The 72089-nt window shown below is 38.1% G+C and overlaps 2 protein-coding genes, 1 non-coding gene and 2 pseudogenes across 3 annotated transcripts; all 5 read left to right on the top strand.

The window, feature by feature from the left end:
• Window positions 1-2818: 2818 nt before the first annotated feature.
• On the top strand, window positions 2819-4272 carry LOC101975402 (olfactory receptor 8S1-like; annotated as a pseudogene).
• Window positions 4273-19722: 15450 nt separating this feature from the next.
• LOC101975686 (olfactory receptor 8S1) lies at window positions 19723-20691 on the top strand. Its single transcript, XM_005325105.2, has one exon. The coding sequence runs from the start codon at window positions 19747-19749 to the stop codon at window positions 20689-20691; it is 945 nt and encodes a 314-aa protein (XP_005325162.1). The 5' UTR covers window positions 19723-19746.
• Window positions 20692-37307: 16616 nt separating this feature from the next.
• Trnav-aac (transfer RNA valine (anticodon AAC)) lies at window positions 37308-37379 on the top strand. The gene has a single exon. It is a non-coding gene; the product is annotated as a tRNA-Val (tRNA).
• A 16021-nt stretch (window positions 37380-53400) lies between these two features.
• Window positions 53401-54339, top strand: LOC101975972 (olfactory receptor 8S1). The gene has a single exon (XM_005325106.1). The coding sequence runs from the start codon at window positions 53401-53403 to the stop codon at window positions 54337-54339; it is 939 nt and encodes a 312-aa protein (XP_005325163.1).
• A 2534-nt stretch (window positions 54340-56873) lies between these two features.
• LOC101976258 (spermatid perinuclear RNA-binding protein-like) lies at window positions 56874-60946 on the top strand (annotated as a pseudogene).
• Window positions 60947-72089: the final 11143 nt, after the last annotated feature.

The following is a 72089-nucleotide window of genomic DNA, read 5'->3' as shown; positions in this document are numbered from 1 at the left end:
GAGGCTCTGTGCTAGAGTCCTATCAGCTTCAACCTTGATCTCAGACACTCAGCTTCTAGGAATAAAGAACTCTCTTAGACAACACCAACGTGCCACTGTGCCTAAACCTGCCCACATAACAGTAATTTTACACAATGAGCAACATGTTCTAATGATGCCAATTTTGACCTAATGTAACCTGTGGATATAAATAAAACTGGCAGCTCAGACGAGCAGCCCCTTTTTTACTTTGCCCCCGCACCTTGCTTGCTTCTGTCTCATTTTGTTTTTCTTTGCAGAGGGATGGTGTGTGTGTGTGTGTGTGTGTGTGTGTGTGTGTGTGTAAAATGCTATGGATCTAAAATATCACCCAAAGAGCATGTGCCAAAGGCTTAGTAGCCCACCTGTGGCACTATTAGAAGGTTGTGCAACTATCAGGAAGTGGGGCCTAGTTGGAGGAAGTAGTTCACTGGGGGGGAGGTGCTTTGAAGGGTATATTTTGTCCCCAGCCCCTTTCTCTCTCTTTCCCTCCTGGCCACCATGAGGTGATTAGTCTTGCTCTGCCACACCCTCCTGCCCATGATGTTCTGCTTTACCACAGGCCCAGAAACAAAATGGCCTAGTGACCATGAGCATCGTCATGGTCCTGAAACCAGGAACCAAAACAAATATGTCCTCGTTTTAAGTTGTCTTTCTCAGGTATTTTGTCACAGTGATAAAAAGGTGACTAGCACACATATTTGGATATTTGTATAAGTATAAATATGTCATATACCTGATGTTAATTTTATGAAAAAGCTAATATAAATAAAATAATTTTAATATCCATATAGATCTCCTAAAGAAAGACAATGTTCTAAAATGGACTTGAATGTTCTAATTTCCTTACAGTTCTATTTCTTTTGCTTATTTAAGTACTTGACAAAGGATGGAAAAAATCACTATTAAGCAGTCTAGCTTGAATGATAACATCTTAGATAAATAAGTGCAACTACTGGTTTATTATAATAGTCAATTATGACTCGATATATGGTAGATTGAATAAGTAAGCTCTTCTCTAAATTAAATTTTAATCACTAAGCATGCAAATTGTTATAGAGTCACTGTGTACTTTAAGTATGTATGAATTCATCAATCATAAAAAATTGACTGAGTGATTTAGGCAAATGAATGGTTGGATTCCTTACCTTAAGTGTAGCATTTTTAAAATTCACTTAGCACCAACTACCACGTACACAGCAAATTTACCTGGGTAAATTTGCCTTGTAATATGGTTTTGGACTTAATGAGAACAATCCAGCACAGGAATGGCCAGGACCAGGAAACAGGCTTAGCTAGCATAATAAATGAGCCAAACAAAGATCCAATTCCAGTAGGTCAGAATGAAGCCAGAGCTTATGGATAACAGTGGGTGTCCAAACAGGCAGGCATTTCAATGAACCAGACCTGAAGGTTTGAGTAAAGTCAAGAATCATGAAAGGAAATGACACTTAAATACCAAGAAAAATGTCTCAGAATAAGGGTCAAAGGGTAAACCCAAATATCCTCACACCTGATTTATACAGGACTGAATGCTCTATTTCTCCATTTTAAGATGGCTCTTTTTAATAATGGAGAGATAAATTCTATTTAGAAGGTCTTCTTCCTGTGGGACAGGAACAGTAATTGTTGGCAGTTCCAGAATGATTTAGGTATCATAGCAAATTCTCATAGTTCTAAGAGCACAGGTTCCTGAAATTCAACCCCTACTTTCCTTATTTCCCATTCAGACTGAGTGAGTGGCCCATGGCATGGACACCGGTATGGTACTCTTTCAAATCACCTCTTCTTTGCTTACCCCAAATCCTTGCCCTTCACAGGGTGCATATCCATCACGGAAAGTGACTCAGTATCAGGAGCACAGGATTTTTAGTTCTTGTTCCCTTGTCCTTTCTGGAATCTGGAATGCCCTTCCTTTCTCAGTAATATTGCTTTTAAGTCTTTTTATCCTTTTAAAGCTGGGGAGGCCTCAGTTGATTCCAAATGCTAAAATGCCTTTCAACTGGGGAGGGAAGGGCAACAGTCTTTAGTAATTTTAATTCAGTAAAGAACAGCAGTCATAGTGGCAAGAAAGCTTTAACTCTGATGGAATTATACATCATAAGGACTTATTATTTATCTTAGGCTACACCTGTAGATGATGATGATGATAATGATGATGATGATGATGATGATGATTTACACTGAACAATATTGTACAGATTTTTAAAATCTTTATATGTTATCATATCTAATTCCCATGACAACTCTAGTAGAATGAAATAGTATTTCAGTTTCAGCAAGGAAACAGAAGTTAAGCACAGATATATAATATGCACAAGGTGAAGCTGGGATTTAATCCTAGTCTGATGCAAGAGCCTATATTCTTAGTCATTGCACATATTGCTTATCTATATTCTAGGCTATTACTCTTTTTTAAGTGTATGTGTTTTGCCAAATATACCTTGCTATTTTTCAGTCCTAATTCTTTAAATATTTGGCTATGACTTCATAGAAAAACATCTTTGCTTAAACATTTTGCTCAAATAACTTCAATGTGATGGAATTACTGATTATTTCTAAGTCACTCTGAAAGAGATCATTTCAGTCAACCACATGTGATTTGATTTCTTGTCTTCATCTCAATGATATTCTTTGAAGTATGACTTTTTAAATATAGACATCTTATTCATATTTATGTTCCATTATTTTCTAGATGATTGTGATATTAAAAGAGAACCAATGAAATATGAAAACCAGTTAGAGAAGAATAGAAAATTCACTGCCATGCATTTCCAGTTTTAGGGATCAATTTTTTCAAATGGCCTTCAGGAACCACAGAGCCATCATGGAGTTCATCTTCCTGAGACTGTCTGTGGACCCCTACCTGGAGGCTCTGCTCTTTGTGCCATTCCTAGGGATTTGCTTCTGAACTGCAATGAGAAACCTGTTGCTGCTAGTGGTGATCCGTGCTGAATTTCACCTCCACAACCCCGTGAACTTTTTTTCTGAGTCACTCCTCTTTCTTGTCACCTTTGTTTCTCTTCAGTTATGGTACCCAAGATGCTGGAGAACCTTCTATATCGGAAGAAAACAATCTCAGTAGAGGGCTATCTTGCTTGGGTCTTCTTTGTGTTAATTACTGCAGGGACTGAAGCCTCTCTGCTCTCAGCAATGGACTATGATGGCTATGCCTCCATCTGCCACCTACTGCTCTATGGCCAGAGGATAAGTAAGTAGTGGTGTGTGCAGCTTGTGTGGGGCTCTTGGGGACTAGACCTTCTGGAGTCTCTCATCAATATCCCTCTAGCAATGGAAATAGACTACTCTGATACTCATGATATCCCACACTACAGCTGTGTGCTGCCTGTGGTTGAGAGCCACAGCCAAAGGGGCCCCAGCAAACTTCCAGCTGCCAGCAAACTTCCAGCTGCTGGCTGATGATTGGCTCACAGCAGCCCCAGCAACATCTAGCTGATTGGCTCCTCTGCGGTGATGCTCATTGGGCTGTTTTCCCGCCCTTCAGACTGCCGGCTGATGATTGGCTCACAGTGGCCCCAGCAACATCTAGCTGATTGGCTCCTCTGTGGTGAAGCTCATTGGGCTGTTTCCCTGCCCTTTCAGACCATCGAGCTGCTCATTGGGGGACTTCTTTGGCTCCACCCACGCGACCCAGCCAATCGGCCTCAAGAGCAGGAGGATGGGGGGAGGTGGAATGGCTGGGGTTGGAGTAAGAGGCTTGTGGGAAGCCGGTGGTGGCAGTTGGGCTCTGAGGGTTTTTTCCTGAGGAGCTGTTTTGTTTGGCGTTTGTAGTTCTAAAAATAAAGTTAGTTTCTTTTGACAAGTGGCTCCTGAATTGTGCCCAGCCAGACTGCGGCAGCCTGTCTTTTACCTCTCACCTGCTCTGACGTCTCCATCAACTTCACGGTCAAGCTGGGCTCCATCATTCCTCATGGTGTTGTAACTTCCCTTTCAATCTCTTCTTACACCTGCACTGTCTCCACCATCCTGAACATCACCTCTACCTTTGACAGAAGCAAAGTCTTTTCCACCTACTCCTCCCATCTCACCACAACAATCTTATTCTATGGCTCTGGTTTTCTCTACTACCTCATGCCAACCTCAGTCTCCTCCCTGGAGTTGATCTTCTCTGTGCAATACAGAGTGGTCACTCCTATGAATCCCCTCATCTACAAGGAGATAAAGGCAGCGGTGAAAAGAATACTGGGAGAATACTTACAATGTTTTCATTGGCTGGAAAAAGAAAGAGGATAACAGACAATTGATATAGAAACACAAGTAACAAGACACTGGGTGAGTGAACATTAATCAGAACTTCCTGACTACTTAACTACTTATGATGTCAAATTTGGCAAAATAAATTTAAAATGCCTATTTAAAAAAAAAAAAAAAAAGCATGGAGCTACTTGAGAGTGAGTCATTCAGTTCAATCAGAAAGAGGCAAAGGAATGGATTAAATATCCATTTTATACTGTAAGATTTGATTGTAAATATATGCATTAATTATTTTCATTTTTTATCACATATCTTTGTTAAGGTTTATTTGGGATAAATTATCTACCAGTATTTGTAGTTAAGTTGCGGGACAATAATGAAAGCCATAGCATTTCTAAGTGGGTAAAAGCCTGAAATCTTCAGAGAAAAGACACAATAAGTTCATAAGTTATTGGAAATTGATTCAGGTTAAAGTTGCAGGAGGAGAAATATGTGAACCACCCTTATTGAGTCTGAAGACTTCCCAAGTGTTTGTGCCTCCTGCCTCAGACTCCCAAGTCCCTGGGATTACAGGCATCACCACCACAACTAGCAAGATTAAGATTTTGATTGGGACTGACTCCACAGAACTCCACCTTCTAAGAGGTGGCACTCTATAATATTGAGTCTTACAATTCATGAACAAGTTATATCCCTTCATTAGGTTTTTAACATTTCTCTCAAAATAATTCTAGCTCTTATTGAAAATTTCTTGTGAACATTTTGTGAGGTATACTAGTAAGCATTTAATGTTTTTAATTCCACATGTTACCATGTTTCTTCTTCATATGTCAAATATTCTTTGTATACAACCAGACATGAAAAAATGTGCTTTATATTAATATGAATTGTAATGCATTCTGCTGTCATCTATAACAAATTAGAATAAAAAATAAAATTTAAAAAAATACAAAATGGGGCAGGGGAATGTGGCTCAATAATTGAGTTCCCCTGAGTTCAATCCCTAGTACCACGCCCACCAAAAAAAAAAAAAGATTGATTAAGAACTGGAAAATGTTTTAGTTTTAATGTTTATTGTTTAGACAGGTATGTCTAAATCACTTGAGTAGTAAAGTGATTTCATGTATATTATATTTTTTAGAACTTCAGTTGAAATTCTATGTTCATTAAACTAAACATTTTAAAGTGAAAAGAAATAGTTGATTTTTGTATACCCAGTGAACTTAATAAATTAATTATTTATTTTTAAGGTTTTATTAATATTCTTTGGGAATTTTTTAGTGTGTGTATGTGAATAATATCAGTTTTGTACTCATCTTTCAAATGATTGGCATTTCCTTTCTCTTTTTTTCAGTGACCATCTCTTCAATGTACAGTAAAAGTGACAATATTAGGAATCCTTGTCCCATCTCTCTTTTAACTATTCACTTTTTTTATGAAATCAACTTTATTTTTATTATTTTAATTGAACAAATTTATGGGATACAGTATAATATTTTAATGTGTACAGTGTGTAGTGATCAAATCAGGGTAGCTAACATTTCCAATAATATTCTTTTTTCAGATTAAGAAAATTTTCTCCTTTTCCTAATTTAAGTGCTTTCACCACAACTTATGTCAAATTTTATCAAATGGTATTTCTATTGAGCTATCTCCTTTTACTAGTGAATGAGGTAAATTATATTGGTTGATTAAAAAAAAAAGCTACACATGCATTCCTGGAATCAATTCTACTTAGGTGCAGTGTGTTTTTATTAGGAGACACTCATGTGATTCTTGTCTTTACTGATGTGATGAATTAATGTTTATTGATTTCCATATGTTGCAACAACTTGCATCCCTGGGATGAACCCCAGTTGATCATGGTGCACTATTTTTTTAATGTGTGTGTGTGTGATTGTTTCTTTTTTACTGTCAATTAACATTTTAAATTTTAACTTTAAGCGTCACACACACACATCAATAGACGAGTGTAATATTACATACAATGGAATATCATTTTTCAGTCTTTTTTTTCTGGGGAGGGAGTTTTCTAATGTATGACACACAGCTTTGAACCTCAGAAAGTGTAAAAGAACTCTTAAAAGCAGAGGAATTTTTTATTGGTCTGGAATATATTTTATAGGAGCATTATGTAGTACTATAAAATATTGATAATGCATTAGCAGCCCTTGGCAAAACCCTCCATCTCATTCTATGTGGGATAATTAATAGATTTCATTATGTTTATATTTTGGGAAGTTAAACATTAGCAGTTTCACCATAGAGGACATGGATCTGCATAAATGCCAAAAAATTACCTCAGAAAAAACAATTTCTAACTATTATTCCTTTTTTCTTTGTTATTGTTAAACCTCTTTGGATTACATGTTAAAAAGTGACTTTCAAAGTTAACTTTGTGTAAAAACTTTCATAGGATGCATCATCCAGTATGAATTGAATTACATACTCATACTGACATTTCTTGAGGGCTGTTGAGCAAGAGATCCCAAAGGAGATCAGAAGTGAGTAGGATTTCCCCACACTTGTTCAGAATAGGAGAAGAGGCCTCACTATATCCTGATTAAATTTACTATATGTAGAAAAGTAGGTAGACTGGTTGGGTGGATGCCCAGAAATGGTAACTCAGACTACAGAGAGCCACACAGGTCAATGGTATTAGTGCAAGTTCTGACCATAAAGATAAGGCCTTATTTTTTTTCTTTAATTTTTATTGTTGGTTGTTCAAAACATTACATAGCTCTTGACATATCATATTTTCACACTTTGATTCAAGTGGGTTATGAACTCCCATTTTTACCCTATATACAGATTGCAGAATCACATCGGTTACACATCCACTGTTTTACATATTGCTATACTAGTGTCTGTTATATTCTGCTGCCTTTCCTATCCTCTACTATCCCCCATCCCCTCCCCTCCCATCTTCTCTCTCTACCCCATCTACTGTGATTCATTTCTCCCCCTCGTTTTTTTCCCCTTTCCCCTCACTTCCTCCTGTATGTAATTTTGTATACCCCTGAGGGTCTCCTTCCATTTCCATGCAATTCCCCGTCTCTTTCCTTTTCCCTCCCGCCTCTCACCCCTGTTTAATGTTAATCTTCTTCTCATGCTCTTCCTCCCCACTCTGTTCTTAGTTACTCTCCTTATATCAAAGAAAACATTTGGCATTTGTTTTTTAGGGATTGGCTGGCTTCACTTACCATAATCTGTTCTAATGCCATCCATTTCCCTGCAAATTCCATGATTTTGTCATTTTTTAATGCAGAGTAATACTCCATTGTGTATAAATGCCACATTTTTTTAATCCATTCATCTATTGAAGGGCATCTAGGTTGGTTCCACAGTCTTGCTATTGTGAATTGTGCTGCTATGAACATCGATGTAGCAGTGTCCCTGTAGCATGCTCTTTTTAGGTCTTTAGGGAATAGACCAAGAAGGGGAATAGCTGGGTCAAATGGTGGTTCCATTCCCAGCTTTCCAAGAAATCTCCATACTGCTTTCCAGATTGACTACACCAATTTGCAGTCCCACCAGCAATGTACAAGTGTACCCTTTTCCCCACATCCTCGCCAGCACTTGTTGTTGATTGACTTCATAATGGCTGCCAATCTTACTGGAGTGAGATGGTATCTTAGGTTGGTTTTGATTTGCATTTCTCTGATTGCTAGAGATGGTGAGCATTTTTTCATGTACTTATTGATTGATTGTATGTCCTCCTCTGAGAAGTGTCTGTTCAGGTCCTTGGTCCATTTGTTGATTGGGTTATTTGTTTTCTTATTGTTTAATTTTTTTGAGTTCTTTGTATACTCTGGATATTAGGGCTCTATCTGAAGTGTGAGGAGTAAAGATTTGTTCCCAGGATGTAGGCTCCCTATTTACCTCTCTTATTGTTTCTTTTGCTGAGAAAAAACTTTTTAGTTTGAGTAAGTCCCATTTGTTGATTCTAGCTATTAACTCTTGTGCTATGGGTGTCCTATTGAGGAATTTGGAGCCCGACCCCACAGTATGTAGATCGTAGCCAACTTTTTCTTCTATCAGATGCCGTGTCTCTGATTTGATATCAAGTTCCTTGATCCATTTTGAGTTAACTTTTGTGCATGGTGAGAGAAAGGGATTCAGTTTCATTTTGTTGCATATGGATTTCCAGTTTCCCAGCACCATTTGTTGAAGATGCTATCCTTCCTCCATTTCATGCTTTTAGCCCCTTTATCAAATATAAGATAGTTGTAGTTTTGTGGATTGGTTACTGTATCCTCTATTCTGTACCATTGGTCCACCCGCCTGTTTTGGTACCAGTACCATGCTGTTTTTGTTACTATTGCTCTGTAGTATAGTTTGAGGTCTGGTATCGCTATACCACCTGATTCACACTTCCTGCTTAGCATTGTTTTTGCTATTCTGGGTCTTTTATTTTTCCATATGAATTTCATAATTGCTTTATCTATTTCTACAAGAAATGCCATTGGGATTTTGATTGGCATTGCATTAAACCTATAGAGAACTTTTGGTAATATCGCCATTTTGATGATGTTAGTTCTGCCTATCCATGAACAGGGTATATTTTTCCATCTTCTAAGATCTTCTTCTATTTCTCTCTTTAGGGTTCTATAGTTTTCATTGTATAAGTCTTTCACCTCTTTTGTTAGGTTGATTCCCAAGTATTTTATTCTTTTTGAGGATATTGTGAATGGAGTGGTTGTCCTCATTTCCATTTCAGAGAATTTGTCTCTGATATACAGGAATGCCTTTGATTTATGCGTGTTGATTTTATATCCTGCCACTTTGCTGAATTCATTTATTAGCTCTAATAGTTTCTTTGTAGATCCTTTTGGGTCTGCTAGGTATAGAATCATATCATCCACAAATAGTGAAAATTTAAGTTCTTCTTTTCCTATTTTTGTGCATTTAATTTCTTTTGTCTGTCTAATTGCTCTGGCCAGTGTTTCGAGAACAATGTTGAACAGAAGTGGTGAGAGAGGGCATCCCTGTCTTGTTCCAGATTTTAGAGGGAATGCCTTCAATTTTTCTCCATTCAGAATGATGCTAGCCTCAGGCTTAGCATAGATTGCTTTTACAATATTGAGGTATGTTCCTGTTATCCCTAGTTTTTCTAGAGTTTTGAACATAAAAGGATGCTGTACTTTGTCGAATGCTTTTCCTGCATCTATCGAGATGATCATATGGTTCTTATTTTTAAGTCTATTGATGTGGTGAATAACATTTATTGATTTCCATATATTGAACCAGCCTTGCATCCGAGGAATGAATCCTACTTGATCATGGTGCACGATTTTTTTGATGTTTTTGTATCCGATTCGCCAGAATTTTATTGAGGATTTTTGCATCTAGGTTCATTAGAGATATTGGTCTGTAGTTTTCTTTCTTTGAAGTGTCTTTGTCTGGTTTAGGAATCAGGGTGATGTTGGCCTCGTAGAATGAATTTGGAAGTTCTCCCTCTTTTTCTATTTCCTGAAATAGCTTGAAAAGTATTGGTATTAGTTTCTCTTTAAAGGTTTTGTAAAACTCTGCTGTATACCCATCTGGTCCTGGGATTTTCTTAGTTGGTAGTCTTTTGATGGTTTCTTCTATTTTCTCAATTGACATTGGTCTGTTTAGGTTGTCTATATCCTCCTGACTCAATCTGGGCAGATCATATGACTTAAGAAATTTATCGATGCCTTCACTATCTTCTATTTTATTGCAGTATAAGGATTCAAAATAATTTCTGATTATCTTCTGTATTTCTGAAGTGTCTGTTGTGATATTGCCTTTTTCATCCCGTATGCTAGTAATTTGAGTTCTCTCTCTTCTTCTCTTCGTTAGCATGGCTAAGGGTCTGTCGATTTTATTTATTTTTTCAAAGAACCAACTTTTAGTTTTGTCAACTTTTTCAATTGTTTCTTTTGTTTCAATTTCATTAATTTCAGCTCTAATTTTAATTATTTCTTGCCTTCTACTTCTTTTGCTGTTGTTTTGCTCTTCTTTTTCTAGGATTTTGAGATGAAGTGTGAGATCATTTATTTGTTGGTTTTTTCTTTTTTTAAGGAATGAACTCCAAGCAATGAATTTTCCTCTTAGAACTGCTTTCAATGTGTCCCGTAGATTCCAATATGCTGTGTCTGTGTTTTCATTTATCTCTAAGAATTTTTTAATTTACTCCTTGATGTCTTCTATAACCCATTGATCATTCAGTAACCTATTGTTCAATCTCCAAGTGATGTATGATTTTTCCTTCCTTCTTTTATCATTGATTTTCAGTTTCATTCCATTATGATCAGTTAAGATGCATGGTATTATCTCTACTCTTTTATATTGTCTAAGAGTTGCCCTGTGACATAATATATGATCTATTTTTGGGAAGGATCCATGTGCTGCTGAGAAAAAAAGTGTAGCTGCTTGATGTTGGGTGGTATATTCTATATATGTCAATTAAGTCTAGGTTATTAATTGTGTTATTGAGTTGTATAGTTGTCCTTATTCAAATTTTGTTTGGAAGATCTGTCCAGTGGTGAGAGAGGTGTGTTGAAGTCTCCCATGATTATTGAATGGTGGTCTATTAGACTCTTGAACTTGAGAAGAGTTTGTTTGATGAACATAGCTGCACCATTGTTTGGGGCATATAAATTTTTGATTATTAAGTCTTGTTGGTGTATGGTTCCCTTGAGCAGTATGTAGTGTCCCTCTTTATCCCTTTTGATTAACTTTGGCTTGAAATCTATTTTATTTGATATGAGTATGGACACTCCTGCTTGTTTCTGAAGCCCATATGAGTGATATGATTTTTCCCAACCTTTCACCTTCAGTCTATGTATGTCTTTTCCTATCAAATGCATCTCCTGTAGGCAGCATATTGTTGGGTCTTGTTTGGTGATCCATTCTACTAACCTGTGTCTCTTAATTGGTGAGTTTAAGCCATTAACATTTAGGGTTATTATTGAGATATGGGTTGTTCTTCCAGCCATATTTGTTTATTTATGTTACTAAACATGGTTTGTTTTCCTCTTTGATTATTTTCCCCCCTTTACTGTACTACCTCCCACTATTGGTTTTCATTGTTATTTTCCATTTCCTCTTCCTGTAATGTTTTGCTGAGGATTTTTTGGAGAGATGGTTTTCTAGCTGCAAATTCTTTTAACTTTTGTTTATCATGGAAGATTTTAATTTCATCTTCCATCCTGAAGCTTAATTTCGCTGGATACACAATTCTTGGTTGGAACCCATTTTCTTTCAGTGTTTGAAATATGTTATTCCAGGATCTTTAGCTTTCAGAGTCTGTTTTGAAAGATCAGCTGTTATCCTGATTGGTTTACCCCTAAATGTAATCTGCTTCCTTTCTCTTATAGCTTTTAAAATTCTCTCCTTATTCTGTATGTTGGGCATCTTTGTTATAATGTGTCTAGGTGTGGATCTCTTATGATTTTGCATATTCAGTGTCCTGTAGGCTTCTAGGATTTGGGATTCTGTCTCATTCTTCAAGTCTGGGAAGTTTTCTTGTATTATTTCATTGAATAGATTGCTCATTCCTTTGATTTGGACCTCTATACCTTCCTGTATCCCAATAACTCTTAAGTTTGGTCTCTTTATGTTATCCCATATTTCTTGGATGTTCTGCTCATGGTTTCTTAACAGTCTTGCTGGGCTGTCTATGTTCTTTTCAAGTTGAAATACTTTGTCTTCATTGTCTGATGTTCTATCTTCTAAGTGTTCTACTCTGCTGGTAGTATTCTCAATTGAGTTTTTAAGTTGGTTTATTGCTTCCTGCATTTCTAGGATTTCTGTTTGTTTGTTTTTTATAACCTCTATCTCCCTGTATAGTTGATCTTTTGCTTCTTGGATTTGTTTATGTAATTCATTGTCAAAGTGATCTTTCATTGTCTGATTTTGCTGTCTAATGTCTTCCTAGAGACTCAAGATCATCTGAAGCATGTATATCCTGAATTCTTTATCTGACATTCCATCTGCTGCAAATATTACCTCTTCTAACCTTGAGTTGACCTGCATTGCTTGTGGTCCTTTCTTTCCTTGTCTTTTCATACTGTTCGCATTTCTTTCTGCTTGGTGAAACTGTTGTGTTATTGAATTTTCCCCCTATATATTTATATTGCTCTTATATAGTTGCATAGTCTCCCTCACAGGCGCAGGCAGCGGCTCTGCCCCTCTGCGGGCCACTGGGCCTGTTCTGCCGGTGGGTCACAGGTCTGCCTACCTTGCAGGCGCATGGGGCAGCTCTGCCCCTCCGCAGGCCGCTGGGCCTGTTCTGTCAGTGGTCGCAGTTCCACCTACCTTGCAGGTGCGGGGGGGGGGGAGGCTCTGCCCCTTGTATCCTGCTATAGTGGATTCCGCTGGGAAGGAATCATTGGCCAAACTCTGGTGATGTCTCCTCTCTGTTATGGTGGGCCCCAGTCTCCTAGCCGGAGTGTCCAAAGGGAGGGGTGGGACTGTCTTGTCTCTGGTCTGACTCAATCTCTGGTTTTAGTTCCCAGTTCTCTATTTCATAAAGGCTTGGTTAGGGTCCCTTCACGTCGTCTGCTGAGCCGGGCGGGCGGCAGCTCCTCTGGGCCAGTGGGGGGCTGTTCGCAGAGCCGGGCGGGCGGGGGCCATTCGCCTTATTTTTCAGTCTTACTACTAAAAGAGTAAATTACAACAAATGCTCCAATATGGATAAACCTTGCAGACATAATTCTAAGTGAAATAATCCTGTTATAAAAGGAGAAATATTGTATGATTGCACTTATATGTGGTACTTAGAGTGGTCAAGTTTATAGAAACAGAAACTAGAATGGTAGTTGCCAAGGGATATGGAGAGGAGGGAATGGAGGATTAGTATGAACAGAGTTTCAGTTTGCAAGGTGGAAAGATTCTGAAAATGGATGGTGATAATGGTTATGGAACAATGCTAGTGGACTTATGCCATAAAACTGTATACTTAAAAATGATTATGAGGAGCTGGAAGTGTAGTGCAGTGTTAGCGTGCTTGCTGAGCATGCACAAGGTCTTGGATTCTAACCCTAGCACCACAAAAAAATGATTATGATGGTAAATTTTATGTTATGTGTATTTTACCACATTTTTTGTGTGTAGTTCTGGGGATTAAACCCAGGGCCTGGTGCATGCAAGGCAAGCACTCTACCAACTGAGCTATATCCCCAGCCCTGACACACTTTTTTTAGGTGTAAATGGACACAATACAATGCCTTTATTTTTATGTGGTGCTGAGGATCGAACCTAGGTCTCGCCTGTGCTAAGCGAGTGCTCTGCTGCTGAGCCACAATCCCAGCCCCATCACACTTTTTAAGAAGTAAAATGTGTTATTACTTCTCACCCACTATTTGTCCAAAGTCAACCAGAGTTAAAATACTAAGTGATGGTGAGGATATCCAGCAAACCAGAAGCTCAGACTTTGTTTTGGGGAATTTGAAATAGTACAACTTTGGAAAACTATTGGGCAATTTCTAATCAAGTTAAATTTACAAGTACTTTATAGCCAGAAATCCCATACCTAGATTATATTCAAGAGAAATGAGAGAATATTTCCATAGGATATACTTTTATAAGAATCCAAAGCAGCTTTATTCAAAGAACAAAATGGAAATAACCTAAATGTCCAACATAGCATGGATAAACCAATGTAACATACTCATCTAAGTGTAATAAAAAGCAATGAACTATTGATATATGCATAAATATGGACAATTCTCAAAACTTTTGGCAAGCAACAGAAAATAGGATTCATAGTTAATCATTTTATCCACATAAAAATCAAGAAATCAAAATAGTTGCCTTTTGGAGTAAGAGGTGCAATGTAGAATTGACTGGAAAGAGCCACAGGAAATTCTAAGGGGGTGTGAATCTTGATTTGGTGTACATATTTGTTAGAACACATCAGACTTCACTTATGGTCTTTGCATTTGCTATATGTAAAATACATACCTCAATAAAATAAATAAATATTTAGAGCTCATCTCACTGTTTTGCTGAGCACTTCTACACACAAGGCACTATTACAGCCACTGGAGAAACATGCAGAATCCTTGCCCTCATGAGCTTTCTTTGATATAGTCACATATATCCACTTTTTATGCTTTTTGTTGGCACATCATAGTGGGGTTCATTTTGACATAATCATGCATGCATGGAATCGAATTTTGTATGTATACTCTTGAGGGGTGACATTATATTAAGGTACCTCGGTTTTTTTTCTTGACTGTGAATTTATCCAAATAGTATCTTGTTTATCTTGTATCTCAAATAAATACCTAGAAAATTATCATCAGTAAATAAATATATTTAGTCTTTGAATGAGTTTTTCTCTCTTAAATGATTGGATCCCACTCTTTTTGGTATACTAATAAACATGTGCCATCATATAAAATATGACAACAATTTTCTTACAAGTGAGGTAAACAGAGCTGACACTGTTTTTGAAATGATCTTTCAAAGATAAGTTTTATATTGCCTGAGTAGATGCTTATTTTATTGAATAATGCATTTCAAATGACAAGGCTACCTCTTCAAAGAAGATTCATTAACCTAAAGCAAAAGCCTGTGATTGCCCTCATCTTTACACTATTCTTTGCAACACTGTTGTATGGGATGAAAGTCTATGGATATACCAGATGCTACTTAAATATTTCAAACATAACTGTTTCTGATTTTTTAAATTTATTTGATCATCAGAGTATCCAGACTAAATGTATTTAAAGACAGAGTTAATATGAATATTAGCTGTCTGATGAACTTTATCTTTTTGTATACATTCATAGATAATTTCCAAAAAATATCACTCCTGATGGCCACTAAAATAATACTTCCCCAGTGCACCAAACCCTAAGGTTTAAAATTAGAGTTGCAACCCTGAAGTTGCAAAGCCTGCATCTGTGAAAATGCCCTAGGATTGACACAAACCTCAATTCATTTAATGGGTTTTAATTTTGGCTTCAGACTTTGACCTTGGGGAATACAGCTTTCCTGAGTTTCTGTACTCCACCAGTCAAATTATTTGATTCCCTTCAGCTACATTATAAATGAAAACTGTGAGCATCACTTATATTCTTTGTCCCATCTACACCATCACAATCACAATGGCAGATAGATGAAGAGAAGCCTCTGTGATTGGGTAGGGAGTGCCATGAGAGAAGTCTCTTCTGTGCTCTTTTCAGAATCTGAATGTTTTCTGCTGCATTTGTGGGTTAAAGTGACAGGACAAGGATGAATTTCAGATCATAAGTATCTTGAGCTTCTCTGCCTGAAATATTCTATTTTCCTTCACTCATGGTGACCTACAAATAGAAAAAAAAATGTCTGTGATTTTTTTTTTTAGTTTGGGCTCTAGAAAGATTAATTTCCCTATGCATGGAAATTCCTGGATCAAAGATGACTTCTTATGCTATGGTAAGACAAAAACTAGAAGAAGACTTTTCTTCCAGGAAAAGTCAGACCTCCCTGACTCCTCTGCTCGTTCTCCTTATTCCTACATGGAGACCTCTAGGTCCGATTCCTTCACCTTATCTAATCTTCCATGCCTGGCCCTCGCAGGCAAGCCTTTTTACCTTGAAGCCTCTCCTTTCCTTTTTCCTTGTGCTAGAGGCTGGACCCTTAGGGTTTTGTCTGAGACTCTCCAGCCGCTCTTATAATCCACTTACTGATCCACTCCATGTCCTCTGAAGAACTGAGAATACACTGGCTATAAAACCTGCATTGATCTGGGAAACTGAGACCAAGAGCTTAGAGGTTCCCAATCCAAGGAGGAGTAAAGTCACATTAGAGTAAATGATGAGATTTTAATGACAGCATCTTTTTCCTCTTCTAGACTTTAAATGTAGTTGCTAAAAAGAGATTTTGGGGGCTCCTATTTTTTTAATAGTGTAAGGTTCATTTGACATAATCATGCATGCATAGAATGTAATGGGCTCCATTTCAGTCTCCAACACTTCCTCTTTCCCTCCCCTCTCCTCCCTTCCCGTTTCCCTTCCTCTGTTCTACTGGTCTTCCTTCTATTTATTTATTGGTGCTTTATAGACATGCATGAGGGTGAAATTCACTGTGGTATATTCATATATGCACATAGTATAAAATTGCAATTTCATCGTAGAGTTCCCTCCTACGGGAGGACCACTTTTCTGTCTCTCCTCTCTCCCTCAGCCCCCTTCCTCCATTCCACTGCTCTCCCATCTATTTTCATGAGACTTCTCCACCCTTTTCTGCCTTATTTTCCCCAAGCTTCCACTCATAAAAAATAACATTTAGTCCTTGACCTTCTGAGTCTGACAAATGCCATATTTTCATTCTTCTTTGTGGCTGGGTAAAACCCGATCGTGTATATAGACCACGTTTTCTTTGTACATTCATCTGTTGATGGGCACCTGGGATGGTTTCATAATTTGGCTATTGTGAATTGCACTGTATAAACATTGATGTGCCTATATCAAATTTTCTCTATTTCAGTTCTTATTAACCACACTATCAACTCTGGTCAACAAAGCTATTGGTGGTTTTAAAAAAAAAAAAAAAAGGAGGATAGGGCATTAGTCAGAGAAGAATTCCAGGAAAATATTGGGATTTATGAGGCTTGTTCTATGCATACAGACCCTAAGCATTGTGGCCTATTTTAGATACCTAAGGATACCCAAAGTCTTTCTATTCTTCTGAGTATTTTATATTCTCCAAATTAATTACCTAGACCATTTCTGCCTTCTAGCACTCGACTTGTCTTGCATTAACCCATATATCTGTTCTGTAATTTATGCAGTTAACTAGCATTTTCTGCATAATTACAGGAGATCAAATGGTCAAATTGTGAGACATTTCTCCTTGGAATGTCCTCCATTACCTGTATCCATGGAAATTTTATAAGATCACAGGACCTAAAGGAATTAATAATATTAAATGATATAAATACATTTTATCCTCAGAACTGATTGGATTTTACATTTGAGTAGATATGAAGTAGAATTAATTCAAGGTGATATAAATGTAGACATAAATCATAGGATGGAAGGTGGAAATTGTCAAGGTTTTTTTAAAAGTGATTCAGAAAATGCAGGCTCTTGTTCACTTCTTTTTAAGATGATAAATACAAGATACCAAAAAGAGACCTGTCTGACATGTTCAAACACAGTTATCCAAGTAAATTGATAAATAACACCTCAATAACAGGATTTCACTGGACCCCACTCTTGTTTTTCCCTGTGTAAGCACCCAGGTTTTCCTTCTCTTCTTCTTTTACTAACTTTAAAAAATAGATATTTAGCTTCAATTTAAATCAAGGTAGCAGTGTGTCCTTTTGGAAGGCGAGTGAGCAGAGTTTGTAATGAGTGTCAACCTCTCCCTGCAAGGTTAAAATGATACTGTCTTCACTTGGTCACAATTAGATGAGCTATGTTGTGAACCAGGGAACCCTGCCCTTGAGCTTCTACCTGGCTTACTGAGAGGTTGTGTGGAAGCTTATCATGGGAAAGAGGTGTTTAAACATGTATCTCTTACTCAAAATTTCCCCAACATCCCTTATATATGTTAGATCTGACTTAGACTAAGTGCTCAGGATCATAAATGGAACTCTATTCAGCTCTACATTGAGAGTAAATATGGAAACATTAAAGTTAATATCTGATCAAAAAAAGTAATTCCAAATGCTGAGGAGAGTCTTTGCTACTAAATAACACAGAGGAATTTGTTATTTCAACAGAATTATAAAGAAGAAAATTTGACTTTTTCATCTTATCATTTACCTTCACTGAAGACTGAATTTAATTTGAGCCTCCATCCTGGGCTGCAAATTAGTCATCAGATGAGACCAAGAGGTAACTTGAATGTAGGTTTCTGGTAAAGATCTGAAGTAAGGAAACTTGTCTAAATCCTGAAAGGGGAAAGCCAGGAAGAACAAATACAAAGACATTCCAATGGTCCAGCAAGAATAGAATCTTGTTGGACCATTGGACCATAGAATCAATGTCAGACTGCAGTATCAGGTAAAATCTGAGGGATTCAGAGTAGATTTAGAGTTGCATTGCACTGGTCAAGATTATTGTAAGGAACTACTACACAAGGCAAGAGAGCTCATGAAGGAGTAGTCTGTGTATACAATGATATTCCAGGTTTTAAGTTGGATGTGAAAAAAATTAACTAACAAGGGAGATCATCCCCAATGTTGGAAAGTACAATAGGGAAACCAGGACAAATAAGTGCATTCACACAATAGTTCTAGACAGATCAAGCAAGGTCACTTACCTAATATTCTAAGTAGGCAGACTTATGCAAAGTAAATCCACAAATATTTGAATAGTTAAAAAGATAGATGACTGAATTGACTCAGTGAATGAAAGCATGAATAAATAAAAGATTAGATGGATAAAGTGTTACATAAGTTATGAAATTTAGATAAGTTGTTAGTTGAATAAGATCATGGTTTCAAACAATCCCAGTTAAGGACAACAGTCAGCTAATAGGTGTGAGCTGCACTCTGAGGAAAGAAATATTTGGATGGTATTTGAAGATGAGTCTTCTGTTAGTCCTTCAAAACCACTATTAAGTGAAACCTTAAAAATCCACATCTTTCCTTTCCCCACCATTTCCAAGTCTCCCTCAAAATTTGATTTTGCTTTTGTTTTATTTTGTTTTGTTTTTTGTTTGCAGTGGTGTAATCAAACCCAAGACTTTGTGCATGCTAGGCAAGCACCCTACCACTAAGCCATATCCCAAGCATGGTTTATTTCTGAAACTAGAATTCAAGCTGGAGATATCCCTTGAGAAGAAATGCACATGGTATGTCCTATTTGCTTTATCCTATCATTCTTTCTACATTCAACAAATATTGCTGAAGACCCACTATGTGCCTCTCAGTCTGAGATGTGTGTGGGATTTAAGATAAATAGATGATTGGATAATAACCCTTATAGTCCAGAGACAGGGAAGTGGATTGGTGAAAAAAGAATTGCTACTCACCTCCTACTCTATCCAGGGCAAGATAGACATCCAAGTCAAAGTACAAAAATAGTGAAGAAAGAAAGAGGTAAAATTGTCCTTTGAGTCAACATAATGAAATATAACAGAGACATATGACAAGTACAAATACAGTAGCTAGAGAGTTTCAGTCAGTAGTACTGAGCAACTGCAAGAAGTAATGAAGGTTTGGGCAACTGAGGAAAACAAAGAAAGAACAACTTCTTTGGAAATATACTAGATTTAAAAATTCACTTCAATTTTTACAGGATAAAAGCAAAGACCAGTCAAAGAAGATAAAGTCAATTAACCATGGAAAAATCTGGAAAACAGTGAATTTATTTATTGGGGTTATTTAGGCTAGAAGAGTCACGTAGGGAAAGAGCACCAGTGTACTGATGTCACGTTCAGAAGTTGCTGAGGAGGCAGGTGGGTGAGAAAAGAGTTCTGGGATGAAAGGAGAATAGATAGGAAATCTGTGAAGAAGACAAGTTGGGGGAGTGATGAGGTAGAAACTCAGAGGTGGCATGAGGAGGACCACTGCTTCACCTGTTTTTCTTTGTTCCAGAGGAAATGCCCTCTATACTGGCCACAGGAAACCACAGCATCGTCACTGAGTTCATCCTCCTGGGACTGCCTGCTCAGCCACACATCCAGGCGTTGCTCTTTGTGCTGTTCTTGGGGGTTTACCTTCTGACCTTCACGGGGAACCTGTTGATGATACTGGTGATCAGGACGGATTCTCAGCTCCACGCCCCTATGTACTTCTTCCTCAGTCACCTCTCTTTCCTGGATCTTTGCTTAACATCAGTCATTGTGCCCGAAATGTTGGACAATCTTCTGTCCCAGAGGAAATCAATCTCAGTAGAAGGCTGCCTGACTCAGGTTTTTTTTATATTTTCCACTGCTGGGATTGAGGCTTTTCTGCTCTCAGTGATGGCCTATGACCGCTATGCTGCCATCTGCCACCCCCTGCTCTATGGCCAGATGATGACCAGACAGTTGTGTGGGGGTCTGGTATGGGCCTCATGGGGACTGGGCTTTCTGGATGCTCTCATTAACACCCTCATGGCTTGGAATTTGGACTTCTGTGAGGCTCGTGTCATGCCTCACTTCAGCTGTGAGCTGCCCTCTCTGTTTTCTCTGTCCTGCTCTGATGTCTCTGCCAACTTTGCAGTCCTGCTGGGCTCCACCCTCCTGCATGCCCTTGGGACCTTCCTTCTGGTCTTTTTCTCTTACACCGGCATTGTCTCCACTATCCTGAGCATCAGCTCCACTACAGGCAGAAGCAAGGCCTTCTCCACCTGCTCCTCTCATCTCACTACTGTGATTTTGTTCTATGGATCAGGTTCTCTTCGCTATCTCATACCAACCTTAAGTTCTCCGATGGAATTGTTTTTTTCCATCCAGTACAGTGTGGTCACTCCTCTAGTGAATCCCTTTGTCTATAGCCTGAAGAACAAGGAAGTAAAAACAGCTCTGAATAGAATGTTGAAAAAGGTTTGCAATTTTAAATAGCAGAAGTCAGGCAGGGAATGATTGGAAAACAGAGTAAAAACGCATCAAGATGGGTAGATAGCAATCATTAGAGAAACTTTTTTTAAAACTAATATTGGATACAACAAAATATCTTGGAAGGGGACTCTCTGGAATCCTCAAAGAAAGGCCAAGAGACACTTCCTTGCTTTGGCTCATATTTAATGCTCAGAGACAATGGGTCAGATAATTAGTTCAATCTAGAAGACTGGTGACAAACTTCTGGAAGAAGAAACTTTTGTGAAACATTCCCAGAAGGTTTACCTTTGAAAAAGTTATCTACAGCCCAAATTCTCATTTGGATCCATGGTGATTTGAGATTCAGGGGGCAAGCTTTGTTGGTATAGAGTGATTATCTCTGATAATAACATAAACCTGAGAATCAGGGGTTGATAATAGGCTTGGGATGATCTTGAACTGGAGAGGGACTTGTAGAAAAGACATAAGGATATTGGCTGGGGGAGGGAGCACTATTTTAGGGCAAATCCAGACTTACTGACACTTTCCATATTCTGTGCATTTCTCTCCTGGCACCTTCACTTGGAAAGTGACAAAGAGGAGAAAAACTACTTCCTGTGGTGGCCAGCAGATTTCTCAGTCCCTAGAGGCAAAATTATTGAATGAAAGCATAGAAAGGATACTGTCTTGCCTATTCTAGAAACAGATTGGCTGCTTCTCATTTCTCTGCTGTGCTTCCCATTATCTAAGCCCAACCAGAAGCCCTACCTGGGGAATCTGCAAAATGACTTCACTGACATTTAGTCCAAGTAGCACACAGCCAAGTACATGGGACAAGTTGGGGCTGAAAAGCAACAGAAAATTAATTCTTGCACTAGATAATCATGTAAATGTAAACCTCTCTAGGCAAGAAAATGAGACAAAGCTGGATGTGGTAGCACATGCCTGTAATCCTAGATACTTAGGAGGCTGAGGCAGGAGGATTGCAGGTTCTAGGTTACCCTGTTCAGCTTAATGAGACCCTGTCTCAAATTAAAAAAAAAAAATGTAAAAGGGAGACAGGCTCAGTCGTCCACACCTGTAATTCCAACAGCTCAAGAGGCTGAGGCAGGGAGATTTTGCGTTCAAAGCCAGCCTCAGCAAAAGCAAGGCACTAAACAATTCAGTGAGACCCTGTATCTAAATAAAATACAAATAGGGCTGGGGATGTGGCTCAGTGGTTGAGTGTCCCTGAGTTCAATCCCTGGTACAAAAAAAAAGTGTAAAAGGGGACTGGAGTAATATTAGCTCAGTGATAGAGAGCTTGCCCAGTGTGAAAAAGGCCCTAGGTTCAATCCAAGTACCAAGAAAGAAAGAGAAAGAAAGAAGAAAGAAAGAAAGAAAGAAAGAAAGAAAGAAAGAAAGAAAGAAAGAAAGAAAGAAAGAAAGAAAGAAAATAAATGAGATTTAAACAAGTGAAAGATAACAGAATAGAAGGAAAAAATGGGAGGAATAAGAGTGGTATGGTTTGGACTTGGAATGTCCCCCAAATACTCATGCATTGGATGCTTGATCCTAATGCAGCAAAGCCAAGAGGTGGGGCTTTTGGGAAATGATCACATCATGAGGACTCTTACTGAGTCAGTGGATTAATTCATTTGATGGATTAACCATTTGAATGGACTACTTGGAGGGGATGGAAAACTGTAAGCAAGTGGTGCAAGGTTGAAGGAAATAGGTCACTGGGGGCATGCCCTTGGGGACTTTATCTTATCCCTGGCCCTTTTTCTCCTCTCTCTCTCTCTCTCTCTCTCTCTCTCTCTCTCTCTCTCTCTCTCTCTCTCTCTCTCTCTCCCACGAGCTGAGTAGCTTTGCTCCACCACACCCTCGTCCATGATGTTCTGCCCTACCTCAGGCCCAGAACAATGGAGCTGGCCAACCAAAGAATAAAACCTCTAAAACCCTGAGCCAAAATAACCTTCCCTCCTTGAAGGTGTCTGTATCAGGTATTTGGTCACAGAAATGAAAATCTGGCTAACACAGTGGGGAAATTAAAGAAGGAAAATAATTCAATCATGGTCAGAAAAACAAAGAAAAAAGAAACTCTTGGAGACACAGGAATTAGAAACCTAAGTCCGTACATGCAGTAGCACCCTCAATGGCCTGAGGGACTCACTGCACCAACAAACACCCAGAGAAGGATTTTAATGAAGCAAAGAATTCCTCTGAAACTATGTTGAGGCAAAATATCAGGTGGAAGACCCAGAGGTTCTTTCTGCAACTTTGGGATCCCTGGGAATTTCTAAACAGCCTTGAGAAAGAGGCTCACCTTCATGGCCTCCTCAGGTCCATTTTGTACCCTTCCACCATATGGTGTCTCTGCTCCCACCAGGGCATTGCCATCTGTGCATCTCTTCAAGATTTAGGGGATGCTCCAAATTCAACCAAACATATTTTCCTAAAAGAGCTTTAAGTTAAAGTAATTATATCTAATAGTCTAATGAGGCACTCATGGAAAATATGCATTTACCTAATTTCAGAATTTCATTTAAGTGACTAGTTTTAGGTCCTTCCACAGTTTTGCCTAATTGGATGTGTTTTCCAATCTTGTTTACTTTGAGAATCTCAAATTTTTTCAGCTTTCTCTTTTCATTGTGTGTGTGTGTGTGCGCGCGCACGCGCGTGCGTGCGTGCGTGCGTGTGTGTGTGGCGCGCGCTTTGCTGGGAATTAAACCCAGGGCTTCAAAATGTTAGGTACAGGGCTGGGGATGTAGCTCAAGCGGTAGCCTGCTCACCTGGCATGCACAGGGTGCTGGGTTCGATCCTCAGCACCACATAAAAATAAAATAAAGATGTTGTGTCCACCAAAAACTAAACAAAATAAATAAATATTTAAAAATTCTCTCTCTCTCTTTAAAAAAAATGTTAGGTAAATGCTCTGCCACTAAGCTATATCTTGAACTCCCTTTTTCTTTTAATGGCATTATTTTAATTAGCATTTGTCACATGATCAATCTATAATATGTGATTCACCAAAGTTATCCATTTTAAGCATTCTTATTTTTGTTATTTTCTTACATTTTTATACTATGAGGAAATAGGTACAGCCCTAGGTTTCTAATTCCTGTAGCTCCTTGAGTTTCTTTTTTCTTTGTTTTTCTGACCCTGATTGGATTATTTTCCTTATTTAATTTCCCCTATAAATCAAGTTAGCACTCTTGTGACTTTTTCTTCCAATTTCTTACCTTATAAATGAAAACATGTGATAGATACCTAAAAGCAATTTAGGTTACATTGTACTTTGTTTCTCACTTTTTTTTTTCTTTTTGTGTACCGTAAATTGAACTCAGGGGCACTTGACCACTGAGTTACATCCCCAGCCCTATTTTCTATGTTATTTAGAGACAAAGTCCCACTGAGTTGCTTAGCACCTCACTTTTGCTGAGACTGGATTGAACTCATGATCCTCCTGCTTCTGCCTCCCAAGCCCTTTAGCCCCTTTAGATGTTTCTGTACATTACAAAATAGCACATATTTTGCTTGATTACTGAAAGTTTTCAATTGATAGATTCTGAAAATCATTCTCAAAAAAAAAGACTCTACCTCTCAGTGAAAACTACTGCTCATATTTAACTCTATTTTCCTCCAAATTTTGTACTGGGAAGATCTTTGGTAAGCATTCCTATGCATAATTATTATTCTCCAAGTAATATTGTATCCAGCATTTTAGCTTACAATAAATACATACTTTTCCACATTTCAAAACATAATTTTCAAGTTATATTATATTTCATTAAGCACACAGGCCATTGTATATATTAAAACTCATCCATTATTAAATATTTCTAACATTGGCCTATTTTATTAATCATTAATTGTCCCCATGAGCTTTTTCTCCGATGCCTACGTTGTCTCCATAGTCTGAGCATCAGCTCCACCACAGGCAGAAGCAAGACCTTCTCCAACTGATGCTTTCCTCAGTTATCTCTTGCCAACCTCAGGTTCACCTCTGAGGGGCCCCTCTCCACATGTACAATGGAATCACTCTTCTACTGAATGTTTTCATCTTCAGCTTGAAGAACAGGAGATAAGAGCAACTTTGAGAAGAATACACTATCTCAGATAACTCAGAGGATAGCATGAAGGGAAAGTGGGAAAGAACTGCAGCAAGAAATCTAATGATTGACATTAAGAAGTTCCCAATGTCCTATTTTTTCACATGTTGCAATGTCGAGTGCAGGTTCTCGCTTCTTAAAATCTATCAAGAAATGAATTGGGAGCTGTTTGGTTTGCCATAGTTCAAAAATCCTACTCAGAGACAGAGCAATAAGTCAGAAAACCCTCTAAGTTTCATGGATCTGGTTAATGATGGGTCAATTCATACTTTTTAAGATCTTTTAAATACAGATGGATCCTAAAATACTTTGTGTCTTGAATTTTCAATGTAAACTGACTTGTCTGAAAAAAATACATTTTCCATGAATAAAACTGGCTTGGTTTCTAAAAAACAAAAATAAAAACTTGGCCTTCATGGGGTAAAAGAAAAGGATAATGGTAGGGGATAGGGTCTCTGGACATAAGCAGAAATAGAAGATTGTGATAATTTTATGTGTCAATTTGACTGGGTCACAGAGTACTCAGACATGGTTAGATAATTCTGTGTCTATGAAGGTATTTTCAGAGGTAGTTAGCATTTGAGTAAGTGGAATAACTAAAATTATGGTTCTCTGCAATGTGGGGGGGGCCTCATCCAATCAGTCGTGGTCCTGAATAGAAAAATTAAAATTCAGAGGAAGGGAGAGTTCCCTTAGCCTGGTGGCTTGAGTGGGGACACTGATCTTCTCTTACTATCAGACTCCTTATTTCTCGGGCCTGCAAAAGCAGACTGGAACTTACACCTTCAGTTTTCTAGTTTTTAAGCTTTCCAACCTAGATTATAATTTATACCCTGAGTTCTTAGTACATCAGACCCAGACTACAACTGTACCCCTGGCTTTCCTGGGTCTCCAGCTTGCAGACAGCAGATGGCAAAGTTTTTCAGTCTCCATCATCATGTAAGCTCAATTCTCACAATAAGTCTTTTGCATATGTAATCTCCATTTCATTCTGTTTTTCTGGTCAAGAAAAGAAGTTACAATTGGCCAGGCATCCTAGTTCTCTATTACTACCATAATAAATTACCACTCAAGTGATGGTAAACTCCAGGGGACTCAAGTTAGTTCTCTGTCTTGAATCTCACAAGACTGAAATCAAGCTGTTAGCTGGGCTGGGTTCTTATCTCTATGCTCTGGTGATAAACCTGCTTCCAAGCTTATTCAGGATGTTAGAGGAATTCAGTTCCTAGGTCTGAGGACCTTGTTTCTTTGTTGGCTTTCAGATGATGGTCACTCTTCTCTGGAACAGGTTCCCTGAACACCTTCCCTCTCCGAAGAAGCTTATGTTCAAATCTGTCTGAGACATCTTTTGTTACCATCTGGAGAAAACCCTCTACTTTTAAAGGACTCATGTGTGATTAGATTAGGCCCACCTAGAAAATCTTGCATTATAAGCACAATAGTTCCTTAAATAACCTGCTCTACAATTAATTCTTGCTGACTCCCCACTCCATAAGCCCCCATGTCCTGACCCCCCATCCCTCTTCCTCATTTCTGCCCCTGAAATAGCAGTGCACCAGGCCAGCTTTTGCATGCACATTGGTGCCATCCACAGTGAGGTGTGTGGGTTGGGGAGAACACCAATCTGCATCTACTCCTGACGGTAGCTGCACAGGCCAGTCCCACTTCCCCACTTCCTCTTCCCCCTCCCCAGAGGCCCCTGTCCACTGCCAATGGCCCAAGCTGCTCAGACAGTTGCCACTACCAGCACCCACCTGGCAGGATGAGGCTCACCCTGTGGGAGGAAGCACAGGCACAAAGCCATGCCCTGGGGATGCATGCCTGCATGACGACCTGCAAGACACCACATTGTCACTGGCCATCATGTGTCAAAAGAGGTGGATATTCCCCTTCAGCCAGGTCAGGAATGTTTGTCCTGACTTGCTTTAGTTTCTTTTCTGTGGGAGAAATTTGTTGCATGGGACAGAGGAAGAATTGAGACAAATGAAGGCAGCTGGCCAGGGACATTGCCCTAATGCTGCATGAAGATCTCAAATCTGATCCACATTCCTGATAACTCTGACAATGTATTTTGTATTAATTTCATTCCAGTACTCACGTCTTTTTGTTTCTCTCATAGAAGCACCCACCCACCCCCCAGATGATTTTACAATTTGTTCTTTCTGAACTACACTTTTGCCACAGACCCCTTGACTGACCCAAAACATTAATAATAAGGAAACCCAAAGCACTTTCCCTGCATCACCCACTCTCAGCTTGAAGCAGCCAGAGTGGTCATCATCCAGTCAGTGTAGGCAATAAATGATTGGGTCAGAAATATGGAGGCGAATTCAGGAGGAGATAAAATGTTAATCCTCAGGACACTTCCCCCTCCTCCACCAGTTACCAAGGTAACCTACCTCAAGGGTATTGTTCTTCCCTCCAGGAAGTTGTAGGACTTGTTAATGAAGTGCTCCTGGGTGGCTTTGTTCCCACTCTTAGATCACTTTACCTTTAGTCCACATTTTTGTCACTAGACATGTAAGAATGGGTGGGGAGAGGGCATGCTAAATATTGTGTATAATAATTATATCAAATGGGCCTTTGTGCTGACCCCCACATGTTTTCTATTCCAAGAAGCAATTTACCTGAAGCCCTGCCTGGCCTCTGAGGACTACTTATGTCACATTACTTAGCAAACTACCAGTTAACTGCAGGTCAAATGCAGGTCCAAAATAATTTTGATAAGAGGAACCAAGTTTCCCTGAAGGAGAAGTCTTATGATCAGATCCTGGAACTCTGGGAGATTCTCAAAGTAGAGCTCCCCTAGTTTTAAAATTAGACTACCTTCTCTAGGCTCTAATAATACATATTTTCTCCTGTACTCCCCTCATCTGGCAGGAAAAATGCCAAAAAAAATTGTCTCGGTTAATTAGAGTAAAACTACCCTTCATCTGTCCTAGTTCAGGAATCCAAATTTATTTATTTTCTCTAATGGAGATATCACCCAGAGCACTAACAGACTTGCCTCCCACTTCAAATTGAGAAGCATAATGTGGTACTAAAAGAGCTAAAAGTTTACTCTCAAGTTCCCCAAGAGTTGCCCTCTGAGGGAGTTCAGCTGACTCTTAACAATAAATAGGAACAAGGTTAAATTGACCAGCTTGGTCTTAAACATCTCGCAAAAACAGTTATAATCAAAGTACAGCCATATCTGGGCATTTAAGAGAAAAGACAATAGTTCTTTTAATAGAATTAAAGACATACACTTATGTCAGCCCCACAGCCCTGGTGCCTGCCAAATCCTGAGACATCTTTTCCTTTGTGAGGCTCATATTTACCCCTGCCTACCAAAAATTGGACTGATCTCTGCAACTTTGTCTTCCCTACTTCTGAAATTGATGTTTTAACTAACAACCAAAGTTTGTCCTTTCTGATAATGATGCACACCAGACACTAGAGAGCCCTTCAGTTTATTCTCTTACTCATAAGTCTAGAGATATCTGGACTAGAGATATCAAGAGTTACAGGATCAAGAACCTTTCCTTACTCCTTATTAAAAAATCATCAGTACAAGTCATTGAAGATATCCAACAGGTCACCAATTCAGTACTGACTTTACAAAATCAATTGGAATCCCTGGTATCTGTCATCCTGCAGAATCATTGGGGCCCATTTATCTTTACTGCCAAACAATATGGCCTGTGCCTCTCCCTCAAGGAAGAACGTTGCTTCCATATCAATCAATCAGGACTGGTAAGGGATAAAGTTAAACAACTACAGGGCCAATTGGAATAGCAGAGATGAGAACCATAATTCATAAAATGGTGGATTTCCTGGTTTCTCCCTCTTTTAAACCCTCCAATACTCAGTTTTCTTGTAATAACGTTTCCCCCTGCTTTGTTAACTTTATACAGAAGCAATTTCTTGACAAGGTGACCTGTCCGGCCCAGATCACCTCCCAATTACATGCAAAAGCCATTCTCGTCCTTCACTCACAGTGTGACTCTCCTGAGACCCATAAGGAAAGAATCACCCATGATAACACTGAAGTTCCCCCTCCCTCTCCACCCACCTCATTCCACAACCACTAGGGCTGTAGAGGAGCCTAAAATACCTCCTTATTCTCTTCCAGATAACTGACAGAGGATCCCTTACTCTTTCCCTCTCCAGCAGGAAATAGTCAGATGTGATATCACCCCAACTCATTATACCCCTTTCAGAGTCTGGAATGAAAGATGTGGACAATAGGACCCAGGGAGGAAACTTCCCCTACTGTTTCCCTACTTGCCCTTCTGCCCCATCCTAAATTAATCCCACCACCCAAACTCCTCCCATGACTTGGCCCTGCCCACCAAAAGGCCTGCCAAGAGTAATTAACACCCACCATGACCTGGCTCTGCTAAGGCCCTATAAAACCCACAGCCTCGTGGTGGCCCACCTCCATTTTCCCCCAAAGATGTGCCTCTTCAGTGCCAAATAAAGCATCACTGGTCCATGAGGTCTCCCTCCATTTCCTTTTTCTCTTTGTATTCTTTTTAATGTAATTTCAATAAGTAATTTTGAGTATAATTTTTTCAAATTTTAGGATAGGAATTCTATATGTAGAAATGTTCATGAGATCCTTTATCTCCTATGTATATATGATTTCCTTTTATTTGGTGTGCACAAGTATTTAAATTTGGGGTTTAAAGATTTTGAAATTTACCTTTTTTGTTTACAAGTTATTCAACATTTCTAAAACATTGCTCATATTTGGCAAATGCTTTGCAAAGTTTTATAGCAGAGCTTTGCTTGATAGTCATCAGTAGTTAATTATTGAACATCTAAACTACCATAACTTCAGTTTTCTTTTCTTCACAAAGCTTCGCTTTTTATCCAGGTCATCTTGTACATGTGAAGTAACAAATTCTGTGATGCCAATGAATATGTACAAGGTTCCACACAAGAAAAAAAAAGCACTTCTATAACTAATTATGACTTCCTTTCTAAAGATGCAAATTTTACCCAGACATACAGTGGTATTAAAATCATACTCATCATGACAGATTCTTCTATTTGCATGTTCCAGGCTATGGGTTATACAAGCAAGGCTGGGGTAAAAGTCTAGGATCTTTTAAGCCATTGGTGGAAAACAAAAGAGATGCAAAAGATACCTCATTCTGCAAAGGTTTCAAAAGGGGGCCTGATTTTGGATAAGGGTGACAGATGTGAAGGCACATACAAAATAAAAATAAGAGGCTTAATTCTCCCAGTTGAAAAGAAAGGAAGAGAATTCTCCCCACTCCCTCTTCTTGGAGAATTTACTTTAGAAAATTTGTAAGTTTTTTTTTAACTCTGAGTCTTTGAACTGTGTAACTCCTTTAAAAATCTAAACAACCCTCTTGCTAGCTTTAGAACCAAGGCTTTGGGAGCCATCTCTTTGAAATGTAATCAACAAAAGAAGCAAGAGAAAAAAATGTATGACATCTCCAAAACTACCCCTGTCATAAAGATATGGGGTGTTTGTTTTTCCTTTAGATAAAACCAATTAGCAAACAGAGATAGCCATGCCAATTACCAAGTAAATCTAGGATGAACTATATGTGACAAATGGTGCTCTGAAATACTCTTCCTTGAGGTCAGTAACTATTTATTTTGAGAACATGTATAAATGAGTATATCTGGTATCTGTCAAAAAGGGGTAAGATTTCTTTCTTCTTTGCCATCTCTCATCAAATTGCCTGTGATACACATCACATTTGGGACAAATGATTATTCAACAATAAAATTGTTTTCTTTCGCTTCTACCCTTGTGGGGAAGCTCCAGGATGGGAGGAAAATGATAAGTTGATCAACAAATTTAATTGAGTACTAGAAATGACTGTCACCTTGGCTACAGTATTGTCCACAAAAAAAAATATTTTATAATAGCTTCAGCAGAAGGTAACATATGATCACTAAGAAACTTTAAGGGTTTATGACTATCTCTTGTCTTACTGTTGCAGTGCACAAAATCCTAATGAGAGTCAACATATTACAGAATGTTGAAAAGAATACATATTTGAATGAAGTAGCTCACCTGAGCAGATGCATTCAATACAAAGGAGAATGTTGTTACCTTGTTTTGAAAACAGTGTATATACACAAAATAATTTTGTCAAAGGTATTACACCATGCTCCTCTAGGGTACCAAATTTGTTTTTATTCAGTATTTTTAATAAACTTTAATGTACTTTGTATTTTGATACCCATCCCCATATTGGGAATTGAACCCAGGGCTTTGCAAATGCTATGCAAGAAAGCTATCACTGAGCTACATCCCTAGCCCTGTACTTTGATACTTTGTAATATGCTTGTATGCTTATGCGTGTGTGTGTGTGTGTGTGTGTGTGTGTGTGTGTATACCATTGTACCAAATAATACATTTAAATGATATTAAGTTGTAAACTCTAGCTTTTAAAAGACCCTAATTGAAAATACTATATGATATTATTTAGAGGAGGAGGAAGGGGGGAGGAGAGAAAAGGAAATACTGGGGACTGAAATGAAATAAATTACATTCCATGCATGTGTGATTATGTCACAATAAACCCATTAATATGTGTAGATACAATGCACCAATAAAGCAAGCCTCTTTTCCCTCAGTAACACCAACCTGGATCCCACTGGACCCAATATTCTCTCTGACTATTTCAGTCATACTGAGCCAGGCACACTCTGGACCCTATGGCAGGCACTTGCTAGAACAGGCTGGCAATGCTTTTTATAAAGTGTGCTTCAAAATGCCATGGGTCCATTTATGAATGGCTCCCACCTCAATTCTCAGGTCAACAGCTAAGAGATTTGGACCACTTTTCAATCATCAGCTTGCAGAACTGTCTGGGTCTGTTAAAGTCAGCCTCCCTCTCTGTTCCACAGGTTCTCCCATGCCAAATCTATTCGTAGTGCTTTCTTCTCGGTGTTATCCTCTCTGCTAGGAACTGGCTGATGACGCCACATCCATCACCCCTGCCATCATCAGCAAAGTTGGCATGTCTCTAATGCATTATTTCTTGTTCTATGTTCAAAGCTCCTTAATTTCTGTCTCTATGATTATTTTACTGTCCAACGTTGAATTTCAGTGAATTCTCTCAGTCACCCACTTCACTGAGAAGCAATACTCCCACTGCTTGAATCTCAAGCCTGATAACTGGAAAGTACACCTTTCTCTAGTCCACTATCTTCCAATCTATTAAGTTCTGTTGTTTGCTTCTGCTTGAATCTTCTTTTGAGAGACTGACCTGACTTTATTCTTCTTTTTCTAATCCCTTGACATGTAACATTAGGTTGATTATTTGAGGTCTTTATTCTTGCTAGAAACTTTCCTCTCAAGGATGTTTTTCTGCCTCACATAGCTTTTGATATGTTGTGTTTTCATGTTAATTTATGCCAAGATATTTGTAATTTCCTTTGTAATTTCCTTTTTAATTTCTTCTTTGATCTATTGGTTGTTCAGCAGCATGTTGTTTAATTTTCATGTTAGTGAATTTTCCAACATTCCTCTTATCATAGACCTCTTACCATACACCAGATTAACTCAAAGTGGATCAAAGACTTAAATATAAGACCCAAAACTATGAAACCATTAGGAGAAAATATAGGAAAAACACTTTAGTATATTGATCTTAGCAAAGACATTTTGAACATGATCTCAAAAACAAAAATTGAGAAATTGGATAACAACAAACAAAAAAACTTCTGTATAACAAAGGAAACTATCAATAAAGTGAAGAGACAATTTATAGAATTGGAGAAAATATTTGCAAAACTATTCAGCTGACAAGGAATTAAGTTTTAGAATATGTAAGGACTCAAAAAACTCAACAAAAAAATCTGATTGTTTAAATAGGCAAATGACCATAATAGAAATTTCTCAAAAGAGGATATACAAATGGCCAAAAATTCTATGTAAAAAAATGCTCAACAGTACTGATTATTAGGGAAATGAAAATCAAAACCATAATGAGATATTATTTCACCCCAGTAAGAATAATAATTATCAAAAAGACAATGGTGGAAATGTAAATTAGTTTGACAATTACAGAAAACAATATGGAAACTCCCCCCCCCACACCAACATCCCCCCAAAAAAACATCATGTGATCCAGCATTACCCTTATTGGAATTCCAAAGGAAGTAAAATGGTATGTTGAAAAGACATCTGCACTTACATGTTTATTGCAGCACTATTCACAAAGGCCAAGATACAAAAATCAACCTAGGTATCTATCAACAGGTGAATGTAAAAATAAAGTGTCATATATATACACAATGGAATATTATTCAATCATAAAAAAGAATGAAATGTTTTCATTTGCCACAAAATGGATAGAACTGGAGGTTATTATGTTAAGTGAAATAAATCAGACAATGAAGGAGAAGTACTGCATGTTCTCTTACTTATGTGGAAACTAAATATGGTCTACCTGGGCTGGGAGTGTAGCTCAGTGGTAGCCTAGTATGCATGAGTCCTGAGCTCCATTCCTGGTACAGCAAAAAAGAAAAGTCAACCTGAAAGTAGAATAGTGATTACTAAAAATTGGAAAGGGTGTGGGGAAAGGATGCAAAATGGTTGGTTGATCAATGAATTCTATATGCATGTATTTAAATATCACTCTATTAATATGTATAATTATACATGAAAAAATTTTTTAAAAATTATATTTCGATTTTTAAAAAGAAGAAATCTCAGACCCTTCCACTAGGGGCATGAAATAATCCATTTGTCCCATGTATCCACACTGTATACACTACCCACACATTAGTTACTAGCTTACTTGCTTATGAAATCAGGTGTTTGTTATAGTATCACAGTGCTTATATTTAAATAATCCTTGTTTTACTAAATAAGTGCCCCAAAGCACAAGACTAGTGATTCATATATGATAAAGACTAGATATAAATTGCTTATTTTAAGTTGAAAAGGTGAAAGTCCTAGATTTAATAAGTAAAAAAAGAATTATATGCTAAGATTGCTAAGCTCAATGATAGGAATAAATCTTATATTCATGAAATTGAAAATTCTATTCATGAAAAATGAAAAAACTTATTCTAGTTTTTATGTCACTCTTAAGCTGCAAAATTTATAGCCACAGAATATGGTAAGTGCTTAATCATTTTCTTCACTCTATCTCCTCACATAGACATGGTATCATCTCACCTTTTCACAAGAAGGGTGAACATAGTACAGTAAGATACTTTGAGAGACCATTTTCACATAACTTTTACTATAGTATATTATTATAATTGTCCTATTTTATTAATGAGTATTATTTCTATCTTTTATCAAGCCTAAATTATAAGTTTAACTTTATTATAGGTATCATAGGGAAAAACACAGTTCAGCACTATGAGTGGTTTCAGACATCCACTAGGAGACTTGGAACACATCCCCTACAGACAAGTCGAGACTATTATACTTCCCCAGACCAACCATGCTGAGATTGACCCCAGCTTTTACTCTAAAAGCTATTGGGAAGATGAGAGAGAACTCATCACATGGCATTTTCCTAGGGGAAAGCTTCTGAATGATCTCTCTATTAGTATGAATTGGGCTATGCTATTGGATCTGCAAGTCTGAATTTTACAAAGCAAGCTGGCAGATTGAAAACTCTGGAAGGTTTCTACACTGCAGTCTTGAGGAAACTCATTCTTCTTTGGTAAACCTCAATCTTTTCTCAAAGGACTTTTAACTGATTATATGAGTCCCACTCACATGTGAAGAATAATCTACATTACTCATTGTTTATTGGTTTAAAGGTTAACCAAAGCTATAAAATAGCTGCATAGAAACAGGTGGACTGGTATTTGACTAAAAAGAGTATTGTATTCTTGCCAAATTAACAAATAAAATAAATCAGCATCATCAGAAAAGATGAGCTAATATTATCCACCAAGGGCCAGTGGGCCCAATTCTATGGACTGTTGATGGTTTAAGAGATTCAAGGTTTTCACATACTTCTGTCAAAATATCCCCAACCCAAATCTCAAAGTCTACCAGTTTTCCTATTAGGACCCTGAATTTTGCATAAGAGATTGGCTGAGTATGATTTCAGCCTTGGTAATTCAGCCACTCTCGCAATCATATACTGAGCTTGATTTTAAGCAGTCTACCTACGGACCCAAGTAGAAAAGACCATCAACAATGCCCTAAAGTCTCCTGGTTCTCACATCATGCCCAAGGTTGCCAGTGAGTTAGCCCGAATCTGTCATCTCATTTCTTTAGCATACCAGTTATATTTCAAAACAATAGGCCAACTGCACACTTCCTATACTTGTCATTGTGCCCTTATCTCCCTCTTGCTAAAGAGATTGCATATGCCCACATATTCCCTTCTACCTATTTTCATTCCAAATTCAGAACACACAAGGGTTATATGGTTATGATGCTGATGACCATGAAGGTTATAATAGCAACAGAAAGACCTCAGAAAAAGAGTTCAAGATAGTATCTGGAATTGGGCCAGTGTGCATTGAGGTGATAAGGATGAGAACATATGGAATGGTGCCAATGGCATCAGTTATGCTAAAAGAATACATGTGAGAACAATTAGTGTATAAGAATTCCAGAGATGATCAAGTTCAAAATTAGAAGTTAACAAATTATATGACAAAGAAGGTGGATAAATGTAGTGATATGGTAAAGAAAGTATAATTTCCCTCTATCAACAGTCAAAGATAATTTGAATATGTAGGAAAGAATAACTAAATCTATACAAGAAAGCAATGGCCAAACATAAATCATGTTAAATATAGCATGGCTTTTAGAAGTTGGTGGGTGGGATTAAAGAAAATAGTAATTTAAACTTAATTCTTAGAATATTTTCCCACAAGCCACACAAATCTAATGCTATTAACAGATCAAACCATACTACCACTCCTCAGTGTATTCCATTGCTCTTGATTTTCAATTTTCAAATTAATCCATAAACACAAAACAAATCATTGAAGTTACAAATATTACAAATATTGAGGGTAAATATTAAAATCCTGAATGATGTAAAATAATGAGAAAGCAGAAAAGAAATGACATAGGAAGGAAAAGAAGAAAAAAAGAGAATACAGGAAATGATTTAATCATAGTTCACAGTAGGGATTTTGAAAGGTAGCCTGTCTAAAAGTGAGAACCAGAAATAGAGATGCACCACATATTACCTCATGATCACTAGCACCATGTCTGCTCTTCTAAAAATTTCCTCAAATATGAGGGCTGGGAGCCTGAACACTCCTTCTCCCAGGTCCTTTCCAAGTGTCTCTCAGTTCAGATTCTGCAATTAGAAGCAGCCACATGAGGCCAAGTAGAAACTGATATCATCGTTTCCCTCAGATATTGGTGGGTAAATGTCTGGTATTTTTGAAGAAAGTAAAGTTTAGTTCTTAGATTCTCTGGACAAGATTAATAGAGTAACTAATTTAGCCTGGCAGATCATAGCTAGATTCCTATCTGGACTGTGTTTTTTGGGAACAGGCCCTGTCATGTGAACTCTCTGCTCCCTCCTTCCTGATGGTGACCTCCCTGCTTGTGAAGTCTGCCTTCACGTTGGGCAGAGAGCAAGAACTGTGCCTTGCCTCATGCCTCAATGCAGAGACCCAGGGGGAGCGTCTTAGAAAAGGTATTTTACAGGATACTAAACATTCTTCTCTTCCCTGAGATTTGAAGAGAACCCAAATTGGCTAAGTAAATTAAATGAATATGTAAATATGGGGGTCAACAAGAAAGTACTCTTTTTTCAAAAACAAGTTCAGGTTCTAGAAAACAAATAGGCTTATAATAATGTTGGCATCTCTTCCAATAACCCTTAGTAAACAAACTCTTAAATTTTGGTCAGAATAGAGTCCTCTAACTCAATAATCACCTTCAGCTACACTTTAGAATATGCTGGAAGATCATTAAAACAAGTCAATCCTTTATTCCAGGATGCATTAATGCAAAACTAGAAGGCCAACTGAAGCCCCAGCCTCTAGCATGGGCGCAAGACCTCAGGCTCTTAGAATTCTTGCCCTTGTGGCCTTCCAAAAGTCTTCCCGACAGCGTAGCATCTGAAAAGTCCAAGTAAAGACGGTTGGGTTGGCAAACTAGTCAGTAAGTCGTGCAGTACTTCATGATAGATTTTTAAAGCAAATCCAAAAAAAAAAATTCACCAGAGAATTAATTTACTAAAGGGATGATCTAAAGGATTCCTAGCCTTTCAGTGTCACCCTAACTACTCCTGATATCTTCACAAACCTCAGATCCACAGAGGCAAACAAACAAAACCCAAGTCCCCTTTTAAGAATTCTCCTGTTTGGGGAAAGGGCGAACTCAAGAATGAAAAGGAAATAAGCCAGGGAATTGCCATCTCATTCCCAGTTCAGCCATATCATTCGAACTGTGATACCAGTGGTCTAGGGATAAAACTCAGGGGAGCTTTCAGAAGACTCTGATTTTTCCACCTTAATTTTGATTATTAGATTAGACCTTGACATTGAGTGGTTGGAATAAACAATATTTGAAATTATTTAATTTTGGTATGTTTTCCTTCCACCCAGAAAGTATCCACGATGGGCTGGGTTGTGGCTCAGTGGTAGAGCGCTTGCCTAACATGCATGGGGCTCTGAGTTCGATCCTCAGCACCACATAAAAACAAAATAATGTGTCCACCTAAAAAAATGATACATAAATAAATAAATATTTAAAAAGAAAGTATCCGCAAATCCCCAAAGAGGAAAAGGTTGAATAGCTGAGATAACATGGCTAGCAATGATATGGTTTCTGTCTCTCCAACCCTTCTCAGTCTTTGGCCAAACCACCAGTCTCACTCACATGCCCCACTAGAGGGCATGAACAGAAAAAGAAGTGGACTTGGACAAAAAAAAAAATATGAATAGAGGAGCTGGCATGTCCAAAGCTTGCCCATTCTCCCACCATTCTAAAACTGGCTGTCCTCAATTGCATTTTGTTTGATTTGTGAGGTTTTTTTATTTAGTTTGATTTAAATCACAAAATTATCAACCAAAATCAACACCACTTTCAGCCTTCCCAGCATTGTGAATTTATCTCTTCAGACCATTTTGGAACTTGGTCTGGGAATGTGGCTCAGTGGTAGAGCACTTACCTAACATGTAAGTGCATAGGTTTGATACCCAATCACAAAAAGAGACAGGGGGTGAGGGGGGAGAGAGAGAGGAGAGAGAGAGAGAGAGAGAGAGAGAGAGAGAGAGAGAGAGAGAGAGAGAGAGAGAGAGAGACTAAAAACCAGTCTGAAGAGATAAATATTTCCAACACTAGAATTTCTTATCTATAAGAAAGGACAAGCTGGGTGCAATGGTGCATGCCTGTAATTTCAGTGACTCAGGAGGTTGAAGAAGGAGGACCATTAATTCAAGCCCAGCCTCAGCAACTTAGTGAGAACCTGTCTCAAAATTAAAAAATAAAAAAGGCTGAGGATGTAGCTCAGAGGTAAAGCACCTCTGGGTCTAATCCACAGTACCAAAAAAAAACCAAGATTTTACAAAAAAAGATAGTAATAAATAAAACAGAAGGGGCATAAGACTGGCTCACAAAATTTTATGAAGAGTAGGAAAATAAAATGGTATTTACATAATTTTAAATACATGACAGTTGGAGAAATAGAAATGAGCTTCCAGGTGAGTGGCCTGCATATGCATATAAAACCTGCATATAACACCTGATATCACCATCTCAGAGCTCTGAGAAGTCCAGGTAACAAAGGACAAATGGACAACAGCCATGAGAGGATATTATGGAAAGTTCTAATAGAATTGTGATATTTCTTCCCACTCTATGTTTAGTCACTTATTCCCCAAATCTATTCCCATCTGTCAGCTACTGTGGAATCAGAGAACAAAGACACAAATATTCTTGGTATTTAAGTTGAAAGACACAAAAATATGTTAGATAAAAGGTCAACCAACCATTCCCTTGCTAAATTGGAAAGGATAGATGGGAGAAATTCAGGAGCTTTGGTTGTGAGCATGTGGGACTCTGCCTTTCTACCTTTCAACCCATGATCCATATTTTTTGTATTTTTATTGATGCTAAAACTTCCTCCTCTCGTTAAGTTTAGAGATGTGGCAGTAATGAAGAGTTGCTTCTTGCTTCCAGGTGTGGCTCAGAAATATCTAAAACATAATAAGGAGATAATTACCCACCCCCTAAAAAAAGTATCTAACTACCAAAGACCAGGAAAGGTAATATGGAAGTAGTAGACATTTCTCCTCAATTTCTTTGGCCTTAGAATGGCACAGGAGAACATCTGATCAATTCTGCATCTCTATTTAGAAATGAAAGAATATTAATTTACAATGATAGAGCAAGTGACCTGCTAAGGGTTCTATGAGTAGAAGAAGACACAGTTGAATGAGAAGATTCAGCAAGGCCAGTCTTGCCAGAAAGTGGATAAGAATGAGCCACATCATAATAGAACACTGAGTGCAGGAGAGGGGCAGGGAAAGAGGGAGAAAGAGAGGAGTGAGGTCAAGAAGGGATGATTTAACTATTGGGCAGGAGGTAAGGCAAGATACTATTGAGAAATAAATGCCTCTCCTTACCAATGCCACAATTGGTGCCAACCCCAACCATAATGAAAGACAAGACAGTGGGGATTGTGAATGGAATAAGATTTACACCTAAAGTGACAGAAATTACTGAATATCACTTCATTTACTGTTTAGTGAGTGAGGTTTCCACATCAAACTTAAATGGTAGCTTGAAAGAAAGAATTGTCAGCTATAAAAATATATAAATAGAGAAAAAGGTGATTTTTTATACTTCTGAGACTACAGATTAAAAAATTAATACATACAACCCACTAAGTAAAGATAAGATAGCAATGACATTATGATGAGTGTTATTGTTTGGATATGAAGTGTCTCCCAAAAGCTCCTGTGTTAATGCAGAAATATTCAGAGGTGAAATGATAAGATCATGAGAGCTATAACCTAATCCATCCAAACTAGTTTGAATGGACTGACTGGGTGGTAATTGTTGGCAGATGGGGCATGGCTAGTGGAGGTGGGTTCCTGGGTGTGCTCCCTGGAAGCATGCATCTTCCCTGTGGCCCCTTTCTCCCCCCACCCCTCTCCCTCCTTCCTTGCTAATATGAGGGGAGCAACTTCCGTCTGCAATGCTCTCCCCCATGATGTTCTGCCTCATCTTGTGCCCAGAGAAATGTAGTTGGCCATCTATGGACTGAGAGCTCTGAATTTGTAGAGTGCCAAATAAATCTTTCCTCCTCTAAATTGTTCTTATCAGGTATTTTGGTCACAACAATGCAAAAACTGACTAAAACACTGTGTCATACTGTATTTATGGCCAAGAGGAAAGACAGTGAACTCCATGCTGTGCCTACAACATATCCAAAGAAAATCTAGGCTAAAACTTACTCACTGATGCACCTCAGGAAATACCTGAAGACCACATGACTCTGAGTTACAGGAGGGACAAGTAGAGTGCATGTCTTTATGGATTAGACAAGTTTTATATTTTAACCAAAACCCATGGACCTTCATGTTCTTTGTTCTGCTACTTTTTTTCTGTTTTGTTTTTAATTCATTTACTTGTTCATTTTGTGGTTCTAGGTATTGAACCCATGGGCTCTTTAGCACTAAACTATACCCCAGTTATTTTTGTTTTATTTTATTTTTACTTTGAGATAGGCTCTCACTAAATTACTGAGACTGGCTTTGAACTTGTAATAACCCTTCCTCAGCCTCCAGAATCACTGAGATTACAAGTATGTGCCACTGTGTCCAGCTGCTCTGTTTTTACTTGAATGACTGGCCAAGTTGCTATGCTTTTCTATGCCTTGGTTTCCTAATCTAGAAAACAGGGCTAATAGCTGAGTACAGTGGCACATGCCTATAATCAAGCACCTAGGAAAGCTGAAGCAGGGGGATCACAGGTTTGAGGCCATCCTAGGCACTTTAGCAAGACCCTGTTTCAAAATAAATAAATAAATAAATAAAAATTACTGGGGGTGGTAAAGTGCTTGCCTAACATGCACAAGGCTCTGGGTTCAATCCATAGTACAAAAAAAATAGGGTTAATAATACTAACTACATTGTAGGGTCATTGGTGGGTTAAATCATATCCCCACATTTTATAAACAAAACAGTGTTTGACCCATATTAATACCTAATAATTATTGGATTATTTTTCAAACTTCTTAAAAGAGTATTTGACCTTCTTCTTTTCTCATTTCTTACTAACTGTATCTTAGATTTTTTTTTTCATCAAATATCAATGTTCCTTCCCTCTCTCTTTAGGATCAGAGTTTGCTTCCCCAGTCCTGAACTGGGCCTGACCATATGAATTGCTTTGATCAATAAAATGTGGATGCAAGTGGCAGTGTTCCTGTTTTAAAGGTGTTGTGCCTCTCTGTCACTTCCCAAATGCTTGTCCTTTGCCATAAAAAAAAGAAGAAGAAAAAGAAAAGAAAAAGAAAATGTTTCCAGAAACTACTAATCCTTCAACTGTGTCCCAGCAGGAGAGATACGTGAAGGAAGCCCAAAGCTAATAAATGTAATACCTGCCTCCCCACCTGACTCCAGGACCTAAAGCTTTTGTAGCTCCAAAATCTTTTTTTTTTTAATATTTATTTTTTAGTTCTCGGCGGACACAACATCTTTGTTGGTATGTGGTGCTGAGGATCGAACCCGGGCCGCACGCATGCCAGACGAGCGCGCTACCGCTTGAGCCACATCCCCAGCCCGCTCCAAAATCTTTTAAGCACCAAATCCTACAGTCTTTTTCACATTGGTCTTGGAAATAACTTTTTGTATTTGACAAAAGTTATTTCCCAGAGTGCAGGAAACAAAACAGACAGGTAAAAAGTAATTGACAAAATTCAACAGCCTTTTATAATAAAAACTCTGAACAAAACAGGAAGAGAAGGAAATTTCCTCCACACAATAAAGGCCATACATGAAAAACCTATGGCAAACATCATACTCAGTGGTTAAAATTTAAATCTTTTCCTCTAAGATCATAAACAAGGGAAGGATGCCCATTCTTGCCATTTCTATTCAATGAGATAATGGAAGTCCTTGACAGAGCACACAAGGAGAAAAAGAAATAAAAGCATCCAAATCAGAAGAGAAGTAAAATTATCTCATTTTGCAGATGATATGATCTTACATTGAAACCCTAAAGAATCCAAAAAAAACTATTATAGAAGTAATAAATGAATTTAGTAAATTTGCAAGATGCAAAAATCAACATGTAAAATTCAATTTAATTTCTGTACACTAATAGTAAAACTATCCAAAAATAAAATTAAACAAACAGTGCCAATTTATTATGGCATTAAGAATAAAACACATAGGAATTAATTTCATCAAAGAAATAAGAGCCTTGTACATTGAATAAAATAAAACATTGATGAAATAAATTACTGAAGACAAAAATAAATGAAAAGACATCCCATGTTCATGGATTAGAAGAAGTAATATTATTAAAATGTCCATTTACACATTTTACACTACACAAAATCATATACGGATTCAATGCAATCCTTACTAAAATCCCAATGGCATTCTTTATAGAAATGAGAAAGCATAGCATAGTATAAAGACATATTGTGGCTACAGTATAAAATTAATAACAGTCATAGGACCCATACTAAATGTCACTTAGCAATATGAGCAACCTGGTCTGGGGATTACTTGTTATGACAATTACTTATGACAATGAGACCTAAAAACCCTAGTTGCCCTAAAAACAAAACCATATCAGCACATATTCAACTTTTGTGAACTTAAGTTTACCCTTACAAGAATAGTTTAAAGTTCATTTATGAAAGAAATGTCTGGTAACTGGCTCAGACTGAATGCAGATGTAAGAAAGGGGTAAGAATTCCCCAAACTCTGATAATGATATAGAGATGGAGACTATCCCAATCAGGCAGTCATCTGACCCCTGAATATCTGTCCCATGCCACTGACCTCTTCTGCTATCCATCTTATAAAAGCACTGCCAGAATGTACTGCTTGAACACATGATAGTGCTCAAGACTCAACTTTGATGTCAATCAGACTGAAGGTGAAATGTTGCCCCTAGAAAACTGGTTAACTAGGACCACATGGGAGCCCTGTGTGTGACCAAAAAAAGCAATCCTAAAATTCAAACAAGACCACAAAAGACCTCAAAAGCCAAAATTTTGATCAAGAACAAAGCGAGAGTCATCACACTTACTGATTTCAAGATATATTATAAATCTTCAGTAATCAAAACATAATATTACTGGCATAAAAAACTGACTAATGGAACAGACTAGAGAGCCCCAAAATAAGTCTGCACATACATGGCCAACTAATCTTTGACAAGGGTGTCAAGAAGAACATGGGAAAAAAACTAGTCTCTTCAATAGTGGTGTTGGGGAAACTGGATATCCACATGCAAAATAATAAAATGGGACTCTTACACCAATCACAAAAACTAACTTAAAAGTCTTAGAAGAAACCATAAGGGAAAAGCTTCTTGACTTTGGCCAAGACAATGAATTCTTGGATCTGATTGAAAAAAGCAGAGACAACAAAGGCAAAAATTAGCAAATGGGATTACCTCAAACTGAAAACCTTCTGCACATCGAAGGAAACAATTAACAAAATGAAAATACAACCAGGCACGGTGGCACATACTTGTAATTCCAGTGGCTTGGGAGGCTGAGGCAGGAGGATCGCCAAGTTCAAAGCCAGCCTCAGCAACTTAGCAAGACACTGTCTCAAAATAAAATATAAAAAAGGGCTGGGGATGTGGTTAAGCACCCGTGAGTTCAATCCCTGTTATCAAAAAATGAAACTGCAATTCATACAAAGTGAGAAAATATTTGTAAACTATGTATTTGAAAAAAAAAACTAATATTAAAAATATATCAGAATCTCCATCTCAATAGCAGTAAACCAAGTAACTCAATTTTAAAGTAAGCAAACAGCCTAAACAGACATTTCTCCAAAGAAAACACACGAATAACCAACTAGTATATGAAACAAAGTTCAAAGTCATTAATTATCAGAAAATGCAAATCAAAAGGACAATGTGGCATCACCTTACAACTTCTCGAATGACTATTATCAAAAAAAAAAAAAGTGGTACCTATGATATGAGGAAAAGGAACTCTTACACCCTGTTGATGCTTCTTTTGGAAGCACTGATCTCTAGGAGAATTAGATCTGGGTCAGGAATTAAAAGACATAGTTAACTTTCCACTTGGCTTTGAGTCATCAATTTTTTTAATAAGAAAAAGGGAGTTGAGGGGTTGTGGCTCAGCAATAGAATATTTGCCTAGCATGTGCAAGGCACTAAGTTCGATCCTTAGCACCACATAAAAATAAATAAATAAAAGAAAGTTATTGTGTCTAACTGCAACTAAATATATATATATTTAAAAAAGAAAAAGATTAGGCTATATTTATGCATGTAGAATAAAGGTAACAGGGAGATAGAAATGGTGAGAATTAAGAATTCAAGTAGAAAAACTGTCAAGGAAGTGTTTTCTATTAGGATAGTAAAATTTGATGTCTGCTCATAGGCTAATCACTATCTCCAGGGGACTTGGGAACTATGATTATCTATGCTGTCATGAGCCCATTAGAGGATGGAGATAGGGCTACTGAGATTCAGGTGCCCTTAAGCCCAGCAGCTGGGAGGTCATTCCTAAAATACGACCTTTTTCACTTCCTGTTTTGATCAACCAGTGTTCTAGTTCCTACACCTATTTGTGCAGTACTTTGGTGTTGAGTTCACAATGTTCTTGTCTGTCTTAGTTCCTGGTATCATAACAGCCAAAATCAGCATTAATGTTGATGCGTCATCCAGCAGCCTGATCTCAAGTTTCTCTAATGTCTAATTCTAACCACTGGCATTCAACTTGATTTCAACATCATACTAATTATAGCAGCCCTCAAAAACTGGTTATTCATCTTATCCAAATGGTACTCCCACTGTCATTTCTGCTTGTGTTCTTCTTTCCTACCAGCTTCTCACTTTTTTCACTTGCACTATAACTATAAAATTCTAATTTTTTCTTCCCTCCTTTCCTGTATCACTTCCTCAGAGCTTCATATTATTTCTTTCTGTCCTGACTCCATGATGCATCATTTTAGCAACTCATGTCTGTGCCTTCAAGGTCTTTGCCACCTTGTTCTTTCAATGGATTCACAAGACTTATGGTCTACTTTCTACACTTGGATATCCAGAAGGTAAACTCTATCCAATTTTTGTTAGGTTTCAAACATAGCTTGACCCTCAGAACTATTATTTTTCTTTCTCTTTCTTTCTCCTCACGTGAATTTCTCTTATACTCCACAGAGAAACTCTTAACCATTTTTCCATGCCCAAAATTCTATCTCTATCTGTTCATTCATAACTTTAATATCTTTATTTCAGAATCACAGAAAAACTCTATCAGACTGATTCTATACCTGCAACGTGTGTGTGTGTGTGTGTGTTATGTGAATCTTTACCACCTCCTCCTGAAATTGGATTTATCAGTGTTTACCATTTTATCCTAAGGTTTTAACTTCTCCCACTCTATAAGTATAGACTATACCTATAGGCATAGATATTTTTCTGTCAATATAAGCTTGCTATTTTGGTCCATCACAAAAATCAAAATAAAATACTGATCATTCTCCCAGTTCCATTGTTCTGAATTTTATCTATAATCTTTTAAATCATGCTTATAAATTCATGAACTACTGATTCACCACTGGGCACTGTCAAGGTACAGAGATAATTAAAGACATACCCTCTGCCTGCAAATAGATTGTCCAGAGTGAATGCCAAATTCATAAGCAGATTAGTATATTATAATAGTGTAATGCAGTTTCACACTGCACACAGGGTACTTTAAGAACTCATAAGATGAAATGTAACGTGGGAAACATCAGAAGAAACTTACTCCAAAGCAATGGACTAATTCATAAGGGGTGATCCTTGAAGTGGTGATGCCCAGGTCCTTTAGTCTTTATCTACTATAACTTACCCAACATGGCACTCTTGATGATGTTTTTCTTTTTCATTAGACTCTGTTATTTGTATTTCCTAGATGTCATTTCTGAATCTAAAGACAACTCCACCCCAGTCTATTTGCAGTTTCCACTTCTACCATTCACTTTAATGATGCTATTTACACAATTCTGTCCTTAGGAATATTCCCTTCCCACTTTACATTCTTTCCTGGCATTATTTGATTTACCTCCATGAATCATAACCACCCATATGGTAATGACTCCCTAGTCAATGAAGCATATATTCAGCACATATCTCAAAAGCAATACACATCAAATTTAGTACATTTTTCATACCTTCACAAAACAAATAGTTATTAAAATACCTCCAAGGTATCAAACACTGAATAAAACCTATATCCATATGTCATATCCCATGCATTTTTCACATAAATAAATGTGAAACTCTCATAATCTTTATGTTTGTGCATGTGTCTAATGGCATAAATTAAATGATTAATATCATGAATATTTATTGCATGAAAATCATGCCTAGTCAATACCTCTCTTATGCAAGTCATTTTTACTTCCTTATTTAAAATAAGCAAAGGGCGAAACCAGAACAAATGTTTTCAAATGTTTTAACCCTGACTACATTATTTTTAAAACTCGTATATAAAAGCATAAACAAAAGTGATTAAAATGGACCTGCTCTGGATTAACTGGAGGCTTGAGAAGATATAGCCTATGCACCTAAGCCTCTCTTTTCCTCATCTCCCAGTAAGGCAATAGGAAATCCTACTCCTCAATCAGCAAGTTGGCTCTTATTCCTCGCCAAATAATGTCAAGTCCTAAAGTGCCTGAAGTGTTAAAGGTGCTTGCCTTATTTACATGTTCTACACACACACTGCCAGTCAAAGAACAACAAATACAAACACTGCCAAAATCATACCATATTGACCTTATTACAAGAAGTGTATTTGCTTCCTAGAACTAAGATATTTACTTATTGACAAGCCATCAAATATTCAGAAATCAGTTACATCTAGATTTAACTTCTCTCCAAGATGACATTTAGAGATAATGCCTATTCCTACCTCAAAGGGCTTAAGGGAAGGATCCAGAACAGGTGCTGTTCATTTCTGGAATCTCTCTCACCTCACTCAGTGCCTGGCACTCACTTCTCACTAAAGAAATGGTGAATAAGTAAATGTTTTGTTGACCTCTGAATTACTTGAGTTAAATCAAGGGTAACATGTCATCTGTGTTTGATACTTACATGTAAACTTCATTGAAATGTTGCTAATTCTTCCTTGACTCAAATAATAAGTTTTGATTTTAGACATTTTATGAATTATTTAAAATAATTCACCAAATGCCTGAATTATTACCTCCTTAACAAATCTTTAAAAATTCAAGCCAGCTGGGTGCACTGACACATGCCTATAATCCCAGAAACTTGGAAGGCTGAGGCAGGGGGACCATAAATTTGAGGCCAGCCCCCAGAAACTTAGCAAGGTTCTAAGCAATTTAGCAAGACCCTGTCTCAAAATAAAAAACAAAAGGGCTGAGGGTATGGCTCAGTGGTAAAGCATCCCAGGATTCAATCCCCAGTACCAAAAAAATGTTTTAAATGTATTATATGCTTGAAATACAAACTCAAAGCTCAATAATTTTCCCAGGGTAGAGCCATCTCCTCTCATTAAATTATTAAAATGGATGATCCTTTTGTAAAAATAAGGAAACCTCAAATGTACACTAGAAAATGATCTATATTCAGTAATATGTCACAGCTCATTCTCCTGAACAGCTCCCAATAGATATTCTCAACCTCGCACTGCCATAAAGAGAATGTCCATTTCCCAACAGAGTAATTTTTCCTTAAATCTCTTTCTTTTTCTCCCCTTCTTCATCTCCACCCCAACCCTAATAAGAATTCTCTTTTAGCTGGGCATGATGGCAAGTTAGGAGGCTAAGGCAGGAGGACCATGAGTGCAAAGCCAGTCTCATCAACTTAGCAAGGTTCTAAGCAATTTAGTAAGATTCTGACTCAAAATAAAATATAAAAAATGGGATGGAGGCTGGGGATGTAGTTCAGTGGTTAAGCGCCTCTGAGTTCAATCCTCAATACCCAAAAAAAAAAAAAAGAGTTATTTTAGTCTTTAAGTGATTATTTTAAATCAGAGACCTCAAATGTGGCTTTGAAGATAGTCTCCTGTGCCTCTGGAAACTGGAAACTGGTGAGTGAGTCCAGAGCTTGTCTTCAGGCTGAGACTTCAGGGAATCCATGGCATGGGCCCAGCTTCCCCTGGGTGCCTGACTCAGCTGTGGCTGCCTAAGCACAGATGACCTTCTGATTGGTTCCACCAGAGAGTTTTTTCTTCAAGTGACTTATAGAAGAGTATTCAAAATCTCAGAAGAAATAAATGGAGAAAAGGCATGTTGCCATACCTGTAAGCGTAAGAGATGATTTTGAAGAAATGCATACCTGTTTTTCAGAACATGAGTTTTAGAGAAAATATCCTTATTTTTCCACATAATATCCTGCATGGCAGAATGGCTCCACTCCAGATTAAGGTATTCAGGAGAATATTCCTAGATCTGTGATATATCCAGTGCTTCCAGAGCTCATATTATTCTGTCCTTTGCTCATATATCAAAGAGAAAAGCCTGGGCTGGGGATATAGCTCAGTTGGTACAGTGCTTCCCTTGCATGCATAAGGCCCTGGGTTCAATCCCCAGCACCACCAGAGAGAGAGAGAGAGAAAATAAGTCTAACTACACTGTAAGGAATCAGACTCCTGCAGTTGAGGTTCTTTGGTAAGAAGACTTTGCCTGTGATGTGTCTACCTCATAATGAGAAAGACAGAACATGTGCAACTGCCTCCTCCAAGAAAAGCCAGGAGAATGGTAATGACCTCTGATTTCCCAGTGTTCTCTCTGGGCTTCTGCCTACAAAGTTCTGTGTATTTTTTGTTGGTTTGGGGGTTTTTTAATAATCTTTGTTTTATTTACTTATTTTATGTGGTGCTAAGAATCAAACCCAGTGCCTCACATATGCAAGGCAAGGGCTCAACTAATAAGCTACAACCCCAGCCCCGGGTACATTTTTAATCATGCTGCTGATCCCCTCCCTTCCCCACCTTCATCTCCCACACTTCATGATCTGTTCCATTCATCCTGTTCTCCCCTTCCTTCTTCTCTAAGCTAGGATGAGAAGCCTCCTAGTTCCTCTCAGGACATTTCCCACTTTAGGGGACCCATTTCTACCAGCTGCCTTGGACACTTTCTCAGAAGGGTCTTTATTCATTTTCTGCTTAACACTGAGAACAGTGAAGGTTAACCCTCAGCCCCCTGGATCCTCCACATGCTCCCACCCTCTGCACACAGTCCTCGTGTGTTTCTTCACTCCAAGAATGTATTTAAGAATGGGTGTGAGAAAGTCACTCTGTCAGGCAGCTAAAACATCTCTCATTTTATAAAAGCCTGTTGTTAAATAACTCATCCTTTAAGCAAGATCAGGTAAGTAAGATATTATCTCCATCAGAGTTGTTCTTCTTAACTTTGGCTTGATAGTTAAGTCAGTGAATAGAATCCATGATTTTTATCTTTTAACAGTGAAATTAGGTAATATTTTTACTTTAGTGAATGAACTTTCTGAGAGCCACAAAATCATAAACCTACCCAATATTCTGTCTTATCTCTTTTTAAGAGAAACTGATCAAATGACCAGGTGTGCCATTGACACAGAGTGTCTGTGTTGGTAAGATGGTGATACAGGTGTTTATCTAAGACCATCTGAAATCCTCTTTTACTTCTCCCACCCTTCTGTGATCAATCTCCCCTTCTTTATCTTTCCCTATTTTCACCCCCTTTTCAAATTTGTGCATCTTCTCAGGATCAAATCAGTCAATATCTTCCCTTTTGAAAAATGACTGCAAGTTTGACTTGGTTGCTTTTTTTTTTAATCAAAAGAGCATGAAACAGAACTGTATTTGCCACTAAATTCCATGATCTGTTCCATTTATCCTCAAATATTTTAATTTTATAAGATTTCTGGAGAATACTTTCTGTCCTGCCTAGTCATACTTTGTACGAAGGAAGGCATAACTATTTCTTGCATTTGATTTTCAAGTGATCACAAAGAAAGGAGTTTCTTAAAATCTTAATTTTGCCTCAAATACTTTCAAATGGCTAAAAAAACTGGTAGAATATCCAAATTCTAAAATTGCTAAAAAATCTATACAACCTCTTGTTTGAATTTTGAGTAAATTTTTCTCTGTACATTTTGGTATTTTTACATTTTCTACAGTGAATGCCTTTTTAGTTTAAAAACAGAAATAGATGGGTAAATAGGTATGAAACTTTACAGTTATATGTCAGAAAGAAAAATTATTTTTAAAAATGTAAGTACATGAATAAGTAAAATTTTAAAAGAAAAATTATATACATATAAATACATAGAAATATATTAGTGTATTTATAGTAAGATTAGTTTAGGTTTTGACTTGCAAAATCAGTTTTATCAATATACCCTGTGTACATATGTAACTGGTGGGATTCTATATCATGTATAACCAGAAGAATGAGGAATTATACTCCATCTATGTATGATGTATCACAGTGAATTCTACTGTCATGTATAACTAATTAAAACAAATTTTTAAAAAAGTTTTATGACAACCACATTATTAAAAGAAAAGAGCACTTTAAAGACTATTTAAAAAATTATATAAAGATACTCTTATTTCAGAACTCAAACTGGTGAAGAATGTCTACTATGAACAGGAAGGTAAATTCTATTTTCCACCAAGAGATTCTGTCTTAATATCAGCTATATGAAAAACAATGTGACTTTAAATTTTGTTTATAAAATATTTTTATCAAAAAAATTACTTTATCTGGTCTGTTCTTCCACAAAAATAGATTTCAAAGCCATCCTTTCTTTTTGATGGTGCTTATACAATATTCTAATACCTTGAAAATAAAGTTGTTACAAAGAAATATTTAATTGATATTTGATAACAAAAAAATATTTAATTGACTTTTTTATGCCTACTTGGTTTAGAATTTGAGTGAAATTGTTTGACACTGGCCACTCAAGAAATTTCAGACATTAGTTTGAGATGGAAGGTGGCAGAGTAGGAAACTCCTTTCTTTGCTATCACTTGAAAATCAAATACAAGAAATAGCTACTGCCTTCCTTCATTCAAAGTATGACAGAAAGGATTCTCCAGAAATCTTACAATGTTCTTAACATGAGAGCTTGAAGCCCCTGTGGACATCGTGGTCGGGTCCACCTTGTGAAAGCAAGCGGAAGAACAGAAGGAATTTTTTAGGATAGCCTTATCCACAAACATCCTAAAATACCCAAATCTTTGGAGAGGATGGCTTCCATTTATCATTTGACTTTGCTTGTGTGGATATCAAATAAAGTGTTTGCTTTCAACAGTATTTACGCTTTACCTATGCAGGGTTTTCAAGAATAACTCCTTCAGCTGACTATGTCTCACCATCGCTGGATCTAAGCTCTCACCCTGTGGGCACACGAAGGTGAACTTTGCCCTGTTTGTGCAGGCATACAGGTAACCTAGTCCAAGATGGACTTAAGTATGGGATGATGGATTAGTTAAAAGGATAAGAATTTAAGCTTCTATTGATAAGTCAGCACCAGGTTACAGACTGTGGATGAGACCAGAAGGGTGAGAATCAGGGCCATCTAGATCAGCAAGATTAAATATTTTTGTGATCATGGAAACCTCCTACCATGAAAATGGAATATGGAAGGCAAACAAAAACAGAATCCTAGTGAATTAAACTAAAAATGGCAACTAAAAACAGCTTCTTCATATAAGATAATGAATTACTACATAGTCTCATAAATTAGGGTTCAAATTTTTTAGTATATTATCATAATTTTTAGTACATGATCATAAACTGTACATTACCCTAGTCCTCTTGAACACACAGTTTATAACTAGAGTAAGAGAATGCAAGAAAGTTTAAAAAGAAAATTATAAGGCTTTTCATTCAGACCACCATGGGATAATAATGCATCCACAATGGATCCAGAAGTAACAGCAAGTGTTTATAGATTCTACAAAAAGAAAAAAAAATGAGAGCATCAGAGGACACTGCTACTGCATGAATGAAAGGACACATTCTGTACTGATAAAAGCATCCTTGAATTCAGTAGTAGTGGCCCTTATGCAACATGGATAGCCTGCATGGCAACTTAGATGGACAACAAGATCAGCAATACTGAATACACCACAGTGAACATAGAAAAACAAATTAAAAAATTAAAAAGATTTTTTTAAAAAAGATCAGCAATACTTCTGCTGGGCACTAGTGCTATTGGGGCACTGGAGTAAAAGGATGTGATTGTGCCTGAAGTGGTCAAGAGTTCTTGTCTGCAGCACATGTGACATACTATAGAGACAATTCCAGAATAATCCGAAACACAGAAAGAGTAGGGACAGAACAAAAAAAAAAGTCCTGATTTATGATTGTTGTTGTTTAGTTAGGGTCCATGTTCTCAAGGGGCTGACATTCTAGAATGGGAAAAAACTGGGGTACATGCTCAACATGAGAAAAGAAGCAGAATTCAGACTATATAATGGGACAAGAGAAGCTGTGGGCTAGAGAAGGGAGCTGTGAGAAGAGCTATTTGAAAAAGCAGGTTTAGAGGTGACACTGGAAAGCCCATGAAGGTTTGGATTAGTGAAATTAAGAGGAAAGTATTTAAAGTAGAGAAAATGTGAGAACAGACACAGAAACAGACTTTCTGGTATCAAAGGCCACCAAAATGACTGAAAAGTTAAGGGCGAATGAGGAAGAGCTCCAAATGTCAAAGTAAGAAAAATGTTATCGTGGACCAAGCCTAATACTGAAATGATACTTAGAAAAGAAAAACCATAAACTTTTTATGGTTCCTTTACATGTCAACATAACATTACAAAATATCCCTGAATATCAGACTTCTCACAGGAAAAATCAGGATAAATCTTCTCCCAGAGATAAGAATTTCCTGACAGTTCTCACAGAATTACCTTGGAGCACCAGTACTTTTGCCTTTGTGGGCCCTCTTTCCACTAAAAAATTAAAATTTACCTGTTATGACTGCATAGTTAAAAAGATAAATACATTCCGATTATATTCAGTTTTCCCTTGTGGTCTTAAAAGAAATAAAGACATTTCCATCAGCCATAGAAGAATTAGAGCCCCAGGCAGTGTGCCCACGGTGCCTGAAGGAGTCAGGCCTGATTAAGGAGTCACTGGATAATTTTTAACAAAAAATAAGGATTGAAAATTTGAGAAGAGAAGATGTGGAAGACCATTATAGATATGCTCTAGAATTTGCAGGATTTCTGAACTATAGAAAGAATGCAAAAAAAAAAAAAAAGCTAAATACCGTGAAGGTATAAGTAAGCCAGAGATACTCATTTTTCCAGGAGAACCCAGGGGAGAAGGAATAGGATTCTCTGAAACATGTGAAGACTGTGACCCAACATCACTGATAATGAAGCAGAATAAAAACTCTCACTGATATTCAAGTAAGGATAGCTCTGAGAAGGCAAAGCAGAAAGGGATGTATGAGAAAAAGGAGTGATACCCTGAAGGAGAAAGGGACAATTATAGGAGATCTCACTCCTCTTTCTGTTTTATTCCAAGGAAATAACATCCACAAATGGCCTTGAGGAACCACAGCACCATCACTGGGTTTATCCTCACTGGACTGTCTGACAACCCCCAGACTGAGGCTCTGCTTTTCGTGCTATTCCTGGGGATTTACATCCTGACCATGATGGGCAACTTGACAATGCTGCTGGTGATCGGGGCTGACTCCCACCTCCACACACCCATGTACTTCTTCTTGAGCAACCTGTCATTCCTGGATCTGTGCTTCTCTTCTGTCACTGTGCCCAAGTTGCTGAAAGACCTCCTGTCTGAGAAGAAAACCATCTCAGTAGAGGGCTGCCTGACTCAGGTCTTTTTTGTGTTTATCACTGCAGGGACTGAAGCCTTTCTTCTTTCAATGATGGCTTATGACCGCTATGCCGCCATCTGCCACCCACTGCTTTATGGCCAGAAAATGAGCAATGAGCTCTGTGTGAAGCTGGTGCTGGTCTCATGGGGCCTGGCCTCTCTCAATTCAGTAGTCATTGTGCTCTTGGCCGTGAATCTGGACTTCTGTGACGCCCAAACCATACACCACTACACCTGTGAGCTTCCCTCTCTCTTCCCCCTGTCTTGCTCTGATATTTCCATCAATATCGACATCTTGATCTGCTCCACCTTGCTGCATGGGCTTGGGACCTTTCTCCCTATCTTCTTCTCTTACACCCGCATTGTGTCCACTATCCTGAGCATGAGCTCCACCACAGGCAGAAGCAAGGCATTTAACACCTGCTCCTCTCACCTTATTGCAGTGATCCTGTTCTTCGGGTCAGGTTTGGTTCGCTATCTTATGCCAACCTCTGGTTCATCCCTAGATTTGCTCGCCTCCTTGCAGTACGGCGCAGTCACCCCCATGCTGAATCCCCTCATCTACAGCCTGAAGAACCAGGAGGTGAAGGCAGCTGTGAAAAGGACATTGAGGAAATGTCTTCATTATTTTGGGTCATGAACAAGAACCCAGAATGGTGGGAAATGATTTTGTATTGCCAAGTGCTTGAACCTGAGGTAGATTTTTGACCACTAACTTGAAGGGAGCCCTGTACCACTCTTCCTAGCCGGTGATGGAAAATGAAATACACAAAATTATATTAAGTGTATCCTGTAGATCTATGGTCTGTTTTTTCTTTGTTCTTCTCTTTTATACCACTTTCTTCCTAAGTTGCACCTCCTGAATTGATCATTTATGTCTTATTTTTCACCCATATTGTTTTGTCTTCTTGATCAACTGCTTTGATTTATTTTTTCCCAATATATTGTCTCCTACAACTGTTAGACGATTTTATTTCTTCTTTGTCCTTGTAAGCAATAGTGGTAAATCTGTTTTTATGGATTTCAAGTTTTAAAACAAAATATGTTTATACTTCTTATGAAAGACTACAAATTTATTTCATTTTGATAATTTCCCTCTTCCCTCTGTCACTTGCATTCTTCAATTTTTTTCTACATTCTTGAATTTTTTCCCCCTGGATATCTTTAAAAAATCATTATTTCTACATTATGTAACTTTTTTTTCAGTACGAGGGATTGTCAGGGGTGCTTAACCACTGACCTACATTCCCAGCCCTTTCTATCCTTTATTTTGAGATAGGCTTTCTCTAAGTTTCCCAGGCTGTACTTGAACTTGTGAGTCTCATGCCTCAGTCGGCTAACTGGCATTACAAGTGTGCCCCATCACATCTAGTTTACTATGTAACCATTGAATCAATTAAATTCTGAGTCTAATCATAGTTTTTATAGCTTTTAGGCCTTATTCTATGTTTAAATTTATTTAATATTCACTGAAATCTCTTTCACAGCACATTTTGATTTTTTATTTTTTTATTCTTTCGGTGCAGGGGATTGAACCCAGAATCTCATGAACATTCCTGTTAAGAATACCTGTGGAGTAGATGGGATAAAAAGAGAAGATGGGGGGGAGGGGGGATAGTAGAGGATAGGAAAGATAGCAGAATACAACAGTTACTAGTATGGCATTATGTAAAAATGTGTATGTGTAACCGATGTGATTCTGCAATCTGTATTTGGGGTAAAAATGGGAGTTCATAATTCACTTGAAACTAATGTTTGAAATATGATATGTCAAGAGCCTTGTAATGTTTTGAACAACCAATAAAAAAAAAGAATACCTGTGGAGAAAACCTGTAAAGAGGCAGAGAAAGGACAGACACACACACACACACACACAAACACACAGCGTAGAAGCAGGCAGTGTTTATTAACCCAGAAAAAGATTACATTTTACTTATTACCATGACTACATTCTAACTATTATTCCTTTAACCCTGAGTGCTAGCTAACTGAGGTAGGTTCCAGGTTAATACAAACACAGAGCCCCTTCTCTCCAAGGATATCACCATGGAAACTAGATAGTGCACCTGCATAGTTATCCTAATAGCTTCAAGGGGAAAGTGCAGGGCATTCCAAGCCTGGGAAATAGGGTAATTCATGAAGAACATTGCTATAGCAGCCAGGCATCCCATGCTTTTGCACAGGAGTTTCCCAGTAGCCAGATATTCCATGTCTTGCACAGAAACTTCTAGCAGCCAAGAATTCTGTGTCTTTGCACAGAAACTTCCTAGTTGCCAAGCATGTCACAATCACAAAGTTAGACCCCAATTCCAAACACAGAACTCCCACATTCCTCTATTTTTACTTCCTCTTTTCCACAGTAGAGCACAAAGGTTAGATGCATTGTCATAGAAAACCAGTTGCCTTGGCTCTTAACCTTGGTCATGTAAGTTCATAGCCTCAGTAAAGTACTTCTTAACTCCTCTGTGCCTCAATTTCCTATATGTAAAGGGACAATAATAGCACCTACATCATATAGCTATTGTGAGGATTAAATGAAATGCTACATGTAAAGCACTACCACACTAAGAGCCACCATTTGAGTGTACTCACCATTATTAATGAGTTCTTTATTCTGGTTTTATTTTTTTAGTAAGTACTTATTTAAAGTGGGGGAGTGATCATTATAACATATTCCTAGACCTTGCATATCCAAGAATATATATTTTTACTCTACATATGAATGAAAGCTTGCCAAAGTATAGAATTTTAGGTTCCATCTTTTTTTCCTTAATATATATTGTGTATTGTCATCTAATGCTCTTCAAAAGTATAAGGACAGCATGGCCCTTTTGCCACAAACAAAAGATAAGAAACAAAATAGCACCAAAAAGCACAAAAGTAGTAAAAATAAAGTTTAAAAATTATGACATCAACCAGGGTAGCAGTCACCACTGCTGGGCTGCTAGCCAGAGGCACCTGGGCACCAGATGGTGTTGACAGGGGAGCAGGAGCCGGACCTGAGTGGGTGTATTCCAGAGAACAAGTCTTCAAATACCTTTGCGGTATTTGACTCTGAGCTGTCAGGGGACTCAGGCTTATGAAAAAGTACTGTCACACAAAATAGTGGCTAATAAAAGCAACAAGAAAGAAAATAAAAAGCAGGGAAAATAAGTAAAAGCACTAGAGAAAACTATGAGATTTATTCAATCTTTTGACAAAAATGATCCCATGTTATAATGCAACACTCAACAATCTCTCCATCTCTAGCGGAACTTGAGGCTGTTCAAAAACAGTGTCCACTGTTGAATGAGCTCTTTAACATGTCTCAGATTGCCTGGATGAAACAAATAAAGACACAAAAGCAGGTGAGACAAAAGTAATGAAAGATAAGCCGAAGAAAACTATTCCAAGGTGGCCAGACATGGTGGGGTATGATGAGGATTGGCTGGTTGCAAAAGCTTGCTGATTAAAGATGATATGGACTTGGAGCTGGTGTTAATGTGTAAAGCCAAACCCACAGAGACCCTGTTAAATACAAAGATAACCTTTCTACTCAGATTCAGAAACTCACAGAAAAGAAATATCACGTGGGATAATATATAAATGAGGTAGCTATTATAGTTCAGAACACAAAAGAGCCTGAGCTTTGAAAGTGATAATTTCCTCCCATCTACTTAGGGATGAATTAGGAAAGTAGCATGGAGAAAATGCTGGGATGAAGATCCTATGGACTGTGGATGTGTAACCGACGTGATTCTGCAATCTGCATTTGGGGTAAAATTGGGAGTTCATAACCCACTTCAATCTAATGTATGAAATATGATATGTCAAGAGCTTTGTAATGTTGTGAACAACCAATAAAAAAAAAAAGATCCTATGGACTTACTGGGAGAAATGCCTTAAAGGCTTCATGTTTTTTCCATGTGCCAAATGGTTTCAGACAAGGACACATGGATTAAAAGCATGTGTAATTTTCCTCCATATCCTGCATGGTTTATAACAAAGTCCCTACATGGGCACCATTAAAATGATGGCCCCTAGAACTTACATGTAGAATGTCAACAGGTATTTGTAACAGACTTTTGAGTGTTGGGCATGATACTGGTGGGGTCTCCAGTTGAGATCCAGGATATTACCATCCTGAACAAAGAATTGAGCAAATCATGCAGAAGTAACAGGCAGAGCAGAGATGTATGGGAAGTGAAAGTGAAAGTCACACACTCCATAAAATAGAGAGGAGTGAACTAAGCAAGAGAGTGGCTCAAGGTCCACATGTCTGAGTGAGTCTTATCTTGAATGCTAAGCTGTGCCTAGGTCCCCTCTCCACATGGACCTGATGGAAGACCTTGACCCATTCCTTTCCACTGGTTACCTTATTTTCACCTAATTAGAATTCAGAGCCTGTGGCATAACAGCCATGGGCGATAAGCCCTCAGTGGCAGAGTTGTCATGGTAATGGGACTTATCATAAATAGGGACATAATGACTCATCTGTCTTGTACTCCAGCCAGCATTTTTCTTGTACTCTGCCTCCACCATCTTGATGTCCCTAAACTTCTACCACAGGGAGGTCCTGAGACCAGTAATAGAGTGTTTGGCATCTACTTCCTGGGGGTCCTGGTCTTCATGATTCTTGTGAGAGAGACTCGGAAGATGCTCTGAGCTGTATAACCATCCAACAAAAAGAAGACATACCCTCAGTGCACAGCTTGCGCTCAGATTATCAGCCTTTGGCCAGATTTATAAATTGCTGGAGACAAGCCTTTTCAGAGTATTCCTGGTCAATTACTAATAGAAGGTACTACTTCAGCTCTAAAGAAACCATTTGGAGATTTATTGGGCTCTTTATCTTTAAGGATGATAAATTCTGGGCACGGTGGCACATGCCTGTAATCCCAGTAGGCTGAGGCAGGAGGATCACAAATTCAAAGCCAGAGCCTCAGCAACTGAGAGACACTAAACAACTCAATGAGACGCTGTCTCTAAATAAAATACAAAATAGGATAACTGTAATTATGTGGATTAGTCTCTGTGTCCTCTATTCTGTACCATTGGTCTACCAGTCCATTTTGGTGCCAATACTATGCTGTTTTTGTTACTATTGCTGTGTAATATAGTTTAAGAGCTGGTATAGTGATGCCACCTGCTTCACTCTTCTTGCTAAGGATTGCTTTAGCTATCCTGGGTCTCTTATTTTTCCAGATGAATTTCATGATTGCTTTTTTCTATTTCTATGAGGAATGTCATTGGGATTTTGATTGGAGTTGCATTAAATCTGTATAACACTTTTGGTAGTATGGCCATTTTGACAATGTTAATTCTGCCTATCCAAAAACAAGGGAGATCTTTCCATCTTCTAAGGTCTTCTTTAATTTCTTTCTTTAGCATTCTGTAGTTTTTGTTTTAGAGGACTTTTACATCTTTTGTTGATTCCCAAGGGGTTTTTTTTGTTTTGTTTTTGAGGTTATTGTGAATGGGGTAGTTTTCCTCATTTCCCTTTCAGAGGATTTGTCACTGATATACATAAATGCCTTTGATTTAGGGTGTTGATTTCATATCCTGCTACTTTTCTGAATTTATTCACTAGTTTTAGAAATTTTCTGGTGGAATTTTTTGGGTCTTCTAGGTATACAATCATATCATTAGCAAATAGTGCTAATTTGAGTTCTTTTCTGATTTGTATCCATTTAATTTCTTTCATCTGTCTAATTGCTCTGGCAGCATACTACAGGGACACAGCCAAATCAATGTTTCTAGCAGCATGATTCACAATAGCTAAACTGTGGAATCAACCTATATGCCCTTCAGTAGAAGAATAGATAAAGAAAATGTGAGATATATATATATGCATATGCACACACACAAATGGAATATTACTCAGCATTTGCAAGTAAATGGATGGAGTTGGAGAACATAATGCTAAGTGAAGTTAGCCATTCCCAGAAAACCAAATGCCAAATGTTTTCTCTGATATAAGGAGGTTGATTCATAGTGGGGTTGGGAGGAGGAGCATGGGAGGATTAGATGAACTCTAGATAAGGCAAAAGGATAGGAGGGGAAGAGAGGGGGAATGAGGGTAAAAAAGATGGTGGAATGAGGTAAATATCATTACCCTAAGTACATGTATGAAGACACCAATGGTATGAATATACTTTATATACAACCAGAGATATGAAAAATTGTGCTCTAATGTGTAACATGAATTGTAATGCATTGTGCTGTCATATATAACAAATTAGAATAAAAAATAAACTTTAAAAAAATACAAAATAGGGCTGGAGATGTGGCTCTGTGGTTAAATGCCTCTGAGTTCAAGCCCCAGTACCTACCCCAATCCCCAAAAAAATGATCTCCATAAAAAGATGAAACAAATTTTAAGGAAAATCCTAGATAGTCAAGCAGTAGATCTTATGAATGTACTCACGAGGCTAAGTCAGATCAGACCTGGGCTTCAGCATAAGCTCCTGTCTCAGTCTTCCCCTGTCCATACCCCAGTCTTCACAATGTCTGTAGGTGTGGATGGCTCAACATATGAAGCCTCAGGACCATTTAAGAAAACAGCACCCTTCAGATAGCAGTGAAGGCATTATAGGCCATGGGATACCCAGCAGGATTTGATAAAGCTGCTGAATGTATGAATTCCAATGAAAAATCAGATAATGAAAGAAAAAATGAAAGTGACTTCAAACTCAAGCAGTAATACTAGAAATTCTACAACTGAAACATCCAGTACCTTAGAGGTAAGAACCCAGGTCTCTGTCCTCTCAGCAAGTGACAAAAATCATACAGTGAAACTCTACGAAAAAAGAAGAGGTCTCAAGTGTGTGCTCCTCTCAGAGACCAGTGGAAGCCTTGACAAGCACTTCGTGATGGAGTAAAAGTACACGTACAGAAGTTCAGAGGCACAGGTCCAAATAAGAAAGGGGCAAAGGCAAGTGCCATTTTAGCTGACCTGGACAAGCTGGTTTTTTGGATTCAATGTGGCAAATAATAAAAGAAAAAGATTATTCCTCAGGCAAAGAATGTTGTGAATGCAGCCGTGTCCACAGTAGTTGAAGAGTTGGGGATAGAGGAAGAGGAACTCAGGACCCCAGGGAGCTTGCCTTGGGGCTTCAGTGGCTCCTGGCTGCACAGCTCCAGTCTGTGGAACACCATGGGGTTACAGCTCAGCCGCCCCTGCCTGTGGTTTGTCCAAGAAAATGGCTCTGTTATCCATTAGGAAATTCCCAACTATCCATTCCCCACCCCTCATTTTTAGCAAATGACAGAAGATCTTTCTTACTGAACAATACAATATAGTACAATATGTCAGACAAAAAGCATTTTTCTTTCTTTGATCATATACTTGACCAAAATTATTTGTAAAGATCATCTTTCCTGCCTTTTTATTTTAACAAGTACAGATTTAGTTCTCTAAAATTTGAAAACAAACAAAAAAGAAACCAGTTCTATGAAATAGCACTTCACCTCTGAAAAACAATGTGTATCAGCCCTTCTGTTCTAGAGAAATAAATGTCTAGTAGTTAAAGTTTAAGTTTTAAGAAAGTATCCACTTATGTAAAATTAAATTTGTGAAAGATATAGAGTCTCAAACACTGTTCACAAATAAATTGCTTTATAATAAAAAATAACATCGCAGAAAAGGCAATAAGCATATTATAGTAATAGTAGAAACACAATCTCACCAGTTAAAAGGAAAATACTTTAAGATTAGTTCCCCAAAAAAAGTACTATATGCTATATACAAAATGGTTCATAAAGGCTTTTGAGAAAGGAGTTACTGGGGGTTGAACTCAGAGGCACTAGACCAATGACCCACATCCCCAGTAATATTTTTTGTATTTTATCTAGAGATTGGGTCTCACTGAGTTGTTTAGTGCCTCGTTTATTGCTGAGGCTGTCTTTGAACTCGTGATTCTCCTGTCTCAGTCTCCTGAGCCACTGGGATTACAAGTGTGTGCCACCGTGCCTGGCTGAAAGTTTTTTTTTTTTTAATTGTACTAAGTTCTAAACTGAAAATGCATTCAAACAGAAAGCAGTTGTCAGAAATGAATTTAAAGGAAAAAATAGGTAAAGGGTCTAGCATACATGCAGTATATGCTCAACAAATATCTGATGGTTGAACTAATAACAATTTCAGATTTTGAAATCAATAATTCACAATGATGTCTACAAGCCAAAGAAGATATAATAACCAAGAACCTTTACTGCTTATATCACAGCATAAAATACCATTGAAAACAAGGGAGTTGGGTGCAATGACATATGCCTGTAATTCCAGCGGCTCAGGAGCCTGAGGCAGGAGGATGGTGAGTTCAAAGCCAGCTTCAGCAACTTATCGAGGCCCTGTCTCTAAATAATATATATATATATATATATATATATATATATATATATATAAAGGGCTAGAGATGTGGTTCAGTGGTTAAGCACCACTGAGTTCAATCCTACTACCAAATAAAAGAAAGAAAGAAAGAAAAGAAGACAACAAGGGAAATGAACAAGTTAACAATAATTATGAAAGATATTAAACATCTTTTGCAGTTTTTACCAATTAAATAGACAAAATCAATGGCAAAAAAAGTGGACAACACAATAATAGTGTTCTAATAACAATACATACAACTGTGTAAATCCATATCCCTTGATAAATTTACAAAACATTATCAAATAAAAAACTCCATAGAATTCTAAAAAATAAAAATGTGAGGGCTGGGGATGTGGCTCAAGCGGTAGCGCGCTCGCCTGGCATGCGTGTGGCCCGGGTTCCATCCTCAGCACCACATACCAACAAAGATGTTGTGTCTGCCGATAACTGAAAAATAATATATTAAAATTCTCTCTCTCTCTCTCTCTGTTTGAAAAAAAAGAAAGATTTTTTAAAAATGTGACAAATTAAATTCTCTTTATAATGTGATAAAATAACATATATGTGTGTATATATAGATATAGATATAGATATTTAGAGGCATATTGAATAAATAGTAACCAAAAGAAGCAAAACCTTTTGCAATTTCTTGAACATTCTATTAAAAAATATTTAGATAAAGTTGGGAATGTAGCTTAATGGTAGAGCACTTGCTCACGATGAATGAGGCCTTGGGTTCAATCCCCAGCACCTCAATAAATATAAATAAGTAAATATTATATATATATATATATATATATATACATATATACACGTGTGTGTATGTGTTAGTGTGTGTGTGTGTATACACACACACACACACACACGCACACTTAGATCAAAGAAACCACAAAGCTGGAGATGAAAGCTAACCAGAAATAAAAATAATGAAACACTACATAACAAAACATATAATAGAAACAAAGTAATCGAACATAAAATACATTGTCTTAACTATTCATATTGCTGATAGTATATTGAAAAATAAAATAACAATGAATAAATGGATCCAACTGACAAGGCCAACAAAATTAAATTAAGACAAGCAGAAGTCAGGGAAGGAGAGGTACTGGAGACTGAATTAGAACATTAGAATATTCCATGCTTTTATAATTATGTCAAAATGGATTCTACTCTCATATATAACTAAAAAGAACCAATAAAAAATTATGATTTAAAAAAGAAAAAGAAAGAAAAGTAGGCCAGATGCAGTGTCGATGCCTGTAATCCCAGTAGCTCAGGAGGCTGAGACAGGAGAATTACGAGTTCAAAGCCAGCCTCAGCAACAATGAGGCACTAAGACCCTGTCTCTAAATAAAATACAAAATAGGGCTGAGGATATGGCTCAATGGTCGAGTGCCCCGGATGGTCAATCCCTGGTACACAACCCCCCACCCAAAAAAAAGAAAGAAAAGAAAGAAAAAGGGAAAATCTGAGAGTGATGTCAGAAAGAGAGTAGAATAGGATTTTCAGTGCTCATCCCTTAATAAAAACACCAATTGGAACAACATTCCAAGCACAAAAACACCTTCACAAGAGCTAAGGAAACCAGGTGAGAGGGTAGAGTACCTGGGTGTATCAGAGAAATAAGAAAGGAACCACTGAAGAGAATAGGAAGGACAGTTTCATAAGGCAGACTCAGAACAAGTATCACATGTTGGCTCTCCTCTTTGGGATCCTGCAGGGAGGGGGAGTCAACATGAAAGTAGAAAGGAACGGGAAGCCCACCAGGGAGTAAGAAAGGGTAATAGGATAGATATGATCAAAGTACATTATGTGCAAGTATAAAATTGTCACATTATTTTCTACAGTTAACATTTACTAATAATTACAATTTCTTTAAAAGGAAGGACAGTTTCGCATTACCAAGATCACCCCTCCCCCAAGCCCAGGTAGAACATACTAAAAAGAGAAGAACACTCCCCATGGGGAAAGAAATATGAGAACCAAACTTTGCCTCAGACCCCAACACTGGATCCACCCCAATAAACGACATTTCAGGAATGCTCCCAAAGGCCCAGATTCCACAGCATACCTTCAGACTGAGCCTCCAGGCCTTCCCCACTGCCAGTTATCCTGTAGTAGCCCAAGGCACCAAACTGGCCCTAGCACCAAACTGGTCTTGGTGACCCCATGCCTCAGGGCCCACTCCATCCCAGTTATCCCCACAGCCCTGATTATCAGGCTGGTACCCAAGGTCCTAGTCTACAGGCCTACATCAGCACCAGAACAGCCCCCAAAACCCCAGAATCGAGGCCAATCCCCGCAGCCCCAGGCTCCAACTTCCCCAGCATTGTGCTGGCCTCCAAGGCTGTAGTATTCAGTCCTGCTCCAGTGCCAGGCCAGCCCCCTACCCCTAATCATCAGCACTTACAGATCCAGCCTCCAGGCCAGCCTAATGCCATTCCATGTCCCAGACTCACACTCCAGACTTAGCAGAAGCTCCAGGCCCACCCCACAATCAAGTCAGCCCCAGTGACCACAGGATCCAGGCCACACCCAAGAGCATACTTGCCTCAGCAGCTCCAGACCCGAGGCCCGAATGTACAGATCCAGCTTTCTGGCTTTCCCCAGCCTCAGACCAGTAACCACAGACCCCAAGTCCATATCAGGCCCTGCTCTCCCAGGAGGAAGTCTACCCCAGCACCAGGCCAGTCTCTACAGCCCAAGACTTCAGGTCTGTTCCAACACTAGGCCATCCCAGCAGCCCCAGACTCCATCCAAGTCAGGCTCAAGGACTCAGATCCAGGTAAACCCCAGGCTCCAGACCATACCAGACCCAGACCAGCCACGCAACCCCTGGCTTCAGGCCCGCCCCAGCAGCAAGTCAGCAATCCTGGCCTCAAGCAGCAGACCAGCACCTATAGACATAGGTCAAGGCCTTCCAAGTACCAAGCTGATCCCTGCAGACCCACACTCCAGCAGACCTAGGGCCCAAGCCTATTTCACAGCACCCAGCATCCAGGTGCAGCTCAGTAGGCCCTGGCACTGGGTCAGCATCTACAAGCCCAGGTTCCAAATCAGTCCCTACAGCCCCAAGTCTCAGGCCAGCTCCTGTGGACCTAGGTTCTGGACCAGCACTCCAAGACCTAAACCACCCTCCCTGGACCCAAGCTCCAAACCTGCTCCGGCACCAAGAACTGAACACAGACTTCCTGGGAACATTAGCTCTCAGGTGATGCATATGTATCTGAAAGACTGATGTTACCACATGCAAATATATCTCTGACTCCTGAGCATCTGAGGAAGAACTAAAACAGAGCCAAGTTTTCCTTGTCTTGAGCATGGGATGGCATGAAGAGACCAGAGTGCAGAAGTAGGCACCTGGAAGTGGGCCTGGCAATTTGGTGCCACACTACTGGCACACAGGGACGAAGATGCCCTTCTCTCAGGAGACTGTTACCACTTAAGGAACTCAAATAGTGAGGCTTTTGCCACAATGAGCAAGCCAAAATGCTAGTACAAACAGGCAATGAAAAAGAGAACCATTAAACAGAATAGCCAAAGCAACCCATTAAAACTGTTGAAAGAGATAGACATGGGCCTAAACAATTACTCCAGAAAAAAACAAAATAGGAGTAAAGGACTTAGTGAGGTTCAAATAAAACAAAAGACATCCCAAATCCAAGAGCTGCAATCTCATTATTTACAAGTCAGACTTCCAGTGTTAGCTTAGAAGTATAGAAAGATCACTCTCACTCTTACAACAAGGAAAAGGCTGGGCAAACTGAAAATAAACAACTTTTCTTGACCCATCAGAGAACTGGGGCCATAGAGCAGATGGCAGTATAGAAATCAATCTGGAGGCCAAGCAAGGTGACACATGCCTATAATCCCAGAGACTTGGGAGGCTGAGGCCTGAGGATTGCAAGTTCAAGGACAGCCTCGATAACTTAGGGAAGCCCTCAGCAACTTGGTGAGACCCTCCCTTAAAATAAAAAAATAAAAAGGTTTGGGGACATAGTTCAGTGGTAAAGCACCCCTGAGTGGAATCCCCAGTACCAAAAAGAAATCAATAAATAAATCAATCAATCTGGTAAGAGGCAGGAGCCTTCAGAGAGAAACAAAACCTAAGCATTTTCTTACTTAGGACAGAAACTTCTGCATGTCACATAAACTAAAACTTTTGAGAAATTTCTGGAGGCTCCAGAAAATTTTGTGAAGCTCCAAAGGGCCATAGTTATGAGAGTGTCCCACCTTCTTACAGTCTTTTCCTTCAGGAACCCTAACTTGGTCTCCCAGAAAGGAGGAAAGAGGAGCCAAAGAAAGCCCTCCCCATTATGCTGGCTGACAAATTCTCCCAAACTCCTGTTTCCCCTGGGGAACAAAAGAGTTACTCTACAGCATGAATGAATCAAATCCTATACCCTAAGGGTATAATGCAATCCCCTGAAATCAGGGAAAGAGATTCAAACCTTAGCCTGAGGAAAATGGTGCATATGGAAAGGTAAATGTACTAGAAGGATCAAAACAGTTCTGAGAAATAAGAATGAAATCAGAGAACTCACAATACTCAGTTCCAAGACTCACTACACAGAGTAATCAAGACAGTGATGGATCAGCCAAAAAGCAGCAAAGGAATAGACAAGAGATCAGTGAAACTAAATAGAGTCTAGAAAAAAATCCACACAAATCCAAATGGTTTTAAAAGGCGCAAAGGCAACTCCATGGAGAAAGGACAGTCTTTTCAACAAGAGGAACATCTGGATGGTAAAGGAAAAATACAAATTATAAATAAGAGGCTAATTTTTTGTGTTGAAATAAAGAAAGAGACTTCTTCCCCCTCCCTTTTTCTTAGAACATGTATTTTTTAAAAACCATGTAAATCCTTTGCCCCTTTGAAATGTATGTAAATCTGTTTAGAAGCCAAAGAGTCCTCTTGCCAGCTTTAAGTACCTATAATGTCTTTCTCATGGAGCTGGGATCTATGTCTTTAAAATGGTGCCCTTTTCTCCTAGTTTTGTGGTCTAAAGGAAGCCTATCTCAATAAGAGTCTCACTCCATCTTTCAAAACTAGTTTTGTCATAATAGCATAAGAAATTTGCTTTCCCTTTGGATAAAGTCATTTAACAAATACAGAAAGATGCCTCAATTACCAGATGAATCTAGGATGAGTATATAACAAATGGTGCTTAGCAAGAAGAGTGAAGCAGGAGGCATAAAAATACCAGACCTTAAACTACTACAGAGCAACAGTAACAAAAACAGCATAGTATTGGCACCAAAATAGAAATGTGTTGGGGGCTGCGATCAAGTCAAGATGGTGCCTGGCAGTTTGCCAGGAGGAGTGGTTTGTGAGGCAACACCACCCAGCCATTAAGATGGTGGGGATTCCTTATTGGCTGATTGCTGTATCTGGATGATGCTAATTGAGACAAGCTGTGTGTAATCAGCTAAGTACATATACCTCTGCTGTTCTGTAATAAAGCAGTTCCTGCTTCAACCTTCAAGTTGCTTGTCACCTTCCGGTTATTTGGCCCAGCCGGATTGCAGCAGAAATATACAAAATAGAAGACACAGAGATAAACCCACATAAATATGGTTATCTCATACAAAGGCATGAAAAACATACATTGGAAAAAAAGGCAGCCTATTCAACAAATGTTGGGAAAATGTGTTGTTGTGTTGGGAAAATGGGAAATCCATATGTAACAAAACAAAATTAAACCACTATCTCTCACCCTGCATAAAAATCAACTCAAAGTGAATCAAAGACTTAGGCACTAGAACAGAGACCCTGCACCTAATAGAAGAAAAAGTAGACCCAAATCTTCATCATGTTGGCTTAGGACCTGAGTTCCTTAATGAGACTCCTAAAACACAAGAAATAAAATTAAGAATTGATAAATGGGATGGATTCAAACTAAAAAGCTTCTTCTCAGCAAAGGAAACAATAATGTGAAGAAAGAGCCCATGTAATGGGAAAAAATCTTTACCACATGCACCTCAGATAGAGCACTAATTTCTAGGATACGTAAAGAACCCAAAAAAACTTAACATCAAAAAAAAAACAAATAACTCAATCAATAAATGAGCTAAAAACCTGAACAGACACTTCACAGAATCTTCACAGAATAAATACAATCAATCAACAAACATGAAAAAAAATGGAGCACAACTTCTCAGCACCATGTATAGCCGGAGAAATGAGAAGTTGTGCTCCATTTGGGTTTCATCATCTCTAACAATTAGAGAAATGCAAATCAAATTTACTCTAATATTTCATCTCACTTCAGTCACAATGGCAATTATCAAGAACACAAGCAATAATAAGCATTAGGGATGTGGGGAGAAAGGTACACTCATACATTGCTGGTGAGACTGCAAATTGGTACAACCACTCTGAAAAGCAGTATGGAGATGCCTTAGAAAACTTGGAATGGAACCACCATTTGACTATCCCAACTCAGTTTATACCCAAATCACTTAAAATCAGCATACTACAGTGACACAGCTACATTAATGTTTAGAGCAGCTCAATTCACAATTGTTAAACTATGGAACCAACCTAGATGCCCCTTCAACAGATAAATGGGTAAAGAAAATGTGGTACATATACAAAAATAAGAATGAAATTATGGCATCTACAGGTAAATGGATGGAGTTGGAGAATATCATGCTAAGTGAAGTTAACCAATCCCCCAAAAAAACAAAAACTGAATGTTTTCTCTGATAGGATAGGGAATCATGAAGAACCTATGGTTTGTGTAGAGGGGAGAGAGGATAGGTGTGGGGTTGTGGGGATGGGAAGGATGGTAGAATGAAACAGACATTATTACCCTATACACACATATGTTTACACTACTGGAGTGACTCAGCACTGTGTATAGCCAGAGAAATGAGTTTTCATAAATGAGTGAACTTCCAATAACTTTGAGATTGTGTTTGGAGATTTGTTGTGCTCTATTTGTATACAATGTGTCAAAATGCATTCTAATATCATGTATAACTAACTAGAACAAATTTTTTAAATGGTGCTTTTACTAATTGCTTATTATGAAAATATGTATGGAATGGGTTGCATGTGCTTGTCTATTGTGATATAATAAGAAAATCTATTTCTCCAGTTTCTGACACAGAGCTCCTAAAATCTTTGTTATTTCCTAAGTGACAGGAACATCTTTTATTACTTTATTTCATTAACAATATTAACCATTATTTCAATATTAACAATTATTACATGAACAATATTCTTTCTGTGATAGAATAGAAAAAACTAAAGATAGGCATAGGGAGACCAAAGAAGGAAAAGGAGGCTGTAAGTTGAACCTGAAAGCCCTAGGCTAAAATTCTTCGTTCCCTTCTCTCCAAGCCAGTCTTCCTCCCAGGCCTGCCACTCTCCACGCCAGGTTTTCCCCAGACCTGTCACTCCTAAATTCTGGGAAATCTACAAATCTCCAAACAAAATCTCAAAGTTACTGGAAGTTCCCACATTTACGAAAACTGCTCTGTGCAATGTACTAACACATATTTTCAGAACAGATTGAGCAAAGGGAAATACAATATTTTAAGGAACCTATAAATTAGGGTACCTTCCAAACACTATCTATTGATCAGATAACAGACAACATCAAAGATTCTGAAAACAGCCAGGCCACCATAAGCCATCTTGTGATCACCAGATTAATGTAATGACCACATCATACCTTCCCGTGATGACTCCTCACAAAGTTTGCTTCAAAGAAGAGCTCAAGACCCCAAAAATGCGTCTCACCATGAAGACAAGCTGGATTCTGCCCTGAGAATGTACATCATCACCTTTTACTATCTAATAAAGCTCTTCCTTTTTGCTAAAACCAGATGTGACCTTAAATTCTTTTCTGTGATGTGTCACAAGCCCAGTTCTGAGCAGAGGTGGCTCTGGAGAGACATCATTGAACCCCCTTGTGGTGACATGTCCACCATATCTGAGTTTATGCTAATGCAGCAATTTAAGAATGAGCCCCTCAATAGCTTCAAGATGAAAGATAGTCACCAGAAAGACCCAATATGTGATTAGGGAGTGAGAACTTCCAACTCTGGGGAGCGCTGGAGAGGTTTAAAAACTCTCCAACAGAGAGATTGGGAAAGCATCTAAATTGGTAAACACCTTCAGGGGAAGGAAGAGTGTCTCACCCTGGGAGGACTGGGAATCTCAGTGCACCTTCCCTATGCCTCACCCTATATATCTTATATTTTGCTGTTTCTGGATTGTATCTTTTATAATAAACTAGTGATAAGAAAGAATTCTGAGCTGTCCTAAATTTCATTAATTTGGCCTCTTTGAGACAACTAGAACCAAGGTGAGGGTCCCGCTCTGATCACTTCAAGGTCCTTGAACCAAGCACCCATGTTTTCTATCTGATGCTGAGGCTTTATTAGGCTTCTCTGTTTTGGTTTCTGAGTCATCTGTAAGTGGCTGTGCTGGACATCTGTGGCAGAGTTGCCAGTCTAGAGCTGATGAGTTATTTGAAAGAATGCTCTCAAGTCTAGAGCTACACTTTTTTTGAATCTGCAAGTTTTGCCTAACTGGATTTTCCCCCTCTTTGTTCTCAATTGCTTTTGGTTTGTCTAAAATACTTTGAGCATACAGTGACATCTTGTGGTTCTTGATATAATTTCTTTTTTTTTTAAACTTTTATTTATTTATTTTATGTGGTGCTGAGGATCGAACCCAGTGCCTCACATGGGCTAGGCAAGTGCTCTACCACTCAGCTACAACCCCAGCACCCCCTTGATATAATTTCAATAATTACAATTTAGATTTTGATCATTCTCAGACTGTTCAACACTATTACCTATGTAATTATTTAAATGACAATGAATTTAAATTTTGCTAGAGAAAAAATATCAACCCTGTATGAGAACCACCTTTTCAGACACACAGGAAAGTTTCCCAATATCCGGCATCAGTTGTACTATTTAAATAAAAAATAAATTCAATTAAATTCAAAATTCTCTTCCTCAGTAGATCCTAGGCACACTTCAAGGGCACAATAGCCATGGGTTACTAATAGCTACTAAGTTTCTACCTCAGAGACTAGAGTAGGGAAGATACAGGTGGAAGCTCATTTCCTTTCACACTAGCTATACCCACCATCCTGAATACAGAGGCTCAAGCTAGGAATAGACAACGCTACCTACTGGAAGCAAGGAAAACAGTGTTCTGAGAGACTTATTTTTTCTTTCCTCTCTTTCTTTCTCTCTTTTCTTCTTTCTCTTCCACAACTTCAGTGTATGTGAAACCAAGAACTGTGCATGAACAACCAAATTACCAAAGTAATATAATATAGAGGAATTGCATGTACCCCACCTTCCCCCCATTTTTTTCTTGATTTCTATCTTACTTTCCTTTTCCTTCTCTTATTTCTCTTTTCTTCCTTGTTATTTTTTTTCTTTCTTTTCTTTTTTTCATTCGTATTCTCTCGATCCCACTTTCAATCTCCTAACTTTTGCTATCTATACATAGGGTAACTATCTAAATAGATAGGAGGTTGAGTCTATACATTCTTCCATAAATTACCAGTCTAGTGGTTGGAGTTCTCCAAAGGTGCTAAGTTAGTTTAACCTCATACCCTCACTCCTTCCCTCTAAGTATAACATCCTTCGTCTGAAATTAAGTTTTCTATATGCCACCAGATATGGTACGCCTTTTATGAAACTAATGAATATATTCTTAAGTAATAATTAAAACCAATATCTATAGTCATAGAATCCAACTATAAATGTATTAAAAATGAAAACTTGTGCTTAGATAATGTACTGTTGATATTGGGAACTGTTAACATTGTCTTTCTCCGCAAAAGAGGGATTTTGGAGCTATACAAGAACAATACTAATATATAAGGGGAAAAACATTAGCACAACAGTTTCACAAAGCTAGAAAGAATCATGAGCAGTATGAAAAGACAAGGAAAGAAAGGACCACAAGCAATGCAGGTCAATTCAACATTAGATGAGGTAATATCTGCAGCTGATGGAATGTCAGACAAAGAGTTCAGTATATACATGCTTCAGATGAT

This window comes from Ictidomys tridecemlineatus, chromosome 6, assembly GCF_052094955.1.
Source record: "Ictidomys tridecemlineatus isolate mIctTri1 chromosome 6, mIctTri1.hap1, whole genome shotgun sequence".
Classification (NCBI taxonomy): domain Eukaryota; kingdom Metazoa; phylum Chordata; class Mammalia; order Rodentia; family Sciuridae; genus Ictidomys; species Ictidomys tridecemlineatus.
Note: the sequence above shows the minus strand (reverse complement) of the source record. Positions and strands in the feature narration are given on the sequence as shown.

Bases quoted from the DNA above. Each gene is read 5' to 3' on its own strand.
- LOC101975972 (XM_005325106.1), top strand. From the start codon at position 53,401: ATGGCCTTGAGGAACCACAGCACCATCACTGGGTTTATCCTCACTGGA.
- LOC101975686 (XM_005325105.2), top strand. From the start codon at position 19,747: ATGCCCTCTATACTGGCCACAGGAAACCACAGCATCGTCACTGAGTTC.